The sequence below is a fragment of the Clinocottus analis genome, unplaced genomic scaffold (genome assembly GCF_023055335.1).
Source record: "Clinocottus analis isolate CAN_PGR_092001 unplaced genomic scaffold, fCliAna1.0.p SCAF_4, whole genome shotgun sequence".
Classification (NCBI taxonomy): Eukaryota; Metazoa; Chordata; class Actinopteri; order Perciformes; family Cottidae; genus Clinocottus; species Clinocottus analis.
Window position 1 is genome coordinate 3801301 of NW_027176153.1, and position 70669 is coordinate 3871969.

The following is a 70669-nucleotide window of genomic DNA, read 5'->3' on the forward strand; positions in this document are numbered from 1 at the left end:
TATATATATATATATATATATATATATATATATATATATATATATATATATTAAGTAAGAATCTATGTATGTAAATAAATATATTTATATATATATATATAAATACATATATTTATATATTATATATATTTACATGTTTATGTAAAGAAATACATTTATTTCTATAAAATATGTATTTGTCTATTAACAAACAGACGAGAGGTTTCATTGTTGACGTTAAAACAAACAAAGCAAACTTATGTTTTTTTCCCCACATTTTAGTATTTTTTTGTAATTTTGTGGATGATTGATGAAACAAACTTTATTGATCACGACAAGAAACAAAAGAAATAAAACAACAAAACAGCCCAAGAAGTAACTCTTCATGTTCACGACAGAGATTCCTTGATCAGAGACAGTATTGATCAGGGACATTATTGATTGGAATGACTATTGATTAGAGAAAGTATTGATTCAAGTTAGGATTGATTAGACAGTATTGATCATAGATTGTATTGATTAGAGACAGTATTGATTAGAGTTATAATTGATTAGAGTTATAATTGATTAGAGTTAGTATTAATCAGAGTTATTATTGATCAGAGACAGTATTGATCAGAGTTAGTATTGATTAGAGACAGTAATCATTAGAGTTAGTATTGATTAGAGTTAATATTGATCAGAGTTAGTATTGATCAGAGTTAGTCTTGATCAGAGATAGTATTGATCAGAGGCTGATGGGATCTTGACTCCCTGCAACCTCACGACATCTGGACGAAGCAGAAGTCTGGAATCATTGGGAAGGTCGGCGTAAACAACCTAAAAGGACAAACTGATATTACCCATGAGGGCTTGCTGCAAAATGCAGATGTTGCAGCGCAATCATCTTTAAAAAAGTGACAGTCAATCGGTTCTTTTTTCTGAATTACAGAACCTGCTAAACAAGCTAAACCTGAACCAGTACTGTGAAGAAACGTTTATGACGAGGATGAAGAACCTGCTGACAGAACCCACACTTTCACACCTGCTTGGTATTATGCATGTCATTCATGTCAAAAGGTCAGAGGCTTCGCTTATTATTATTTTTTTTAATAGTTTCATTTATTTTTTAAATTTCTTTTTACAGTTTTAATTCGTATAGTTTTGACAGTTATATATTTATAAATAAATAATATATATGTATATATACATATATATATATGTGTGTATATATATATGTGTGTATATATATATATATATATATATATATATATATATATATATATATATATATATATATATATATATATTCTTGACTGTTTCAAAGTTGAAAGTAGTTTTTACACTTTTACCGCTTTAGATTAATAGATTCTATTGCATTAAACAAATTAAACGTTTGAGCAAACAACTTTTAAAATGTCAGTTTTCTGAATGGAGTCTGGAACAATCTGAGCTAAACTAAGCTAGGCTAAGCTAAATCAGCAGTTTTTCCATCAACAATCAACATAACATCAGCCGTTTAACTTGAGGTTCTATCTCAGTTGCAATATTTATAAGTTTTCTCTGATTAAACAAATTCAGTAACGAAGGGAGGAGAATGTCAGTACTGACAAAATATATCTAGCGTTAGCTTAGGCTTCTTAGCTGGACAGCGTGAAAGGTGTTCACCACAAAAGGACTCTGCTGGAGGAGAAATTCACCTGGTTCTGGTATTCGGTCTAAGCAGTCCAGAGGGTCTCCTCTAGGACCAGGACAGGACCACGACGGCCGGGTTCTGGTCTTCGTATTGAGGACGGACAGATCTCCGTCTACGTCGGTCTTTCGGGCATTTCTGAAACCCAGTTAAAGAAGTTCTATTCAGTCTCACAGAGATCCAGCGATCAGCTGATCTCAGATCAGACAGCCTCAAACTCTACTTCCATGAAACAGCCGCCTGTTTCTTTAAGATGGAGAACATGCGTACCGGCCGACAGCCCGGGTCGCTCTTCAGACACAGCTTCATCTTGCAGCTGAGGAAGACGCCATCGTTGTTGCCTTTGAACTCAAACATCTGGAAGGCTAAGATGGTTCCTCCATTCCCGTCATCCACCACCTTCACCGTGTCGTCGTCTTTCCTCCCACAGCTGCTCGGAGACAAGAACAACAGTAAGGTTGGTCCAGTCCATCTTCAGCTTTTAGGTTCTGGTTCTAAACTGATCCACTGATTGGTTCTGGCTCTAAACAATTCACTTATTGGTTCTGGTTCTAAATAATCCAGCGATTGGTTCTGAATTGAAACAGATCCACTTCCAGGTTCTGGTTCTCACCGATCCACCTATTGGTTCTGGTTTGTAACTCGATAGGTTCTGGTTCTAAATGACCCACTTATAGGTTCTGGTTCCAAAGCAATCCACCTATTGGTTTTGCTTTGTAACCGATCTACCGATTGGTTCTGTTTCTAAACAATCCATCTATTGGTTCTGGTTTGTAACCGATCTACTAATTAGTTCAGGTTCTAAACGATCCACTTATTGGTTCTGGATTTAAACCTATCAACTTTAAAGTTCTGGTTCTAAACCGATTCACTTATAGGTTCTAGTTCTAAACCGATCCATGTCATGGTTCTGGTTTTAAACCGATCCACTTGTACGTTCTTTGTTCTAAACCGATGTGCTTGCTGGTTCTGGTAATTCTGTTCAGAGAGAACAGAAACCTGTAACCCGCTGGCGTCTGGGGCCTTCTGGGAAACAGAGTTTGATTAAAGGCATGGAAAACAAAATGTGAACAATAACTACTTCAATGCAGTAAGGGTACTAATACAGTGTGACAATAATTTGTTGAGGTAAAAGTACTGTTTCACACTAAAAGTATTTAAACAACACGATCAAATACTGTGTTCCAGTGAAGGTATTTATTCCAGACAGTAAAAAATATGTTAAGATGGATTTGATAAACTCTCCCTATGTTTTGTGTGTAAAAATGTACTGCAGTAGAAGCACTCTGACCCGTTCTCGACAAGGTCGTATTTCAGGTCTCCGCCCCCCTCGGAGTTGGTGGCAGAGCACGACTCAATGGCCAAGGTGATGATGTTACCGTCCAGCCCGTCGGTTCCGATCTTTATGTAGATTATCTGATCCGTCCGGATCCCGTCGGAGAAGTCAAAGGGCTTTGTGCAGGCGATGTCAGCACAAATGGCCGTAGACAGCTTGTACTCCCAGGAGCCAGAGGCAATCTGCTGCATCGCTTTGCTGTAAACACACACACACACACACACACACACACACAGACTTTCATTAATTTCCTTGTCAAATGTAATGATTTATATGTATGTTCACTATTGTGCAGAATCAGTGGCGGGCCATGGATTTTCTACCTTCACATTCAGTGCCTGACACTGGTGCACCTTGACCCCCTTGACCCCGTTGACCCCGTTGACCCCCTGGACTCCTCTCACCCCCTTGACCCTGTTGGCCCACAGCCGCCGACTGTACTCAATTACCACAAAGAAGGCCCCCCACTTCCTCTCTGGAACCAAAACCCTTCACCCGGTGGCAGGTTGTGCTCGGTGTTATTGATTTGAACCGCTCACCCTCCTTTGATTTTGAAGGGCATGGCCTTGACTTCCGGCTGCTGGTAGAAGCACGAGAAGTCGACCTTGACTGCGCTTTTGCGCAAGATCGGAGCAGAGGTGATGTCGTTCTTGATGGTGTTCTTGAAGGTCATGGTTTTCTTTGAGGCCTGCAGAGATTGGGAGGGTGTTACTGCAGTATGGAACTGGAACCTCAAGGGCCTCTCAGCCTGCTCTGAACTAAGTGCCCGTCGGACTCTGAAGGACTTATGTTTGTTATCATGAATCAGACAGACGTCCCTGATGATGAACTCTGTAGTTCTCTTGGAAACGGACGTTTAAACTGGTGAAAAAAAAAACATTTCAAAAAGTGGTGGAACTGATGGTCAGGTTGTCTCCTTCAGACTAAAACCCAGAACCCAACGTCAGAACGTCGACCTCAGACTCCGACGAGCACTTAGATGAAAGCTATTGTCGGAGGGAGAATCGCCCACCTGGATCACGGCCCCACAGGATTTGCTGCTTTGGAATCCGAAGGTGACCATGTGGGTCTTTTCATCCATCTGACCTCCACAGGTGCGGTCGTTGAGGTGGAGGGTCGTGTGGTCGATGCCTCGTTCTGTCAGCAGACAAGCAGCCAGGGAGACGGAGGCGGAGTCCTTCTTGCAGACCGTCTGGTTGCCTGAACGCCATCAGACAGAGAAACCAGACACATATTAAGATTGAGGCGTTCCTCAGTAAAGTATTCTGGGCCCAAATATATTGTCTGGGCTCGCTTCTATTTGTAACAGCATGACGTCAAATATCACACGTTACGCAGACGATACACAGCTGGATGTCTCTGGTTATACAGACAACTGTTTCACTGACAACATATCGCACACTTGCACTTGATTTTATGGCTATCAGCTAAATAATAAGATAAAAGTGCATTCGGAACTTTCTCCATCTTTCTTTGAGATGTTTTGAATCTTTCCCAAAATAAATTTGCTTCTCAACAAAATGCAGTTTGTCATCCAACCAAAAATGTAGAGAACCCCGTAATATTAATTTAGTGTGAAATGTGTTTGGATTATAAGCCTGTTTATGGACATCAAACACTTTGCTTCAGTCTTCTGAAATGTAAAAACATAAATCTATGTATATATATGTATTTATATCACTTCTCCTCACCTAAAATACTCAAAAGCATCCGAAAAATGTTCCGTCTCACCGAGAGAATCTTTGGATTTGTATCCGGCAGCAAAGGCAGCTCGGCAGAGGCAGACGGGTCGGCCGTGGATGTCATCACCGCAGAACTCGTGATCGCTGCAGGAGGCTTTCTGGCAGACGTCCTGGGGGGGCGGAGCTACACAAAGGAAGAGCCTATCAGTAACGAGCCCAGGGTTGGCACCGACCCGTTTTAGGTTTTAAATGCAAAAGAGAACCACATAAAATGTGTGTATTGAATCAAGGCTTTTTGACTTCATTTGTGTTTGTCATAAGGTTCTATTGCGGAAAAAAAAACAACTTTTTAGCCTTTTTCTTGAAGTAAATATACAGGGGTTGAAATTGACACCAAAGATGTTACTCATCATATCAAAATTAAAAAATAAACAAAACAAATGTTGTTTAACAGATGTTTTCTAATACCTCTGAGTAGATGTCAGGTAACACCAAACCTTTTATTTATTCATATGATTCTCTTAAGGTTCATTTCACCATTTTCAAAATTAAAATCGAGGGGTATCCTGACAAAGAAAACACCAGAGACATTAAAACATACAACATGGATGGTGTATTTTACAGCTGATTTAAGACATGGGACAAAACCATCTTGTGAACACAAGAGATGGTAACAGAACGCTAACACAAGAGGAAGGATAAACAAACTAAATATATTTTGTATATTTCATATATGCATTGACAAGATTTGACGCGTGATGACGTGTCATAAGGGTCACAGGCGGTTTGGGCTCTTACAGCAGCCGGTCTTTGACCTCCAGTCCTTCGCCCCGACGACACCCATCATGCCGCAGGCCGCGCCGTACGAGTCCAAGAACCGGCAGGAGAGAGCGTCCAGGTCCGGGTATCGGCAGAGTGTGTTGGCGCAGGCGGTGGCGTGGGAATCCGAGTTCACGAGACTGTGACAGGAGGTAAACGGCGCCTTCTTCAGGAGGTTACATCTGTAGAGGGAGATAAACAGTATATATATATATATATATATATATATATATATATATATATATATATATATATGCATGCATGTGTTTTATGGATCAGAGGACAGCTGGTCTTCAGGTGTGTCTCCGCTCACCGTTCAGTCACACTGACGCAATTGATCTGGCTGTCGGCGGGTTCACTGGACACCGTCTTACAGCTGGAAATGAGACACGAACAGGAGAAGACCACAGAGGTCAGTGATGTGGCAGAGGTCAGTGATCAAGGATGGTGATGAAGGTCAATGATGAAGGTCAGTGATCAAGGTCAGGGATCAAGGTCAGTGATGTAGCAGAGGTCAGTGACCAAAGTTAGAGATGAAGCAGAGGTCAGTGATGAAGTAGAGGTCAGTGATGAGGATCAGTGATGAAGGTCAGTGATAAATGTCAATAATGAAGGTCAGTGATGAAGGTCAGTGATGAAGATCAGAAATGAAGGTCAGTGATAAAGCAGAGGTCAGTGATGAAGGTCAGTGATGAAGCAGAGGTCAGTGATGAAGGTCAGTGATGAATCAGAGGTCAGTGATGAAGATCAGTGATGAAGCAGAGGTCGATGATGAAGGTCGTGGGTGTTCAGTTCTCTCACCTGCTGGAGCTGAACTCCGCGAACTTCATTTCTGCCAGAGAGCTGCTTTTACTACAGAGACCCTGCTGGGCTGTTGGTCCTCCTGCAGCCACACGGAGAATGTTTAACTCACAATCAGGATGCGAGACACAACTCACACCTGTGTGTTCATCTATAACACCGTCAACACCAACAACACCACCAACACTCTCTAATCTCTGCACCTGTCACATGGATCTGTGCGCTGGTGCCGTCGAAGAAGATGGAGGTGGTGTAGCCGGAGAACGACGCTTTGGCGGTGACTCCATCCTTGTTCTGAGAGAGTTCCACACCGTGCACCGTCTGAGGAGCGCTGAGGCTCAGCGCTTTGTCTTTCACCTGAAGAGACACACAACAAACACACAACAAACACACAACAAACAAAGCTGAGTTAGGGCGAGCTGAATCTGACTGAGCTGTTGTTTAACACCTCCCAATGTCTCAGTCTCTGTTTGGTCATTTAGAGTATTTTTTGTGCATGACTTTGTGTTTGTTTTGTGTGTCTTTGTGTTTGTTTTGTGTCTTTGTGGTTATTTTGTGTCTCCTTGTGTTTGTGTTGAGTCTTTGTTTTGTCTCTCTTCATGTTTGTTTTGTCTCTTTGTGTTTGTTTTGTATCTGTGGTTATTTTGTCTCTCTTCGTGTTTGTTTTGTCTCTTTGTGTTTGTTTTGTATCTCTTTGTGGTTATTTTCTCTCTCTCTGTTTTTGTTTTGTCTCTTTGTGGTTGTTTTGTGTATCTTTGTGGTTGTTCTGTGTCTCTTTGTGTTTGTTTTGTCTCTCTTTGTGGTTATTTTGTCCCTCACTGCTTTTGTTTTGTTTCTTTGTCGTTGTTTTTGTGTCTTTGTGGAAGAGCGGGCCATCATGCCTGCTGCATTAGTTAAACCTTCACACTGACTGTGGCGTACTTGTACTTTCCCGCCTTCTCCCAGACGAATGTCGACAGTCGGCCCGACCAGACGCAAAATCACATGGTCCAAGAAACTGACGTCCTGGCGACGGCGTTCCTTGAACACAGCCAGCAGCTGGATGTCGGTCGTAGACATCAGCGTGTAGGCACAGCGATCCTGGACGAAGCTAACACGGCCGCTGAAGTCGATGACAGCGGGGCCGGTCACGGTGCAGATAGTGCTGCTCACAGCTGCACCATCAACGGCCGTTCTGCCTGCAGAAGACAGTGAAGGTTCAGAAATAGCAATTGTTATGCAACAAAAAGAAGAGAAAAAAAAATGGAATTTTATGAAAAGAAAGTCTTCATAGTTCAGGAAAAAACTGTTACAATATTTTTTTAATCTAAATGGTAATATTGAGAGAATATTTTCCTGAAAAGTGGTGATTTACTTGAGGATAAGAATCCTAATATTGAGAAGAAAAATAATAGGGAATAATAAAAATAACATTTAACGATGAACAATTTAATGTTTCAAGAGAGAAACATGATATTTGCCCTTCAATTTGTAATATTCTGACATAAAAGATTAGAATCAGGCTAATTAAAGATTACGATTGTCCTATTTAGAGAAAAAAAGTAATATAATGTAATAAGAAATATATATATATTTACTTAAAAACATTTAAATATTATAGTCAGAATATTCTCAGCAAAACATTGCAATATTTAAAGATAAATGTTTAAGTTTCAATGTTACCACTTTATTATCAGCATATTATAACGTTCACAGCTATGCGACTTGTAATAAGTTTAGTTGGATGACTTTTGTTTACCTTTGAGCTGACTGAGTACAGCCACGGAGAGCAGGAGGTGGAGCATGATGCAGGAGGCCTTTCAGCAGAGAAGACCTGGAGGAGACATGTTCGAGTCATGCTAAAGGCACGCTTACATCATACTAAACGCATGCTAACATCATGAGAGGGTCATGTTAACATCATGCTAAAGTCCTGCTAAAGTCCTGCTAACATTATGATAGGGTTATACTAACATCATGCTAAAGTCATGCTAACATTATGATAGGGCCATGCTAACATCATGCTAAAGTCCTGCTAAAGTCCTGCTAACATTATGATAGGGTTATACTAACATCATGCTAAAGTCATGCTAACATTATGGTTAGGCCATGCTAACATCATGCTAAAGTCCTGCTAAAGGCATGCTAACATCATGCTAACAGCATAATAAAATCCTGTTAGTATTATGCTGACATCCTGTTAAGGTCCTGCTAACATCATAATCATGCTAGTATTATGCTAACATCAAGCTAATGTAATCAGGAAACATGGAGGAAAAATCACAACAGACCCAAAAAATCCTGAACACAACTAGTGTTCCAACTCCTCCCCTGTGAGGGGCGCTATAGAGCACCGTACGCAAAACCACCAGAAAGCAGAGCAGCTTCTTCCCACGAGACCGTCACTCAAATGAACCCGGTTCCTGTTGAAGACGAACAGGTCAGACCTGTCTCAAACACGTGAAGCCATTTCTACTGTAAAATCATAAGTCCCTCAAACCAAAGAGCCCAAAAACCAGAACAGGAACGAGTCTGACAAGGATCTCATAGATGTTCAGCCGCCACGCGATGTTTTCCACAGCGGAGAAGAAGGAAACAGCATGTAACGTTCACACGCACTCTCAAAACCCCTAGGCGCCTCTTACGACATGTAAAGACACGCAAAGACCCATTAGGACCTGTAAAGACCTGTAAGGACCTCTTACGACATGTACCGACTTGGAGCCTCCCAGGACCTATATAGACATGTAGGGGCCTCCTGGGACCAGTAAAGACCTGTAGGAACCTCTCAGGACATGTAAAAACCTATAGGGGCCTACAAGGACCAATGTACTGCTTACCGTGAATTCTACAGTTATTTTAACTTTAATTTTATACTTTATATTTCGACTATTGATTTAGTTTTGTAGATTTAATTGTGAATATGATTGCACTCTGTTTACTGTTAAATGTTTATTGTCTAAATGTTGAATGTTTGCACCTCTCGCCAGGATAAATTCCTTGTATGCGAAAGCTTACATGGCAATAAATGGTTCTGATTATGGCCTCCGAGGACCTGTAAAGACCCGTAGTTGTGGTATTAAAACTTTTTCTTGCAACAAAGTATTTTTACTTCATGGTATTAGAACCTTTTCTTGTAGCAGAGTATTTTTCCTTTGAGGTATTGTTGTATTAGTTAATTTTAATTTTGCAGTAAAGGATATGAATACTTACTTCAGCCCGGCTGTCAGCAGAGACAGAGAGAGAGAGAGAGAGAGAGAGAGAGAGAGAGAGAGAGAGAGAGAGAGAGCAAGTGAGAGAGAGAGAGAATCTCACCTTTTATGGGTCTTGTGGATGTTCAGAGACGCTGCTCTGAGGATCTAGACCGGTCCGTGTGAGTCCTCTTTGACTGTAGTCTGACGTCTTCTACGTTCTGGCTTCTGTCCCTCGAACCGGTTCAGACCGAGATTTATTGCCTGCAGCTCAAGAATTCATGTAAATGAGCTCAACATCATCACTAATGCTGCCAGAGGCGTTCACAAAAGGGGGAAGGACCAAACAAGACCAACTAACTGGTTAAAAGTACTACAGTATTATGTAAAGTAATTCAAATAAAATTACGCATAATGGAAACAGAATTAATATAATAATATTGTTATTTTTAACATTATGAGCGATGCATTGGTAGTGATGGAATGCACCTGAATACAAGGAATAAAAAACACATATTTACTTAAATGAGGTCCAGATGTATAAAATCTGGATCAGAAGTAAACTCAACTAACTGGCAGTAAACTGTTTAATAGTTTCTTTCAGAATCACTTTAATGGCCATGTGTGTTTTTCATATACATGGAATTTGACTCTGGTTTTACTTGGCTCTTTGTACTTAAACATAATACACAATAAACAAAATAAATAGAAAAAAGACCAAAAAAACAAACAACAGTTGTCAAGTGCAAATGGAGTGCAGGTGGAGGAGTTTGATTGGAGGGTGATAACATGCAAATACTCAAGTACCTCAAAGCTGTACTTACAGTAAGTAAGGTACACATTCCACGCCAGAACCAGTTCTTTTGTCTGTTTCAGTGTGACTGACAACTCCAGATTACGTCAGAGCTCGCTGTCCAATCAGCTTGTTGGAATCACAGACCAACAGTAATTCTACAATTGGTATAAGAAATGAAGTATTAACACTTTGTTGTTGTTAAATTTACTTTAATAATAAAGAAAGAGAGAGAGAGAGAGAGAGAGAGAGAGAGAGAGAGAGAGAGAGAGAGAGAGAGGGGGGGGGGGGGGGGAGAGGGGGGGACAAAGAGAGACAAAGAGAGAGAGCCGAATCAGAATCAGCTTTATTAGCCATGTGTGTTTACAAATACATGGAACTGGCCTCTGGTTTGACTAAAGGTCCGTCCCCCTGACCTCTGAGGTCCTGAAGTCTTCTAGTCCTGTCCCACCTGAAACCCTTCCTGACCCATCCTCTAGCATTTCGACTCATCTGAAACCTTAGCTCTGCCCTCAACAGCATCATTACTACTCTGCTGCGGGACGAGTTTTCCCGACATGCTCGTGGACCACTGACTTCCTGTCTGACAGGAAGCCGCATGTGAAGCTGATTGGACTATCAGACAAATTTACATTCCAGTGGTTCTCGTCCTACTTTTCTGGCAGAAGTGGATATGTCTTACAGCGAAGATGAAGGTCCAGACTGCTCCCCGTCTTCTGTGATGTTCCGCAAGGGTCGATCCTGGGCCCCCTCCTCTTCATTTTTACATGTTGCCCTCGGTCGCGTCGTCAGCAGACATAGGGTGTCATTACACTGTTATGCTGACGACACAAAGCTCTGAATCAAAATTGCCCCACGCTGCTCTGCAGCCTTGTCATGTCTCATCGCCGGTCTCTGGGAGATAAAGGCTGAACAACAACTTTCTCCAGTTAAACAGTAGAAAGACCCTCACTTGACCTTTAATGACCAAATAAAATACGTGAGCAAAATCTCCTTTCATCATTTCAAGTTCAAGGTTTTTTATTTGCCATTTGTGCATAGACCAAGAGTGCAGACACATTGGAATTCGTGTGCAGGTCTCTCTGAGTCAACACTTTAGGAATTAAAAACATAATATGATAAGAAAGAGAACAAATATACAATATAAAAAACACTATACCTACTATATGTACAGTAATAATAGGTTAGTCCTGAATGCTGTTCCTTTACCAAAACAATAGGAACTCATTACTCTTTTGTTTGTTTTAACTATGTTTTTATTAGTTTTACTTTCTCTCTCTCTCTCTCTCTCTCTCTCTCTCTCTCTCTCTCTCTCTCTCTCTCTCTCTCTCTCTCTCTCTCTCTCTATATATATATATATATACATATACATATACATATATATATACATATATATATACAAATACTGTGTGTGTATATATATATAAATATATATATATATATATATATATATATATATATATATATATATATATATATATATATATATATATATATATATATGATGAAACAAATAAAAACATATTTAAAACCAACCATTTTATTTGTAACGCTAGATTCCAGTATATTCAGGTTACAACGTGTATTTAGAGAAACTGCTCATTGGTAAAACAACAAAAATAAAGATCCGATTAACGGCCTGACGTAAAAAAAAAAAAAAAGAAGAAGAAGGAGAGGAAAAAAAGAAGAATCGCTGTCGTAACCCGGAAGTGACGTCTCGGCTCCGTCAGACGGTGTTGATGTTTTGTGGACTGGTCGGCTGGAGGAAGAAGCCGCGTTTTGTTTTTGTTCAACCGAGTCGTCGAGAAGAAGCCGAGCCGGAGTCCCCGTCGACCGCTCCGGTTCCTTCAGGACATAAAGTCACTGTCTGGAGCCGAGCAGCCGGTCCGGAGAGCGGATACACCGACGCTTTTGATCCAGAAAGGGAGGACTCGTCACCCTCTGACCCCCCCACCTCCTCCCTAACACACACACACACACACACACACACACACACACACACACACACACACACACACACACACACACACACATACATATACACACACACACCATGACGATCCTCCCGAAGAAGAAGCCCAGCTCTGGGGTCGGAGTCTCGGACCACGCCGATGACAGCGACCGTCGGAGCGGCTCCGACCCGCACCAGCACCCGCACGCGGTGCGGACCGGAGCTCGGCCGAGGGCGTCCCCTCCGCCGTGGTCCTACCAGCCTGCTCCGCCCTCCTCCGCTCGGGACGACCGGCGGAGCATTGAGGCGAGCTCCCGGCCGCAGCAGGCCTCCCCGCCACCCGTCGGCTCCGCGTCCCCTGTGGGGGGGCCGCCTGGCGACGGGCGGGACGGCGGTGGCGGCGGGACGGCGGGGTCCGGGGCCCGCGGGGAGCTCGTCGCGTCGGCCGGCGGCGTTGTGATCGGCGGCTGCGGCGGAGGCGGCTGCTGCTCCGGGCCTGGACTAAGCAAGAGGCGGCGGCAGGCGGGCAGCTGCTCCGGAGGTGGTGGGGGGGTGGCGGCGGCTTTGGCCGGGGGAGGCCAGCCCGGGGGGACCGGATCAGGAGGCTCCAGCCAGGACCCGGAGGAAGGTGCCGGGAACAACAGCGAGGACGAGTACGAGAACGCGGCCCGGCTGCAGTCGATGGACCCGGCCACCGTTGAGCAGGTAGGAGCTAACCGTTAGCACCGTGCTAATGCTGCAGGAGGATGCAACATGTTGTGATGTGGTAGCGTTGTTGGCGTTATTGACCTTGTATGCATGTGGTAATAAGGCGTTATGGACATTTTAGCATGTGGTAATATTTGGCATTAGCTTCAGGACGTCATATAGGCGTTATTACCCTTTTTATTAATGTGGTAATAACACGTGTTTAACCTTTTTCATGTAATAATTTTGAGCATTAGCTTCAAGACGTCATAGAGAAGTTAATAATCTTCAGTATGTGGTAATAGTGAACATTAGCTTTAGGATTTCATAGAGGCGCTATTAATTTTTTGTTCATGTGTTAATACATTATTAATGTGTTATAAATGTCATGTTTTTAACCTTTATTCATGCGGCGTTATAAATATTTTTTATTTTTTGTGTTAATTACACATGTTTAACCTTTATTCATGTGGAAGTAGTGAGCATTAGCTTCTGGATGTCATGAGGCGTTATAAACCCTTTTATTCATGTAGTAATACCACGTTATAAAGCTTTATTCAGGTGGTAATACCAGGTTATTTACCTTTATTCATGTGGTAATACCATGGTATTGACCTTTATTTATGTGGTAATAGTGAGCGTTAGCTTCAAGGCGCTATTGAGTAATAATGAGACGTAATAATAGCTAGTAAGTGGTTACAGCCAACAAAAGGTTTTAACTAATATGAGTGAGATAATTATACTTTAATAAATGGGTCAGAATAATACAATATAATTTCTTGTTAGGCTGCTTGGTGTTTCATAAAGATACCTGTGTACAGGTGAGACGGACATAACATTGACTGCAAACACATGCGTGGACATGATAGAGGAGACAATGGATGCTCAGGTGTCCACACAGAGACAATAACCAGGTGTCCACTCTGAGTTCTGCTGGCATTATTTTTAAAATGTTTAAGCTTATATATAACATTATACTAACTCTGTGTGTGTGTGTGTGTGTGTGTGTGTGTATAAATAAATAAATATATATATATATATATATATATATATATATATATATATATATATATATATATATATATATATATATGAATGAATGGTGAGCGTGATACGGCAAAATGAATGAATAATGGATAGAACGTTTACTTTCAAAAAGTTGTCAGAGGGTTCCCTTGACAAGAGCGAAGTGATATGAGCCATTTGTCATTGTGAAATGAGCTATCATCGTAGCTATCCAGTCTGAAATACCACTTGATGGTTAAGCACATAGCTGATGCTAACTCTGCGCCCCCTCGTCACAGCCAGACACAAATGAATGACTTCAGACAGAAACACATGGACACCACAACGAAGAACAAACGTACTGCAGCCACAGCTAAATGGATGCTACTGCGTGTAGCCTGTTAACGTTGTGGAGGACGAGGATCTAGCTGATATAATACACATCACATCCAATGACAGGATCTACAAAGCCTGACTGCTATGTTCACCTCTCTTTCTCTCTCTCTCTCTCTCTCTCTCTCTCTCTCTCTCTCTCTGTCTCTCAGCTTTATTGGCATGAACGTTGCAACAACAATACTGCCAAAGTATCAAAACACATCCGAAAAACAGAAATATACAACTTATACAGATAACAATAATAATAAAACAATAAGTAATTAAAATAATCTCTCTACTTCTCTCTCTCGCCCTTGTTTATGTGAAATGTGCACTTTATAATTTTATTTTGAACCGCCCTGTTTGGCAGTTGTTTTTCAATAAAATAAAACATTTGCATGAAGCAAGCCAATCCGCTTTTTCCTGTTAAGAGTGTTAAAATAAAAAAAAATCTGAATTAGAATGCAATTAATCGCGATTTAACTATAGTAAAAACTAGTGTATTGCACGCTTTAATTTTAAAGTAATCAGAACAATATAACAGCACTCTGGAGCAACAGCAAGTTAACATACATACATAGTTTATACATTTTTTAATTTTTTTCTTCTGAACAGGTACTGTTAGTAAGGGTCCCTGTGAGGGACAAACCCCTCCTTCTTTGGTTCATGTTCAGTCTGTTGCCTACCTTAAAGATGTTAAAGACCAGCAACTGATTCACTTTATACAAAAGCAATAAGTGCTTTTCATGTTTTCCAGTTCAGTTTTTCTTTCTTAGTGAGAAAAGTCTGTGTTGGCTTGAACAAGTGCACTGAACATCTTGTGATGTGAGGAAACTTCTCTTTAAGAGAAGAGTAAAGATCCAGAAGTGATCTTGACTTAAAGTGCTCTGCCATAGTGGATCAAACCGCGGGGTCAGAAGCTTTGCGCATGCGCGATTAATGTTCAATCTGGACGCGGAGCGAGAACAGAAGCTATATAACAATACGTGCGTTCACTCCAGGCTCAATTCGTCAACGCTGCCTGTCGGTGAGGCTACGGAAGCGCGCACACCTGCCTTAAAAGTAAAAGCAGTGTCGCCGGTTCATAGCGTGCATCTTACTTATTTTTCATGTTTCATTGACCTCACACGGGCCGGAATGGGAGAGCCGTAAGATGCCCAGGTCTAAACGACACCGTCTGTGAGAGATTTAAAGCAATAAGCCCCTCCCAATGCAACAAAAGACAACAACATGAAGTTCACGCATGATCAAATAGTTAACGCCGTTAAAGGATTGCCAGGTTAATATATATATATATATATATATATATATATATACATATATATATATATATATATATATATATACATATATATATATATATGCTGTCAAAACTAAATAACTAGTTTTTAAATGTTTTTCCTCATGTGATATTGGTTAAGATTCTTCCTCTCTCTCCTCCTCATCCTCCAATTAATGTGAATGTATTTGTGAAAAATAATTTTGTTTATGTTTGTAGGTCTTTTTTCTTTAATCATCATGTGTGTGAATCGATTGCGTCATCATTATCTGAGTTTTTCCAACTTTGGCAAATCTGACCCTGTGTGTGTGTGTGTGTGTGTGTGTGTGTGTGTGTGTGTGTGTGTGTGTGTGTGTGTGTGTGTGTGTGTGCATGTGTGCGTGTGCGTTCAGCAGGAGCACTGGTTTGAAAAAGCTCTGGGCGAAAAGAAAGGTTTCGTCATCAAGAAGATGAAGGAGGACGGGGCGTGTCTGTTCAGAGCCGTGGGTGAGTGACACACACACACACACACACACACACACACACCCACCTACCTGGTTATCCCATTAAGTGTGTGTGCAGTTCTTCTTGTCACCAGCAGGTGTCAGGCGTGGCTAGTTTTATGAAACAGTTTTTCTTCTGGACAGAATAAAAGATATTATGAATTATTTGTAATATTTTTAAAAGCCTGTAGAGCAATATCAATAATTTATTATTATTGATAATAATAATAGTAATAGTAATAACAGGAGAGAACACAGAGGTGATATTGGAAATGAAACGTGCTGCAGAGGTGATGTCATCGCATAAAACACAAACTCTACAGGTGATACATTTCAAACATTATAAAAGAGACTTTTCACACAAACATAAGAACGCCATTTATTTTATACCTGTCACAATTTAACTTTATCTCAGATCTACTTCATCATTCACACCAGCAGATTTTACACACATACATATGAGATAAGTTCAGTTAGAGTTTAGTTTAAGTTTGTGTTTTGTTTGTTTTAAGTTTAGAGTTCAGTTTGAGTAAGAGTTTAGTTAGAATTTACTTTGATTTTGAGTTTAGTTTGAGTTCAGTTTAGATTAAGTTTGTTGAGTTTCTGTTTAGTTTAGACTTTAGTTGTGTTTAGTTTGATTGTTTTTGTTGATTTAAGGGTACAAAATGCATGTTGGGATGCAGATGTATCAGAGGTGAGACTGTGCTGGCACCAGGGGGCACTATGTTACTGTGTGTGTGCGTGTCTGTGCAGGCGCGTGCATGTATGTGTGTGCGTGCGTGCGTTAACATGACGTTAACACATGATGTCTCCTCACAGTGAGGCGTTATAAATTAATATCTAATCGGGTATCAATATCAGGACTCGGTCTCCTTCTGATTCTACCCACTTCTGTTTTTAGAAACGTGTTTCTCTGCTTCGTCTTCCATTTCACAGAAGACACACACACACACACACACACACACACACACACACACACACATATAGATTTAAAGAGACAAAGCTGCCCACCTGAAACAGAAAGTAGACCACTTGGTGTGAAAACAGGTGTGTGTGTGTGTGTGTGTGTGTGTGTGTGTGTGTGTGTGTGTGTGTGTGTGTGTGTGTGTGTGTGTGTGTGTCATATTAATTCTCAAGAAGTCTGTCGGTGTTTCTTTGCAGCCACTGCATGTTTTCTGCTTTATTCCTCTCCTTGTTTCCTCTCTTAGTCTCTCCTTGTTTCCTCTCTTGGTCTCTCTGTGTTTCCTCTGATGGTTTACTCTCCTGGTTTCCTCTCATGGTTTTCTCTCCTGGTCTCTCATTGTTTCTTTTCCTTGTTTCCTCTCTTGGTTTCTCCTTGTTTCCTCTCTTGGTCTCTCCCTGTTTCCTCTCCTTGTTTCCTCTCTTGGTCTCTCCTTGTTTCCTCTCTTGGTCCCTCTATGTTTTCTCTGATGGTTTACTCTCCTGGTTTCCTCTCATGGTTTTCTCTCATGGTTTCCTCTTCTGGTCTCTTATTGTTTCTTTTCCTTGTTTCCTCTCTTGGTCTCTCCCTGTTTCCTCCCCTTGTTTCCTCTCCTGGTCTCTCCTTGTTTCCTCTCTTGGTCTCTCCCTGTTTCCTCTCCTTGTTTCCTCTCTTGGTCTCTCCTTGTTTCCTCTCTTGGTCCCTTTATGTTTCCTCTGATGGTTTACTCTCCTGGTTTCCTCTCATGGTTTTTTCTCCTGGTCTCTCATTGTTTCTTTTCCTTGTTTCCTCTCTTGGTCTCTCCTTGTTTCCTCTCTTGGTCTCTCCTTGTTTCCTCTCCTGGTTTCCTCTCCTTGTTTCCTCTCTTGGTCTCTCCTTGTTTCCTCTCCTGGTTTCCTCTCATGGTTTCCCACTTTTCCAGAAGGCAGCAGGTCATTTATTTTGTGTAGCCCAAAATCACTCATGACTAATTTTCCCCGGAAGGCTTTGCAGTCTGTGCACGCATGACACCCTGTGACCTTTGACCCTCACATCAGTTCAGGAAAATTAAAATTACTGTGATGGTCTTGTTCCAGACATCATAAGAAATGTTTATATTATTTGAGGTGGAGGAAAACAACAACAACAATAATAACAACAGACTGTAAATATTGGTCTTTCTCTAAAAAAATTGGATTAGAAGCGGACCTGTAACATGAACTGGGCCTGAACACAACACTCATACACACACACAGTCACACACACTCTGGGTGATGTGTTGGGAGAATCTCTTTGTGTGTTTCTGACACCTGCTGCTGTTCAGTTGTGTGTGCGTGCGCGTAAGCGCGGGTGTGTGTGGGTTTGTGTGTGCCTAACTGACTTTTCACACAAACACTCTGATGAGAAAAAGGAAGTTGTCGGGGAGGTTCTGAGAATTGCCGTGGTGACGGACCATGTGACTTGCTGGAAATCAAACCAAAGTGATGCTCATTTGCATATGTGCGCACACACACACACACACACACACACACACACACACACACACACACACACACACACACACATTAGAGGTTTATTTGAGTCAATAAAAACAGAAGTTCTGTTTTCAGAGTTTGAGTCAAACAGTCTTGTCTTCAAAGGCCCCGTTAGCTTGAATAACAGCACGTTTTCATCATTATTATTGTTAATAATGTTGTTAATGTTATTATCAATGTTAAAACAACTTGCACAAAGAAAGACATGTAGAAGTGATTGACAACAGAACAAAGCTTGGTGTGTTTACACATCCGTGAGCTCATCGTCGTCTTTTCAGAGCTTTTACAGAACAATGCTTTTTAGTTTGAGTAAAACATCGGGGAGAGATATACCACTTCTACTTTCCACAATTCTTCACACTTAACCGTTTATTTTTGGTCGCTCTGATGCCAGTTTCTCTTTTCATGAATGCGTAGTTTGACCTCTGACCTGCGTGTGTCTCTGTGTGTCAGCTGACCAGGTGTACGGGGATCAGGACATGCATGAAGTGGTCAGGAAACACTGTATGGACTACCTGGTGAGTCTCTGCTGCTCCTGTCTGTCTTCATGACGCTCCTCTTCCTCCAGCGTCTCCTCCTGTCTGTGTCCATAACCGTCCTCTTCCTCACAGATGAAGAACGCAGACTATTTCTCCAACTACGTGACAGAGGACTTCACCACATACATCAACAGGAAGAGGAAAAACAATTGCCACGGAAACCACATCGAGATGCAGGCGATGGCCGAGATGTACAACCGACCGGTGGAGGTGTATCAGTACGGCACAGGTGAGTCCGATAGGAACCGGCTGCAGAACCGGCTGCAGATCTGTCAGCCAATCACGTCCCACCAGCCTCACCCGCCACCCCCACTCCTCCTCCTACAGAGCCAATCAACACGTTCCACGGCATCCACCAGAACAACGACGAGCCAATCAGAGTGAGCTACCACCGCAACATCCACTACAACTCGGTAGTGAACCCCAACAAGGCCACGATTGGGGTCGGACTGGGACTGCCCGCCTTCAAACCCGGGGTACTAGAACCAGAACTTTTAGGACCAGAGACCTCTTTGTCAAGTATTAAATGTGTTAGGAAGGAAATCTTGGTAACTATTTGGTTTGGCTGCCAAATATTTCCGACTATTACGAACAATGTTTAAGTTCTTTTTCTAACTTCGTTTGGTGTTTCACTATGGGAATCGCCTCGGCGTGACCATCGAAGGAAGCTCCAATGACACCACGTCTGTCCGCGACAGACAGTGAACCCTCTGAGAAGTTTCTTTCTCCCACGGTTCTCTCATGTGACAGCAGCTGATCACAGATCAGTCACACGTTGACCTGGTGTTAACCAACACAGGCCAAAGAAAAATGAAAAATATAGAAAAAGAAAAATATCTGTGATTCAGATCTGCTCAATCCGGCTGCATTCTCTCTCCTGACCACCAGGGGGCGACTCCTCTGGTTGTATAAAAGTCTATGTTTCAAGTGTTGAAGATGCATTCTCTCTACTGACCACCAGGGGGTGACCTCTCTAGTTGTATAGAAGTCTATGCTTCACGTGTTAAAGCTACATTCTTTCTACTGACCACCAGGGGATGACTCCTCTGGTTGTATAGAAGTCTACGCTTCATGTGTTATAACTGCATTCTATCTACTGACCACCAGGGGGCAACGCCTCTGGTTGTATAGAAGTCTATGCTTCATGTGTTAAAGCTGCATTCTCTCTACTGACCACCAGGGGGCGACTCCTAGAAGTCTGAGCTGTGTTACTAACCCCACTCCCTATCTCAGTACGCAGAGCAGACGCTGATGAAGTCGGCCATCAAGACGTCAGAGGAGTCGTGGATTGAGCAGCAAATGCTGGAGGACAAGAAGAGAGCGACAGACTGGGAGGCCACCAACGAGGCCATCGAGGAGCAGGTGGCCCGGGAGTCCTACCTGCAGTGGCTCCAGGACCAGGAGAAGCAGGCCCGCCAGGTACGCAAACAGACCCAGTGTTTCCCCATAGTTTGCAGCTTTAGTGGGAAGGTTGCAGGCCACTCGCAATTCATGCTGAATGTTGAGCTGAGATCTGTATTTTGTGCGCGACACTGAGAGCAGAAAAGAGTTGTAAACGTGCTCTATGAATAACATTCCATCGTGTAGATGCGATCAATAAAAGAATAAGGTTCTTGAGGAAAGGAAACCTTAAATTACTTTTGTTGTGATCTGGCGCTACAGAGAAAATTACAAGGGAGCAGAGGGGGCGGGGCCTGATATAATGGTAGGGGAAACACTGCAGACCCACAGACAGACAGACCCACAAAGACACACACACAGACCCTCCCCCATATACACACACACACACACACACACACACACACACACACACACACACAGACAGACCCACTCACACACACACACAGACAGACCCACTCACACACACAGACAGACCCACTCACACACACACACAGACAGACCCACTTACACACACAGACAGACCCACTCTCACACACACACTCACACACACAGACAGACCCACGCTCACACATACAAACAGACCCACACACAGACAGACAGACCCACACACAGTTAACAGGTCTGGGTGTGTTCCCCGCTCAGCCCCGTAAGGCGACCGCCACCTGCAGCTCGGCGACGGCGGCGGCCTCCAGCGGCCCGGAAGACTGGAGCGCCCGGTCGCCGCGGCAACGCGACTGCGACCCCTCCCACTCCCACTCCGACCTTCCGACGGGGTCAACCCACAAGCCCCCCTCCCCCGCCGGGGCCGCGCTCATCCTGAGCAAACCCCCCTCCCCCTGCGCGCCAGGTAACACACACACACACACATACACACACACACACACACACATACACACACACACTGTAGTCACTGTCAATCAGAGAGCAGCATGAGCTGTGATGGATGGAACTAATGACAGTGTGTGCGTGTGTGTGCGCGTAGGTCCCAGTAATCAGAGTCGTCATCATTTGGAGTACAGAGCCATCATGCAGGAGATGTCACCTACAGCGTTTGGTAAGAAGTACTACTACTAATATATATATATATATATATATATATATATATATATATATATATATATATATATATATATATATATATATAATATAATAATAATATATAATTAGTGCTGGGCAAGTTAACGCCTTAATATCGCGTTAACTTTTTAATCGATTAACGACGTTAATTTTTTAAACATGCGTTAACTGCATTTTTTATTTTTTGGGTGGGGGGGGGCTTTTACTATGAAGGCGATTTAATATTGGTGCGCACGCTTCCGTAGCCTCATCAGGCGATTTGCCGACTTGAGCCTGACGTGAAAGCACGTATTGTTATGTAGTTTCTGTTCTCAGCTGCCGCGAGAGGCTGAGTCGCATCACAAAGCTTCACAGGCGCTCAGTCTACTGGCAACCTCGCGCTGCAGGCTCAGCGTCCAGATTGGACATTAATCGCGCATGCGCAAAGCCGCCGCTGATACCTGTCAGCTGTCCATCACATCTCCACCTCATTCAACAACCAGACGTCAGTGCACTTGTTCAAGACAACACACACTGGACTTTTCTCACTAAGGAAGAAAAACTGAACTGAAAAACATGAAAAGCACTTATTGCTTTTGTATTAAAAAAAAAAAAAAAATATATATATATATATATATATATATATATATATATATATATATATATATATATTTTTTTTTTTAATTAACAAAATTAGCAGAGCTGATATTCAAACTTCTGATCCTCTGCTTATAAGATGGACATGCAAACTATTGATCCACAGTCGCAATTGATGTGAGCACTTATATTATAGTGTTGGAAATCGTTAAACATGGATCACGTCACGAAAGTGGCGCCACAAACGTGTCACAAAGCGAGGGAATCTGCAGAAGAGAGCGCAGGCAGATAAACAGAAGGCTGATGTCTGAATTTTTGGTCTTAATTCTTCTAGGTCATTGTTTAAAGACCTTAAAATAGAGTTTATCATCTAAAAACCTTCACCAATGATTTAAACATAGAGAAACATTGTTTTTAATTATGCGTTATTATGCTGTGATTTTACTGGTCTGGCCCACTTGAGCTCTAAATGGGCATGATGTGGCCCCTTCACTAAAATGAGTTTGACACCCCTGGTATAAAGTGAATCAATTGCTGTTCTTTAACATACATCTTTAAGGTAAGCATCAGACTTTTTTCTGAACAGTACCTGTTCAGAAAAAAAAGAAAACAGATTTAGAAACTATATATTTATGTATGTTAACTTGCTGTTGCTCCAGAGTGCTGTTATATTGTTCTGATAACATTACTTTAAAATAAAAGCGTGCAATACACTAGTTTTTACTTCATTATTAAATTTGTCGCATAATGCAATTAATCGTAGAAAAATCATGCGATTAATCAGTTAATGTTTTTCAACTTTTTCCAGCCCTATTATATATATAGTTTTACTTAGAGGAATAGTGATGCGTTTAATACTTATTTTACTTGCTCTAGATATATTTATATATCCTTTATTCATCCCGTGTGTGTGTGCGTGTTTGTGTGTTTTTGTTATCAGTGTTTATCTTGAGCACAGACAGTATTAACTGTCTCCAGGTTGTTCTGAACTCTGACGATCTGATGAGGCTCAGATCTTCATCCTGTCAGCTGCTTTACACTGAGTCAGGGGGCAGGAAAGACCTGGTCTATAAACTGGTCTGTGAACTAATATTTAAACTGGTCTGTAAACTGGTCTGGGACCTGGTCTCGATGTGTTTCTGTGGTGTGTGACCTGGTCTGTAAACTGGTCCGGGACCTGGTCTGTGTTTCAGGTCTGACGGACTGGGAGGACGATGAGATCCTGGCGTCGGTGCTGGCCGTGTCCCAGCAGGAGTACCTGGACAGCATGAAACACCAGACCTCCGCCTCCATGCATCGAGAGAGAGAGCCGTCACCCGACAGCAGCTGATAGCCAGCCGACGCACACACCACTCACAGCCACACAAAAACACACACAGACACACCGACAACAATGACCTTTGAACCCCCCCTCCCCTCCACACCTTTGACCCTCAAAAGGAGATTGACCAGGGAAAAAAATAAAACATCAAACAAAGAAATGCACACTTGTTTTTTTCTGCAGACATTTCAACTCATTAGATCATCACTCGTCTCCTTTCCTTTCCTCCTTTCCTCTCTTTTTTCATCGCTCCCATAACCCTCTCCTTCCAGCCAATAGTGATCCAGCATTACCCCCCTTTCTTTTCTTGGTTACAACCCACATGGGGCTCCGTCTTATTGCTGATTTGGGATCAGTTGTGATTGGAGGATTTTATTTTGAAATTCACAAACATCAGTTTTAAATTTTAATATCTTTGCTTTGGTGTCAACAGTTTGGGCTGTTAGCTCTGAGGCTATCAGGACCATTGGTTTCAAGAAGGATTGCTAGCTGTCACCTCAAGTCTTACCGTTTTAAAGCTACTTTCCTTAGCTTAGCTAACCTCGTAGCTCCCGCTGGTGGCCATTTTGTGTCAAGCAGTTCAGTTTCCGTCATCTGGGGAACAAAGATGGTCATGGTCTGTAACACCTCTCTCCTGTCTTCATCCTCCTCTTCCTTCTCCTCCAAACCACCACCATCATCATTATCATCATCGGACTTATTTAGCTGCATGTTTAATCGACCACGACCAATATCATCATAGAGAAAAAGCGACAAAAAAATTTAAAAAAGGAGATAAAAAATGTGAGAATTGTCATACTTATCCTCTTAATGATTGATTATTATTATTATTATTATTGTTGTTATTATTAATAATATAAGTTTGTTTTATTTTATTTTATCGTTTGGGATGAAAAGACCTTTTTTTCTTTTTTCTTGGAATAAAAAGAGGAAAATTGTTTCTGAAGAAAAATGTTTGGGAGATTTTTTTTCTTTTCTACACAAACACACTGAGCTGATCTGTTAACCATATATTATACATAAATATTATTCATGAATATTGTTCGTTTTACTAAGAACTTCAGTCCTGATAATGAGAAAATATTAATTTGTTTGTATGATAATGCTGTTTGATGTTTTTATGATGAAAAAAATAGCACAAACTGAATTGTTTATTGTTTACTAAATAAATAAAGAACAGTTGGATATATGTCAATAATCATCGACAAAATTGAATTGGATGAATTGCATCGAACACTGCAATACTTGTATTACTTTTACTTCTAATTCTAGTATTTTAACAGTGTGATTTAAGTACTGTGCCGTTGAGGGTCAGAGTACTTCATATACTTCTTGTCGGACCGCCGGCTTTTTTTGACTTTCTTGTCAATTCTTGAGTCGAAACTTTTAATGTGACAGGAACCAGAAACCGATCTGACCCGAATGTGTGCGCGAGCGATTAAAAACGAGAAAGCGCGCGGAGCAACCGTTGGTTAATTTCGATACATCAAAAACTGTGTGTGTGTGTGTGTGCGTGTGTGTGTGTGTGTGTGTGTGTGTGTGTGTGTGTGTGTGTGTGTGTGTGTGTGTGTGTGTGTGTGTGTGTGTGTGTGTGCGCGCGTGTGTGTTTGTGTGTGTGTGCGTGCGTGCGCGTGTATGTGTGTGTATATATTTTGGGGAAACCGTCCTCCTCTTTCCTGTCATCTTCATCTTCCACCTTGAATTCTACGAATTTCTCTCGCCTCATTTGAATATTCATGAGATACACCCGCAGCTTGAATCTGATTGGAGAGACGTTTGAAAACGTTTGGGCCCTGGTCTCAGTGCTGATTTGACAGCGAAGGCGTGGTGGGCGTGGTTTCACGATGAGTATAAATAATAAACGAAAACAGTAACGTGCGGCCCGGTACGGGTGAGAGTTCTGTAACTCTCGTTACGGGATTATTTCACCATAGTTTGAACTCTGATTATGGTAGAACAACATAACTTTCACGGTCAGTTTCTTTTGCTGAAATTAGGTTTCAACATTTTGAACTGATGGATTCTATCTGAACATGTTGGAGAAATGGCTCCGTCCGGAGGAGGTCGTGCGCGGGAAACACGGTAATGTAACTCGACACACGGCAGGTTAGAAGTATGTGACGTCACTTAAACGTGACGTCAGACTACCGTTAACCCCCCCATTAAAAATGACCAATTAAGATGTTTAAATACTTACTGGTTTAGTAGTCAAGTCACTCCTGCGGAAACAGGAATGATATAGTTATTATAACTATAATAACATTTATTTTATGTGTTTTATAAAAGCATGATTTGGTTTCTGAAGGAACCCGTCTGACTGAAGTTCTGTAGTGAAGGAACCCTTCTGACTGAAGTTCTCCAGTGATGGGACCCTTCTGACTAAGGTTCTCCAGTGAAGGAACCCTTCTGACTGATGTTCTTAAATGAAGGAACCCGTCTGACTGAAGTTCTATAGTGAAGGAACCCTTCTGACTGAAGTTCTCCAGTGAAGGAACCCTTCTGACTGAGGTTCTCTCGTGAAGGAACCCTTCTGACTGAGGTTCTCTTGTGAAGCAACCCTTCTGACTGAGGTTCTCTAGTGAAAGAACTTTTCTGACTGATGTTCTTAAATGAAGGAACCCTTCTGACTGAGGTTCTCTAGTGAAGGAACCCTTCTGACTGATGTTCTCTCTAGTGAACGAACCCTTCTGACTAATGTTCTCTCTCGTGAAGGAACCGTTCTCACTGATGTTCTCTCTCTCTTTAGGGAAGGAACTGTTGTGCAATCAGTACCGGTGTGGTTCTCTGCTCGGCAGCGGTGGTTTCGGTTCTGTGTTCTCCGGTCAGCGGCTCTCTGACGGACTGCAGGTCAGACAACATGTTCAATATTTACCTTTATTGATCGAATGGACATATTTTTTTTAGATAATTTTAATATTGTTCTCTAACTACTTTGGTTCTTTCGGTTCCTCCAGGTCGCCATTAAGCAGATTCCCACAGACCGAGTTCAGCAGTGGACCAAACTGGTGAGTGACGGTTGTTCATTGTTCTTCAGATTTAAAATGTTCCCAAAGAGCACCGACCAGGTAGAACAGAACTCCGGTCAGCTGTGCCCTCTGCTGGACTGACAGGCGAGCTGCAGCCGTGGGTGGGGCCGCCCCCCAGTGTGATGTCACATCCTGTGTGACGTCACAGGGTTAGTAAAGGAAGCTGCAGGATTTCCCCCTCAGTGACAAACTCATTTCTTATTCACCACGACTGGGAACACACACACACACACACACACACACACACACACACACACACACACACACACACACACACACACAACATAAAAACACCTGAAACACACCTGCAGGCGGTGGAGCGGGTCATAAAAACCCACAGAAACCCAACTGGAGTTTCTTGTGAAGTAAAACCACCTCCATGACATTTACTAAATCATTTATCGATCAGCAAAAGATATTTATGTACATTAAAAAATAGTTTTTCAAGGAAATATGCATACAAATAAAGATACTATACAAGCATGGCATAATGAATAGTTTATTCAATAATGAAAATAATGGTTGGTTTTAATAGAATATAAAAGGTTTCAATTTTATGGATATTTAACTATTTATTTTGTGTGTATAAAAACTATGTGTTTTTATACACAGAGTTTATATACACAGCATGTGTATAAAAGATGTATTTACACAGATTATATAGACAACATATGTATAAAGGGTGTATTTACACCGATTATATCCACCACATGTGTATAAAGGATGTATTTATACACAGTATTGCAGTACAGAGGACTCATGTGTATTTCCTCTCAGCCAGGTGAGGTCAGCCCGGTTCCCATGGAGATCGCTCTGCTGCAGCAGCTGGCAGAGGTCGGAGGTCACGGCGGGGTTGTCCACATGTTGGACTGGTTCCTGCTAGAGGGGCGGGGCTTCCTGCTGGTTCTGGAGCGCCCGCCGCTCTGCCAGGATCTGTTCGACTTCATCACCGAGAGAGGAGCCCTGCCGGAACGCCTCGCACTCAGGTTCTACGACTGTTCTATGAATCTACTGACCACTGTTCTACTCTGTGTGGTTCTACTGACCACTGTTCTACTCTGTGTGGTTCTACTGACTACTGTTCTAGTGACTACTGTGCTCATCTGTGGTTCTACTGACTACTGTTTTACTCTGTGTGGTTCTAGTAACGACTTTTCGCCTCTGTGTGGTTCTGACTACTGTTCTAATCTGTGGTTTTACTGACTACTGTTCTAATCTGTGGTTTTACTGACTACTGTTCTAGTGACTACTGTTCTAATCTGTGGTTTTACTGACTACTGTTCTAGTGACTACTGTTCTAATCTGTGGTTTTACTGACTACTGTTTTAATCTGTGGTTTTACTGACTACTGTTCTAGTGACTACTGTTCTAATCTGTGGTTTTACTGACTACTGTTCTAATCTGTGGTTTTACTGACTACTGTTCTACTCTGTGTGGTTCTACTGACTACTGTTCTTCTTTACTACTACTGTGTGGTCCTGTCTTTGGTTCTATACTCTGTGGTTCTGTTGCTGAAATTCTCTGTTCCTGTCAGGTTCTTCCGTCAGGTGGTGGAGGCTCTGCGGTTCCTTCATGCTCACGGCGTGGTGCACAGAGACATAAAGGACGAGAACATCGTGGTAGACACGAGGACGCTGGAGGTCAAAGTTGTGGACTTTGGATCCGGAGCTCGTCTTAAAGAGACGGCGTACAGCGAGTTTGCAGGTCAGTCAATAACAATAATAACAACAATAATAACTGATAATAACAACAATAATATTATTAATAGCAATACTATTAATAACAATGATAATAATAATTATATTAACAACACCAATAACCATAATGATATTATTAATACTATTAGTTAATAACAAGGTACAAGGCTTCTGTTAGTCCTCAGGCTATTCTGATGGCTCATGTCCTTACTTCCTTGTCTCCTCCCTCCTCAGGGACCCGGGTCTACAGTCCCCCGGAATGGATTGAGTGTCAGTCCTACAAGGCCGTCCCTCTCAGCGTGTGGTCTCTGGGCGTCCTGCTCTTCGACATGGTTTGCGGCGACATCCCGTTTGAGCATGACCAGGAGATCATCAAGGCCACGCCCACTTTTACCAGACGGGTTTCCAAAGGTGAGCAGAGGGTCCGCCCACTTGCAATCTGATTGGCTCAGATGTCAAGAGGTTTTAAACCCACAACCCCTGGTCAATCTGTCCTCCCAGAATGCCAGTCTCTGATTTGCTGGTGTCTCTCGTACCGCCCTGAGGAGCGACCAACTCTGGAGGAGATCCTGTCTCACCCCTGGATGGAGGGAGGAAAGGAGGAGGAAGAGGAAGGAAGCCTGCTGGAGGACCACAGCTCTCTGCCTAACCAGTCCCTGTAACGGCTGGCTCTGAACGTACATTAAACGTAACCCTGACCATCCAAGGCTCTGGACAGATGATTACAGTACACGTGACCCTGAACATAAAATGCTCTGGACAGGTGACCGCAGTACCACCCTGAACATAAATGGCTCTAGATAGATGACCACAGTACACGTAACCCTGAATATAAAAGGCTCTGAACATATGACCGCAGTACACGTAACCCTGAATATAAAAGGCTCTGGACAGGTGACCACAGTACACGTAACTCTGAATATAAAGCGCTCTGGCTAGATGATAACAGTACACGTAACCCTGAATATAAAAGGCTCTGGAAAGTCTCTTAAAGAGATAAGTATTTATTTCCATGTTTTATTTTGTATTCATTTGAGCAGAACAATTTCCTGTTGTTTTTTATTTATTTGTTATAGAGCGCTTTATTTTACAAACGTTCCAGTCGTTCAGTAGAAGTGTGTTTTCCAGCTTCTCGTGTGAAGAACAAACAGTTAAAATATTTATTGTGCAGTCAAAGTTGATTTGAAGACTTTTAGTCACACTTTAGGAAACAGGGAGTCCTGATTGAGGGCTTCCTGTTTGCCTGTGGGCGTTGATCTTCGTGTGTGATGTCACTAGTAATACTTGTGTCCTATTGGCTGGTTTCACGGTCAAAGTGGCCTATTTGTCACTTGTTTTTGTTTATTTACATTAAATAAGAATTTATGGATCGAAATAAAAGCAAAAAAAGATCCGATGTTTGAATTAAACAGTTTTGTCATTTCATCACGTGGTGTCCTGGCTTCTCATTACCCACAATGCATAGTGTTCATAACCAGTTACAGATTTAATGAGCAAATAACATTATTATAATTTAATACAACAATATGTTACGATACGTCATCTAATATTATAATACATTACATTATGCGACATGATTTTACTACATGACATTTTTTTACATAATGTTACACATTATAACATTTTGGTAAACTGAATTTCACTCTATGACTTTACACTATATGTTATATTATGTTACTTTATGTAGCAATCATTAGTAATATCCATAAATAAGCACTATCTATCAATAAGTACTATCTATCATTAAGTACTATCTATCAATAAGTACTAACATTCAGTAATGTTTATCAATAAGTACTATATATCAATAATTATGAACTATTATTAAGTAGTATTTATCAATAAGTACTATCCATCTATAAGTACTCATTATATGTATTTTCTATCTATAATTACTATCTATCAATAGGTACTTTATATCTATAAGTACTAGCAATAAGTTCTATCTATCAATAAGTACTATCCATCTATAAGTAATATCTATCCTTTAGTACAATCTATAAGCACTATATATCAATAAGTACTAACTCCTTATAAGTACTCGTTATAAGTACTATCTATCAATAAGTACTGTATATTTATAAGTACTAGCAATAAGTACTATCTTTTAATAAGTACTATTGATCTATAAGTAATATCTATTCATAAGTACTATCTATAAGTACTATCTATCAATAAGTACAATATGTCAATAAGTACAATATATCAATAAGTACTATCTATTTATAAGTATTGGCTGCGTTTCCCAGATTCGATCGTTCTTAAGGACTTAAGAAGGCTCGAAAGAAGGGTTGGCTAAGAAGGAGCTAAGATACGAGTGTTTCCCAGACGCGTTCTTAACTTCCTTCTTAAGATCTCGCCAAAGAAGCTTCTTCGACGCTTCTTCGATGCCAGGTTAATCGATCACCCACCACTTTATCAGCGCATAAATCACACACAACACGCTGTAGTTCCCACACACAAGTACAATTGCGCTAGGGGCGCACGCGTGTGTGTGTGTGTGTGTGTGTGTGTGTGTGTGCCATCCACGACACCAATCACCCGGGGGATCTCAGCCATGGCATGAAATCCACGGTGGATCTGGCGGACCTCGTCCCGTGTGGTGGGCATTCTGATGTGTGTGCGGGCATGGCGCAGGAGGATCGGTGTCACGGCTGCCACACTTCGTGAAACCGATGTCTTGTTGGTGTAGGTGCCGTCCCCCACCACCTCCAGGAAGCTCCCCACTGCGTAAAAACGCGGGCTGGGGGCAACATTGGACAGCCCGGTCCGACAGCACGTTAAGTGGGGAGAAGTGCTGACGCTCACATGCATTTATGTAAACTATCTGGCTTCACGCACGGCGACGCTGTTGGTTAGCAGCGAGAATATGCTGTCTCTCACGCGTGGACTTCAGCAACGCTTTTATACGTGGAGCCTCTCTTGATGAGGTTCAGCAGAGTTCAGTTACACCTGTCAGTTTCCCTGATATCTGTGAAATACCACAGGGTTGTTGATGTTTTTTTTTGTTTGTTTTTTTTAAATTATAACTAACGTAAACTTATATGCAGATGCTGAATGTGTGTGAAAACGCAATGAGTGATAGTAATGCTGATTCATTTTATTTATGTAGCTCCAGGAACACAGGGGAAATTCTTTATTTTTATATCGTTATTTTTTTTATGCTCTTATTTTTCTTGCGTCAGTGTTCTGCAGCTGTGGGCGCACATTCATCATGGTTTTAGCCTTCTCATCATGGTTTTAGTATTCCTTTGAATATCAGATATAACTTTCACTGACGCGGCTGCAGTGAGCGTTTAGTCGCTGAGAAGGCTGTTAAGAGTGGGTCAGACCGATCTTACGTTTGCTTCTTAAGCTTAAGCTAAGAACGACTCTGGGAAGCACGTCGTTCTTTCACAGCGCTCTTAGCGCTTAAGAGCGTCTTAACGAATCTGGGAAACGCGGCCATTCATAAAGTACTATCTATCTATTAAAGCATTGAAACAGCATGTAGTTCCTCAGTGAACCAGCAGGTGTCGCTGAACACCAACGTCTGAGGTGAGGTGTTCCCCAGCAGCCAATAGGATTCCCTTGTCCAACCTGCAGGAGAACAAAGAAGCGATTGTTGTCAGCAGGACTACAGAGGTCTCACTCTTGTTGATTATTTGGAGCTCCTCGTCACAGAGTGTTGCAATAGATACGTTATACTTTATTTCACAGTCACAGAAATAAAGTCACAAATATTTTGTGCAGAAAATATATCTACAAAATTAAATAAACATTTACAGTTTTTACCTTAGGGTCACATCAATCTCTGAAGGCTTATTCACTTCTTTTACATTTGTTTTGTTTCTCTAAACTACCTAAAAAACATAAATAATGTTAATATATTCCTGAAAAAGAATTGTTTATCTTGATCATCTTATCAATTATGAATGTTTTTTGAATAAAAAATGAAAATGTAACTTAACAAATCACGATTAACGATAAGAAATAAATAATACAAATCATCAAACCAGAATGGTAAGTATATCAATTGAAATATTTGTAGGCCAGGGAAAACACTTTTCTACTTAATTTTGGAAATACATGTACAAAAGAATCACTGCAGGGTTTTATGAATGAATTAGTGCAGATACGCGTTTTTAATATATATATATAAGGATAGGTATTTCATTACAATGAAGTTTTGGTTTAGGGTTTTATAATAAAACTATTTTCTCAATTAATGAATAATATCTTTCTGAAAATAGTGAGATTTAAGATATATTTAGATGATGCAACTGTTATATAATGCTAAATAGCGTTAATATAATATAATATACGAAAATAAATGATAATATAACATAATATAATCGTTACAAAATTAAAATATAATATAGTATAATACAACGTAACATCTTATATTAAAATACAATATAGTATAATTGAATAAAACGTAATATAATATAATACTAAATTAAATTAAAATCATTTTGTTTGGAGACAAGGAATCGACGCGGTTCTTTCCCTCAGAGTGATGCCTCTTATTGACGCTTCTCGTCTGTGCAACTGTAGTCCTGTACTTCCGGGACACATCGGCTCCTCCGCCGTGTTTTCATCCGCTGCTTCTCTCCTAAGCAACGGCTTCATCACAGGCTGCCTGTCGCTCTTTGACCCGAACAACAGATCCGGAGCTCGGTGCTCCGGTCCGGTTCCGAGGCTCGTGGAGCGAGTCAGCAGGTCAGCGGGGAGAAGGCTCGGTCCGGACGGCGGGGAACCACATGATGGCGGCGGAGAACCGGAGCCCGGTGGCGGAGGAGAAGACGAGCCGGAGTCAGAGTGAAGGTGAGTGTTTCCCGGGACGGAGAACTGGCCCGCACGGCTCTGACTGGGGGGTAACTGTAGGATAACTGGTACCGACTGAAGGACTAGTGTGAGACAAAAATAAAATAAAAAATCATATTTTATACATTAGAAGTAATAAAAACAAAGTTTCTTCGTCGTTTCTGACATCGTCGTTTAGCTACATAGCAGCTAACTAGCAGCTAACCCAAACTAACCTCTCATGCTAGCTGAGCTAAAGCCAAGTCTAACTCACTGGTTACAAGCGAGCTAACGAGCAAGCTAGCCCGTCTGTGCTAATGCTGCTGTACTCTGGAGGCTGGAGCTCGGTGGCTAATGCTCACAGCCTAAAGGTGAATGACCACCAGGTGTGATGATGATGAAGAACTAGTGACGTGGAGGTATTTACTATTATATCTGATGGACCTGGATTATTTATATATAGATATATTATTTTATTTATATATATTTATATGCTTGCATTCATGTGAAATGTCTCCTTTATATCCGGTTTAGTTGAATCTAAATCAATAAATAACCCAATATACGATCATCAGATGTTTGCAGTGTCGCCCTGTGAGTAAACAGTACAAAGTACAATATGTACCTCTGGGATGTAGGCAGGTGGGACCAGTGTTCTCAGGTACAGGTGTGGCTGGTGTCATCAGGTACAGGTAGACAGGTTTCCTCAAATACAGGTGGAAAGGTGTCCTTGTGTGCACAGGTGTCTTCAGGTACAGGTTTCGTCAGGTAAAGATGGACAGGTGTCCTCAGGTACAGGTGTACAGGTTTCCTCAGATACAGGTGGAAAGGTGTCCTTGTGTGCACAGGTGTCTTCAGGTACAGGTTTCCTCAGGTACCGGTGTGACAGGTGTCCTCAGGTAGAGGTGTGACGGGTGTTCTTAGGTACAGGTGTCCTCAGGTACAAGTGTGACAAATGTCCCAAGGTGCAAGTGTGACAGGTGTCCCCGGGTACAGGTGTGTCAAGTGTCCTCAGGTGCAGGTTTTTAATTTTTTTTATTTGACCTTTATTTAACCAGATAAAATCAGTTGAGAACCAATTCTCATTTACAATGATGACCTGGAGGCAGCAGCACAGGTTTCCTCAGGTACAGGTGTGACGGGTGTCCTCAGGTACAGATGTGACGGGCAGGTACAGATGTGACGAGTGTCCTCAGGTACAGGTGTGAAGAGTGTCCTCAGGTACAGGTGTGACGGGTGTCCTCAGGTACAGGTGTGACGGGTGTCCTCAGGTACAGGTGTGACGGGCAGGTACAGGTGTGACGAGTGTCCTCAGGTACAGGTGTGACGAGTGTCCTCAGGTACAGGTGTGACGGGTGTCCTCAGGTACAGGTGTGACGGGTGTCCTCAGGTACAGGTGTGACGGGTGTCCTCAGGTACAGGTGTGACGGGCAGGTACAGGTGTGACGAGTGTCCTCAGGTACAGGTGTGACGAGTGTCCTCAGGTACAGGTGTGACGGGTGTCCTCAGGTACAGGTGTGACGGGTGTCCTCAGGTACAGATGTGATGGATGTCCTCAGTTACAGGTGTGACAGGTGTCCTCTCTGTCCCCAGTTGCCCACAGGAGGCTGAAGTACGCCAGTCTGGCGGTCCTCGTGGTTCAGAATGCATCGCTCATCCTCAGCATCCGGTATGTCCGCACATTGCCCGGCGACCGCTTCTTCACAACGTCGGCTGTCGTCATGGCGGAGATCCTGAAGGTGCTGACGTGTGTCGTCATCATCCTGCTGCAGAAGAGACGTGAGCATCAATACACCTGATCACTGTCTTTATCAATAATCATGTTTACTATTTAATATCCATAGTTTACTGTTGTTTTACTGCGATCATGGAAATACAAACTTTATTCATCCAACCAGAGACAGTAACTCTCTCTCTCTCTTTCTCTCTCCTTCCCTCTCCCCTTTGTCTGTTTGTCTCTCTCTTTCTCTCTCTCCTTTCCCTCACTCCCCCTCTCTGTCTCACCCCCTCCTCCCACCTGCCCAGTCAATGTAAAGGACACACTCTACTTCCTGGTTGACTCCATTGTGTTTCAGTACAAAGACACTCTGAAACTGGCCGTTCCTTCTCTCATCTACACGCTGCAGAACAACCTGCAGTACATCGCCATCTCCAACCTACCGGCTGCCACCTTCCAGGTAAATCATCGTCATCATGTTGGTCTGTCTCTTCATGCCACCTCACTTCCTGTCTGCGTCTCATTGGTTCTCAATGGAGACGTCCATCTTTCTTCAGAAGCTGTCAATTAGTCAGTGTTTACTGACTTCACAGTACTAGTCAGTGTTTACCAGTGGCGGGCTGTGGATTTTCTACCTGTGCCTTCAGTCTGAGTCAATCAGCTGTTCAAGCACTGCACCCCTGGGAGCAGCCTGGAGGCCGGAAGCAGCAGGCTGAAGGCAGAGCAACAGAGGAAGCGGTGCAATGAGCAAATAAGCTAATATGAAAAACATATTATAATACATGTAGTGTATTGTGAAAAACAATTACATTATAAAATAGCTATAATTTTGTGATTATGTTTAGGCCAGCACAGAAGACTTAGTAGGCCCGCCACTGGTGTTTACTGACTTTACAGTACAAGATGGTGTCTAGTCAGTAGAAACGTGTCTTTGTGTAACAGGTGACCTACCAGCTTAAGATCCTTACCACGGCTCTGTTCAGCGTGACGATGCTGAGGAAGACTTTGTCCAGAGTCCAGTGGATTTCTCTGCTGCTGCTCTTCGCAGGAGTTGCCGTTGTTCAGGTACGTTTGGTCCTTCGAGTACGTCTAGTCCTTCGGGTAAGTCTAGTCCTTCTGGTACGTTTAGTCCTTCTGGTACGTTTAGTCCGTCTGGTACGTCTAGTCCTTCTGGTACGTCTAGTCCTTCTGGTACGTCTAGTCCTTCTGGTACGTCTAGTCCTTCTGGTACATTTAGTCCTTCTGGTAAGTTTAGTCCTTCTGGTATGTCTAGTCCTTCTGGTACGTCCAGTCAAGTTGTCACCAACCTTTTTGAAACCGAGAGCTACTTTAAGGTACAAAAGGCTACTTGTTTGATACAAACTTCCTGAACAACAAAGTTGCACACATCCCCTTTTAGTTATAATATATGTGAAGTGACTGTATGGTCACATATCAATGTTAATTATTCCGCACAATAATTATTAACAATTTCCTCAACAATGATGGTAAGAAAAAAATATTTTCATCACTTTGTTAGAAAAATAAAAATAAAGTTGTATCCGTGCAAAAAATAACTAACTAAATAATTTAGTTACCACTAAATAGCTTATTGTGGAAAACAATAAGCTATTTTTTTGCAAAACAGAATAAGTGCAGATGTGTGAGCATCAGGTTGCATCAGTGGCTCAGTGAGCTGCTTTCCTCTACACATCTTTTTAAAACGGGGTTGTAGATTTGATACGTACTCTCAATTCATGCTTAATGAGCTGAGCTCTGTTTTCTGATGAAAGACACAACAGCAAAAAAAACCTCATGGAGATCTCATGAAGATTGGCTTTTGGCAAAATGCCAAGAATCGCCGAGTCGCGCATGCGCAGCAGCCTGTTAACGACGTACGGTGAACATTTTAAAATCAGCATTTCCTCTTGCGCCCAGAGACTCTCAATATGCAAAGTCAGAAACGTCCGTTCATGGAGCTCCAGGGTGCAGCCTGTTGTTTGTCTTGACCCGCATGTAAATGAACTCTTAGGCTTTAAAACTGATCGCTGATAGCTTGAAATAGTGTTAGCACGCAACATATTTTTGGCCGCTCTGTCTCTCTCTCTGTCCACTGTGTGCGCGTGCCTGTGTGTGTGTGAGTGTGCGCTCACCTGTGTGTGCGCCCGTGTTAGGGGCAGAACTCCGTGCTTGCCATACAGACAAGAGTTTTAACAAGACCATCGGTACGTCTAGTCCTTTGGCTAAGTCTAGTCCTTTGGCTAAGTCTAGTCCTTTGGCTAAGTCTAGTCCTTTGGCTAAGTCTAGTCCTTTGGCTAAGTCTAGTCCTTTGGGTACGTCTAGTTCAGGGGTGTCAAACTCATTTTAGTGAAGGGGCCACATGCTGCCCATTTGTGGGCAGGACCAGTAAAATCACAACATAATGGCGCATAAGTAACGACAATATTTCTCAATGTTTAAATCATTGATGAAGGTTTTTGGATGATAAACCCTATTTTAAGGTCTTTCAAGACTTACCGAGAAGCATTAAGACTTCACTTTCATGACGTGATCCATTTTGTACGACTTCCAACACAATAATGTCAGTATTAACATCAATTGTGATTGTGAATCAGTGGTTTGCATGTCCATCTTACAAGCAGTGGATTGGAGGTTCGAATCCCAGTTCTACTTATTTTTATCTAAAAATTCTACTAATTTTTATCTAAAAAAAACAAAAAAAAACCTAGTTGTACGTTTAGTCCTTCAGGTACGTTTAGTACTGTCTGGTACGTTTGGTCCTTTGGGTACAGAAATAAGGAATCAGGCCTGTGTATTCGGCCCGAATCTGGGGCCTCATTCACCCGAGTCTCACCCAAGTCGGCAATCTAACTCGGTCCGTCTCGGCCCAACGTGCTGTCGGCGTGCCGAGCTTAAGCCGGATCTGGGTCAGGTCGTTTTGGCTACCTGGGCTGTCACAAATCCAAATCCCTTAAAAAAATCATCCCTTAACAAATTCAAATCCCTTAAACTGGATGAGTTTAATGCTTCACTAAACATCAGGAGGATGCACAGAAGATGTCGTTGTTGTTTGGCTCTCCCTGTGAGCAGACGTTCAGCGTGATGAACACCAACACATCAGACGACACAGGTTCCCTGATGAACACCTTAGATCTGTCCTGAGAATTGTCCAAGACCAACAACACTGTTCCCACTAATATTAAATGTAAGTGTTCTTTACTTTTTCGTTCATAGCTTTTTCTTTTAGTTCACACAAATACTCTCCATCCATCTGATACTGGCCCGTCCCGTCTGTCAAATATTAAAGCTCATTGTGGCCCCTGAGCCAAAAAGTTTGCCTAGCCCTGGTCTAGTCCTGCCGGGTACGTCTAATCCTGTCGGGTATGTTCATTCCTTTAGGTGTGTTCATTCCTTTAGGTATGTTCAGTCCTTCGGGTACGTCTAGTCCTTGGTGTACGAATCAATTGATCTTTTAAATGTCCAGATAGATTCCAGAGCTTCGTCCGAATCAGTGAGAAAGAATTTGTGCTTTAGGTGTTGAAACCGATCTTCTATTCGACCGATCGGCGACCTGATGGCTTGATTGATGATGTCATTGATCTCCTCCTCCGCAGGTGGAGCAGGAGGGGAAGAAGAAGGAAGAGGCGTCGTCATCGGTGGAGGGCTCCAGTCAGAACTACACGGTGGGCCTGCTCGCCGTGGTGGTCAGCTGCCTGTCGTCGGGCTTCGCCGGCGTTTACTTTGAGAAGATCCTTAAGGGCAGCTCGGCGTCTGTGTGGATGAGGAACGTACAACTTGGCGTCTTCGGCACGGCGCTCGGCATGCTGGGACTCTGGTGGAACGACGGCTCCGCCGTGGCCGAGCACGGCTTCCTGTTCGGCTACACCGGCGCGGTGTGGTGCGTCATCTTCAACCAGGCATTCGGCGGGCTGCTGGTGGCAGTGGTGGTGAAGTATGCAGACAACATCCTGAAGGGCTTCGCCACCTCCTTCTCCATCGTGGTGTCCACCGTGGTGTCCGTGTACCTGTTTGGCTTCCACGTGGACCTGCTCTTCACCGCGGGGGCGGGGCTCGTCATCGGCGCAGTCTACATGTACAGCCTGCCCAAAGCCGCCGCCGCCTCCTCGTCCCCGAGCGCCGCCTCCTTGTCTTCCTCTGCGTCTTTGGCGTCGCCGAGGACGAACGAAGGCGTCGAGATGGAGGCGTTTCTGCCAAAGTCAGTTCTGGTGAAGTGACTCCTCTCTCTGGAGGTCTCCACCTCCTCCTCTTTTCTCCTCTCTATCTCCCGCTATCTCTCTTGAGGTCTCTCGCTCCTCCTCCCTTCAACCTCCTCTTCCTTCTCTCTCTCTCTCTCTCTCTCTCTCTCTGTCTCTGTCTCTCCCTCCCCCTCCTTCTCCTTCTCCTTCCCCTTCCCTCCCTCCCTCGCTGGAGGTCTCCAGCTCTCTCTGTCTGTCTTTCTCTCTCTCTGTCTGTCTGTCTGTCTGTCTGTCTCTTTCTTTCTGTCTCTCGCTCTAACGCTCTCTCTCACCTCTCCCCCTGTCCCTGGCCTCCTGCTTACCGTGTCCTAACCTTGCATTGACCTCCTAACCCCTCACCCCCTTCTGATCTCAGCTGAAGATTGGTGACGACAGAGGAGGAGGAGAAAAAAGAGGAGGAGACTCTTTTATTTTCCTTCCTGGTCTTTTTCAAACTTCTCTCCTCCTTGCTGCTCCTGAACTGGAAGCAAAGACCTCCTCGCTGCCTCTTTGCTCCTCCTGTGGACAAAGGAGAATAGAGGAGTTGATGAACTCCTGAGAACGGAACATTTTGCTTTGATGCTCCTGTAACTCTGAACTCCTTCTGACTCAAGGAGTTCTAGTTTAAACTCTGCGCCTCCTCCTCGCCTCCTGCTTTCCTCCCTAACCCCTAACCTCTCCTTTCTCCTCCACCTCAGAGCTCAGGGAGGCGCGGCGTCTCCTCCCCCCGCCGTCCTCATCACAGACTAACTGCTCAAAGCACAAGAGGAGGAGGAGGAGGAGGAGGAGGAGGAGCAGGAGCTGCTGTCGCTGCAGAGTGTCTCTGCCTTAAAACTCTCTACGTGAATGAGGAGAAGCCTTATGCTGATTATTGATTATCTTCATTAGATCGGCTTTACTTTCTTTTCTTTTGTTTAATTTTCAACAAACTTTAAATTACAAAAGATCTGAGAATCTGTAGTGACTTCTTCAAGTGTTTTTGTCCAAATGTCAAACATTCAAACTCCTTCATCAAGAACACATTTATATCAAACGTCTGTCTCCTCAAGAGAACAGCTGTCCTCAGACGTTCTCTTGAGGAAGACCATTTAAAGAGAACCGGAGCTCCTAGTGTCCACAAAGAGATCAAATCTGGGATTTTAATCTGCTCAAAAAATAAACTGGAACAGATGAAGACGTTCATGAAGAGATTCATAAACCACTTTAACAGATCCAGCTCTCTGGTTCTTCTTCTTCTAGTTCTTCTGGTTCTTCTTCTCCTGGTTCTTTTTCTGTGTTTTTGTGTTTTCCAACTCTGGTTTGAAACTAATTTCATTGAATTGATTAAACGGTTCACTTGGAGGAAACCAGGTGAGTCACCTGCCCTCCCATGTGACCTCCATCCTTAAGATAAAGACTCACTCTCATCATCATATTGATCAATGATGGAATGTGAGTTCAGTTTGAATGGTTATTGATCGGGTGCCTTTTGCTTCTCGTGTGACGTCGGCAGGAAGTCTGACCTGAGGTCAGTTTGAGTCTTGAGATCTGAATGTCAGTCGGTCCGTCCTGCTGTTTACGTTGAGAGAAAGCTTTCTGTTAAGTCATATTTTATTATAATTATTGATCTCAAGACAAATATAAATTATGAATTCTATTTTGGATTCTGTTTGTCCGTTTTCAACATAATACAAATTTTATAATGAAATATTTCAATATTGAATTACTTCATGAAAATTATGATTTATTAAAGAATGTTAAACACAAATGTGTTTATTTCCTCCCAAACTACAAAATATTCTGTTTTTATTTTCAAAATCAATAAGAAAACAGAAAACATTATTTAGTATTTTGTTAATTTCAGTTTTTGCAAAAGAAAAAAAGCTAATTACTTCTGTCTTTTGGGAACAAATAAATATCAATATTAATATATATGTCTGTTTAAGAGGGAATGGAGGTTTGAGCTGTGGCTCCGTCAGGTCTTGTGGTGGAGGAAGAGGAGGTGCTCCAGATTGCTCTGTTGATCGATTGATTGATTGCGATATATTCAGGATGATACTATGTGAATTTGGTTTTAAGTTTATCAGAGATGTTTAATACGGAAATTGAGCAACGTTAAAACTTTAAAAATCTTTTTTTTTATTCATAAGTGAATTATCTGGTTTTATTAAAAACCAAATCAATCTATTTCTGTTTTGATTTCTCAAGATGGGATGAATATCTCTGGATTATATCCAAATCATTTTGCCAGGAAATATTATTTTTTAAATTAATTTCCCATAAAATAACCATATTTAATAATGATTATATTGTATGAATATTCAATAATAAAGAGTATTGATTTCTGCTGATTTCATAATATGTCATTATATTAAGCTAATATGAAAAATGGATAAAAGTGAAAATAGTTTTTTCTTCCAACGACTTCTTTACCACAAAAAACAAGATCTTAAAATATTGAGCTTATTAATCATAAACTATACTTAGTATTTATTTGAGTAATTTAATATTCTCAGTTATTATTGCTGTATGCAAATAGATCAATAAATAAAACCGAAGTTTGTTTTCTGGAAATCATTTTCTTATTTATCTTTATTGATTTTTTTTTTTTTTTTGATTTGGTTTATAATTAAATAATTATTTCTGATTTAAATAATTTTATTGTGAGAGAACTCTTCTCTTGTCTCCTGGTGAAATAGTTTCACGTTTGCTCTCCGTATTAAATGTTTAGTCTGAAGATGTGACTTTTTGTTTCAAACTGAATATGAATATTGAAGCTAAAAGAAGCAGCAGTTTAATTTATTTCATTTCTCATAAGTTGCTGAGAGATTTTGGTTTTGTTTTTCCCAAAAGAAAAAGAAGACCACTTTAAAGCCGTGCCAAATCTTTGTTTCTCTGTCTCTGAAGATTCTTTAAATCTGTTATTTTCTCTCGACTCGTTCTGTAAATACTTCTTTTGCTAAAGTTTTATATAAACAAGGAAATGGTTCAAAGAATCTGGAGTTTGTCTTAATTCGGAGGAAAAGTAATTTCAGTAAAATGTTTCCGGATGTTTGGGGTTATTTTCTGCAGCGTTTGGTAAATAAATCTGGAAACAAAAAAGATGTCGTTTCAAGAGGAAGTCATAAAATCATAAAGTTATAAAACTTAAATCATGTTAAAGAAAGAAGTCACATGATGAATATGGATAATTTAATCTACCCAGATGACGTAATCATTCTCAACTTTATTCTTTACATCTCTCAAACTGTCAAATATAGTTATTACAATGTTTAGTAGATTCTTTTTCAAATCAGAGAGAGAGAGAGAGATTCATATATAAATAAATATATATATATATACATACATAAATTCATGTATGATATATCTAGATTTAATAGATTTTACAAACAGATATTTATAAAGATTATTGTGACTGTTATAAATTCGTGAGATTTTGTGATTTTATAATTTGTGTTTTCTAACTGTCTTATTTTGGAAGCATGTTTGTTTGGTGTCTTAGACAATAGAACACAGTTAACTGCAATTTTTATTTTATTGGCTAAATTAAATTTTTCATAAATGGATAAAAAGCTAAACATTCATTGTTAACTATAATCTGGGTAACTATAATCTGTTTGTTCATGTTTTCAGATTGATGTGTGTGAAGCAGGAAACTATACAACTGTACTACTTGGATATTATACTACTATATAATGTTGATACAGTACACAACACAAGAGGAAGTCTAATGTCTTCTTAACCTTCTTCTCCTACTTTTTCTTCTTTTCCTCTCAGGTGCTCAGCTAAACAGAAAGGATCCTGAGTGACAGACGCCGGCCTTCTCCTCCCCCCTGCTGGTAGTACTGCAGTATTATTACTGTACTAATGCAGTATTACTACGGAACTGCTGCAGTATTATTACGGTACTACTGCAGTATTATTACTGTACTAATGCAGTATTATTACGGTACTGCTGCAGTATTATTATGGTACTAATGCAGTATTATTACGGTACTGCTGCAGAGTTATTACGGTACTGCTGCAGTACTATTACGGTACTAATGCAGTATTATTACTGTACTAATGCAGTGTTATTACAGTACTGCTGCAGTATTATTACTGTACTAATGCAGTATTATTCTGGTACCGCTGCAGTATTACGGTACTGCTGCAGTATTATTACGGTACTACTGCAGTATTATTACCGTACTAATGCAGTATTATTCCGGTACTACTGCAGTATTATTACCGTACTGCTGCAGTATTATTACGGTACTACTGCAGTATTATTACCGTACTGCTGCAGAATTATTACGGTACTACTGCAGTATTATTACTGTACTGCTGCAGTATTATTACGGTACTGCTGCAGTATTATAACGGTACTGCTGCAGTAATAACATCATGTTACGTTTTTTTCCCAAGAAAGTCTGAACTGTTACAAAACATAGCGGAACCTTAACACCAACACACAACCCACAAACGTTAGCTAACGTGATATCAAGCTGACTAGCTTTCCATAATTAAAAAAAGACTACTGCACTATTATTAAGTTGCTGATGCAGTACTATTACAGTACTGCTGCAGTATTATTACGGTACTGCTGCAGTATTATTACGGTACTGCTGCAGTATTATGGTACTACTGCAGTATTACGGTACTACTGCAGTACTATTATGGTACTACTCCAGTATAAGCATCACGTTACTTTTTTCCCAAGCAAGTCTGAACTCTTACAGAACATAACGAAACTTTAACTCTAATAAAACCCACCAACAAACTACTGCTGTAATATTACGGTACTACTGCAGTATTATTACGTTGCTACTGCAGTCTTATTACGGTTCTACTTTAGTATTACGATGCTACTGCAGTATTATGATGAAGCTACTGCAGTATTATTACGTTGCTTCTGCGGTATTATTTTGGTACTACTGCAGGTTTTTTTTTAATATATAATTTATTTATCTGTTGTTTCAAAACATTCAAGAAGGAAATAATCAAATAGTATTTTGGTAAATTAAGATTATGATTTAAACTGAGAATGAGACAATAAAAAAAAGTTAAAATGAGAAGAAATGAAATGTCTTGAATTTAAATTTGACATAAACCAATTGTTTGATTTACTAAACCAAAATAATGAAATTTACTCCTGTGAAAATGAAAAATCTGAAAGTATTTCAGTTATTTTATTTTATTTTTTTTTACACCAAATACATTTCAAAAGGAATTAAGTATTATTATTTTTTTAAAGGAAACTATTTTCTGGATATTTGTTCTCTAAAGTGTCCTCTAGTTTTTATATGAAAATGTATTTTTCTTTTTAAAGACGTATTTTACCTTTAACACTAAAATGTATTTTCTCTCCAACTCAGTGCCTTAAAGTTTCTGTGTTAAAATGTTATTAGTTGGAATTTGTTCTCATAAGATAATGTGACTTTGTATTTTATGTCAAGTTAAAGATTAAAATGTATTTACCTCAAAAATAAGTGCTGTGAAATTATTTCCCTTCGAAAAACTGTGGAAAAGTTTTTATTGTGTAACTTCAATTTTTGACTTTTGTCATTTTTTTGTGATTGAAACTGTTCTGATGTGAGATTCACGCAATTTATGATTTCATTGCTCAAACGTTTCATTTCCCCCCAATTATTAAATTACATGATCTAAGATTAAGTTGTTTTTTTTTCTTCATAAAATCCAATCAGTGTTCTACCTGCTGTTTGCAAAATTGCTGAGAAATGTGTTGCAGAGCAACTTATTAAACACCTCAACATCTCTCCACATCAGCTATATCCTGTGCAGTTTGGTCACAGAGCTAATCTTTAGACTGAAACAGCCAATTGCTTTTTTCCTCAAGAGTTTGATGCTTTAAATGGATGAAGGGGGTGTAGTAGCAGTGTTTTTTTTCTTGACCTCAAGAAGGCGTTTGACACGGTTAATGACAATGTTCTGATTAATAAACTGTCAAATTCTATTTTTTCTCGAGAGTCTCTTGCCTTGCTGAAATCCTGCCTTGAACGAAGAACCTGCGTGACAGAGTGGTAGTGTCTCATCATATACTCTGATATTTATTCTGAGGAGTACCCCAGGGTTCTATTTTAGAACTGTTATTATTTAGTTTATACATTAATTATTTGCCTGGTGTCAGCAACGGGTGTAATATTCAAATGTACGCTGATGACACAGTGATTTATATGCACGCAAAGAACAACGAGCAAGCTATGCTTCAGCTCACGTCAACAATTATACATGTAACTATGGCTTAATTCCTGCCTTCACCTAAATGTTAAAAAGAGTGTTTATGTTCTTCACAAAGAGGGCTTTAAAGTGTCACCACTTACCAGAGTCAGATGTTTATGTTGCTGCCGGTGAGAGGCTACAAGTAGTGTCAGATTTTGAATATTTAGGATTTTTTATTCATTCTAATCTCAATTTTAAAAAACAGGTAAAACGTGATAAAAGTTTCAAAATTTAACCTTACAAATGTTAGATATATAACAAACTGTTTACCCATGCAGGCTCAAAACTGTATTTTAATGCAATAATTTATATTATTCCCCCATCTCACCTACTGCTTCAGCAGCTGGGCACTTGGCAGTAGCACAAGAATAAAACATATCCATACTCTCCTTAAACAAGCTCTAAAAACAATGGATAAAAAAACTAAAGGTTACCATCACTTCAATATTGCCTTCAAAAACCATATATCTTGAGTTGGGAGAATCTCAATAAATCCACTAATGTGTGTCTGTTTTTTTTAATTTAACATAGTATGGCTCTACTACCGCTTACCACTTAGGTGATTAGGTCATCTTCACATCAGGTTTTGTGTAGCAAATCTGCAGCTATCTGTATGTGTATTTGTTTTGTTTAGTGTTGATGGATTTTATAGGCCTCCAGGGTTTTGTACGTGCAGGTACACTTTTATTTTGCGTTGATGTGAATTAGTTTTATCTATACTTTATTGTCCGTCTATTGACAAATCTTAGTTGCATTGTGTTACTGGAAATTTTGTATTTCAGGCTGCCATAAAAAAATCTGACCTTGGACAGCAGATGAAAATTAGCCTCTCTGGCTAACTCTGGCTCACTTACAGTTTTACTGTTGATGAGTGTGCATTGTCCCTGCAAAAATGCACAGATAAATAAAATAAAATAAAAATGAAACATGAATTGAGAGAGGCCGTATCAAACCTGTAACCGCGGTTAAACAATATTTGTAGTGGAAAGCAGCTCATTGCAGCCACAAATACTGATAAAACTTGACGGCTCCCACATATCTGTTGTTATGCAGTCTAAAACGCAGTAAAACTCTTTATTGCTAAATATTTTAAGCGGTTTTCTTTAGTCTTTCACAGGTTGCACTTTATTGTTATCTTGAGAAGAGATATTCAGTGCAAAAAAATAAATAATTGCAGCCACAATAACAATTGTATTTTACCAAATATGTGTTATACTTTATACAGATAGAGCTTTATAAGGGTTGTTTTAACAAAGTGATTGCACATTTCATTTATTTTTGTCTGATCGAGGAATCCTGTTTACTTAAAAGTGATTGCAATTGTCTTCATTCTATTATTTATGAAAGCGTAGATATTCACAAAGTTATGTTATTGCAATGACTATTCAGCATGGACCATTTTGTAACAATTAAGTTTTAGGTTTTAGTGTAAGAAATGTTGTAGTCATTTAGAGGAGGAGCCACCAGGAGGAGACAGAGACTTTCTCTGGGTTCAACCTGAATAGCTCAAACAAGGAAGAACAGTAGCATGTTGAAACAAACATCCACATAAAAAAACAAACCTCTTCATCAGATATTAACGTAGAAGCTGAGATCAGCCAACTAAAACTACCTGAAAATATCTAGAAGTCTTCAGCCTGCCAGGTATTAGCCAACACCCCCCAATCCAGTTCTGGTCCTGTTCAATCCCAGGTATTAGCCAACACCCTCCAGACAGGTTTAGGGATTTAACAAATTACATACAGTCGCGTTTAATGTCCGACTGAAGCTGAAACCAGTTAGTCAATTTGTGGATTAAACAGTTAGGGATTCATTAATTAGTGGATCAGCAGAAATAAACGTAAATCTATTTTTCATAATAGTTAATATAAATAATGGTTGGTCGGGTTCAGATTCGGATTGGGTTGATGTTTCTTTTCGGATCGTTGGTCCGTTGACCAACAGTCGCGCCAACCGACAGTCGCGCCAACCAACTGACGCGCCAACCGACTGACACGGCAACCAATGGTCGCGCCAACCAATGGTCGCACCAACCAACGGTCGCGCCAACCAACGGTCGCGCCAACCAACGGTCGCGCTAACCGACTGTCGCGCCAACCAACGGTCGCGCCAACCAACGGTCGCGCCAACCAACGGTCGCGCCAAACGATTGTCAGCCAACCAGTGGATCATTCTTTCGGATTTTTTTTCGGATCGTTGGTCCGTTCACCAACAGTAGCGCCAACCGACAGTCGCGCCAACCAACTGACGCGCCAACCGACTGTCACGCCAACCAACGGTCGCGCCAACCAACGGTCGCACCAAACGATTGTCAGCCAACCAGTGGATCGTTCTTTCGGATTTTTTTTCGGATCGTTGGTCCGTTCACCAACAGTAGCGCCAACTGACAGTCGCGCCAACCAACTGACGCGCCAACCGACTGTCACGCCAACCAATGGTCGCACCAACCAACGGTTGCGCCAACCAATGGTCGCGCCAACTAACGGTCGCGCCAAGCGATTGTCAGCCAACCAGCGGTCACGCCAAACGACGGTCGTGCCAAACGACGGTCGTGCCAAACGATTGTCGCGCCAACCAGCGGTCGCGCCAACCAACGGTCGCGCCAACCGACAGTTGCGCCAACAGACTGTCGCGCCAACAAACTGTCGTGCCAACAAACTGTCGCGCCAACAAACTGTCGCGCCAACAAACTGTCGCACCAACAAACTGTTGCGCCAAACGACAGTCGCGCTAATTACAGTCCGACGGTCGCACCAACCTAAGGTTGCGTCAACCAATCGCCATAACCGACTGCCGCGCCAACTGAAGGTCGTGCCAACCAATGGTCCAGCCAACCTACGGTGGTGCCAACCGACCGTCGGTGGTCGGTGGTGCCAACCGACCGCCGGTGGACGGTGGTGCCAACCGACAGTGGTGCCAACCGACAGTGGTGCCAACCGACGGTCGTGCCAATCGACAGTCGCACCAACCAACGGTCGCACCAACCAACGGTCGCACCAACCAACGGTCGTGCCAACCGACAGTCACACCAACAGACTGTCGCGCCAACAGACTGTCACACAAACCGACGGTCATGCCAACCGACGGTCGCGCCAACCAAAGATTTTGGCAACCGATCGCAAAAAACGCCGATCACTATAACCGCCGATCGCCATAACCGCCGATCGCCATAACCGACGATCGCCATAACCGACGACCGTGCCAACCGACTGCTGTGCCAACTGACGGCCACGTCAACCGACGGCCCTGTCAAGCGAAGGTCGTGTCAACTGGCGGTCACCATGACCGACGATCGTGTCGACCGACGGTTGTGTTTATTTCTATTTTGGAAATTAACTATGTATTTATCTATTAATAACTATCATGATGAGTTTTCTTACGATTGGTTAATAAAGCACTTGATAAAACTGTATGAGAATAATAACATAAACATATGTATATTGTTACATTTACACAACAATGACTAGAATATTGAGTATAATACGGTTTAAAATAGTGTGAAATATTGTGTCATATGAAAATGAATAAACTCAAGTTCATGAACGCACCACACAGAACAGAGAACACTGCAGTGTGTGCGCACGCAGAGGCTGGACCCCTGTGACGTCAGAAATATAGATTAAAAATGGAGGGGGGTCTCGTGATCGTGATGGTATAGAGGGAGGAGTTTATCTGATGACGTGAACACACGAGAGAGAGAGAGAGAGAGAGAGAGAGAGAGAGAGAGAGAGAGAGAGAGAGAGAGACGAAGGAGGCGGGGAGTTCTGCGTGACGTCAGGCGGAGCAGCAGCTTCTCCTTTTAAAGCCGCCGGTCGGACTGACGGACAGACAGAAGACCGACCGACAGACAGGCAAGCGGACAGACAGACAGGCAGCACCTTAAATACCTCGCAGCGCCTCTAACGGGACATTTGACAGCTGAGAGCCCTGAGACGCATTCTCGTCCCTCCGGACAACTGCCCTCTCGCTCTCTCTCGCGCCCCCTTGATGGAGCCTGCGCTCCCCCGCAGACTGCAGCTCCTCCGGGACTGAACGCTGCGCGCCGCTCCGTGTCCTCCGGTGTCCTCCGGTGGTTCCGGTGTCCTCCGGTGGTTCCGTCCTCCTTCGTCTGCTCCCGCGGGCCGGCTCTCCTCCGTGACTCTCCGTTCTCATGCGATTCTTCAGACTCACATTCAAGTGTTTCGTGGATTGTTTTTGAAGGTCGCCGCTCGCGCGCTGGTTTTAACTCTCTTTATTTCATTTTTTTTATTTTTTTTATTTTCACCTTTTTTATTTTATTTTATTTTTTTTAACAACGGTGTCTCTTATTTCGGATTAACGGACAGAAATGTCTCCTGATTATTACTAGACATTCTGCGTTTGAACACATTGAACTAAAAGAAAGGAGCGTGAGGATCATAACAATATTAATATATAATAATAATTATATTTATTGCAACTGAAGGAGAAGAGAGGCAGAAGAACAGCGAGGATCCAGATCTGGAACCGGACGGACTCCTTTATTTCTGACCGGGTCTCTGGGAGCCGACCAGTAGGACCAGTGCTGACTGACTGGGTTGGTACTGGATTGGTACAAGGTTGGTACTAGGTTGGTACTAGTGTTTGTGGTGTCTGACTTTGAGGAAGAAACGCTAAGAAGAAGATAGATCACCTTTAAAAAGGTAGAAACAAACCTGCAAAGTTAAAGGGAACTAGTTGTGAACCAGTGCAGACTGGTCCTCTGCTGGTCGGTGAACTGGGGAGAATCCCCCTGCAGGATTTAGAGGGAACCTAAGAGACTAGATTAGAACAGCTGACTGGGAGAGACAGGTGTCCAAGAGGGACCCATCGAGACTTGAAGGGAACCCCTGACTGGTTCTGAACTGGTCTCTGACCGGTGATGGAGAAGCAGGCCCTGCCGGCCTCCTCCTGCTCTCTGGTTCTCCTGGAGGAGACCAAGAAGAACCCCCTCCTCCTTAATGGCGGAGGCGGTTACCCCCCCTCGGCCGCTAACGGCAGCCTCGTCCCGCTGGCCCCGGGCTCCGGCGCTGGGGGGGCGGCCGGTGCGTGTGGCGGACCCGACAGGAAGGCGGTGCCGGTCCCGGGACCCGGGTACCCCGAGCGGGAGACGTGGACGCGGCAGATGGACTTCATGATGTCCTGCGTGGGCTTCGCGGTGGGCCTCGGGAACGTGTGGAGGTTCCCGTATCTGTGCTACAAGAACGGCGGAGGTGAGTCCATGAGATGAGTGACAGGAGCCGGGACGGGGGAAGTGGGCGGGGCTTTGGGTTGAAGCTCGAGCAGCTGGAGATGAAAGTTATTGATCAGAGTGGCAGCAGCAGGTTGGACTGATCAGCTTTCATCACGTGTGTGTGTGTGTGTGTGTGTGTGTGTGTGTGTGTGTGTGTGTGTGTGTGTGTGTGTGTGTGTGTGTGTGTTTGCAGCATGCAGAGAGATAGAGGGGTGCTCAGAGATACTGTTACTCGGTCTGGTGTGTTTTCTATATAAACATCTCAGCATTCACTCTTTATATATTTAAACTTTATCCTAAATCCTTTCACACATGTGAGCTACATTCTTCTTCTTCCCTCACCAGTTATCTCCATCAGCCTTATTTTATATATTTCATACAGAGACGACACATAAGTTTACACAAAGCAGAGGAACATTTCCTCCGATAATGGTTCATATGATATCAAATGAAAAGTGTCTTTTTTCATGTGTTTTCATACAAAAGTCCATCAACACAAGTATTTTCAAAATATAGTTAGGTTGAGACAATTACACTACTTAGTTAGGTCCAGCTAACTAAACTACTCAGTAAGGTTGAGACAACTAAACTACTGAGGTTTAGACAACTAAACTACTCAGTTGGATTATAGAGAATATATTTATATAGAATGTATTTAGCTTTCACATTGTTGATTAACTGTATTAATGAAATGAACTCAAAACAAAGGCAAATCAAAATAAAACCCACAAGAAACAGTCTAAATATTTATAAAAACTTTTGTCAAAGACGATAAACAATCTGCTCAGAATCTGACTTGTGTGTCTTCAGAGGAAAACAATATAAAAAACACACGGACGCTTTTATCATTAAACCGTTAAACTGTCTCAGTGAATCATTGACTCAGTCTCATCTAACCAGAACAAGTATTCATCTGCTTTACTGCAATAAAAGTACCACAATAATAAAATACTCTGTTACGCCTTCATTTCAGTAAAAGTACTCACAGTGATAACATACTCTGTTACAATTTACTTCAGTAAGAGTACCACAGTGATAAAATACTTTAAGATGAAATATCAAACTTTAGTTTGTACTTCTTATTTCCTTAAGGTGGATCTGAGGCGGTCCGACAAAATAAGTTCATGAGGTTCTTGAAGGAGAACCCAGCAGGGTTCCCTTCTCTCTTTCTGTCCAAACCAAACGTCACAGCCAGAGACAAACTGCTGAGATAGTTTTGTTTATTCTCACCTGAAAAGGTCTCTTTCACACAGTTAGCCAGTTTCAGCTGGACAGAGAGGAGAAAGGTCTGCATGTTCACACAGGGAGGAGGAGGAGGAATAAGAAGGTCAGACTGGTGTTCAATCACAGAGAATCAAGAGAACGTTCAGTTCTCACGTTACAGACTCTGATGTCGTAACTCCAGGTTTCCTCCTTCGCTTCACTCTGCTGCTTCACACCTGATTTATTGAACTCCTTCTGGGGTTTAATGAGCTGCTCCCGTCAACGCCCCCTGTCTGTCCCCGTCTGCAGTACACACACTGAAACGTCTCACCAGCCAAGCGATGGACAGAAGACTTTATTTATCTAGAGGGTAGCTGTTGTGCTTAAATACCTCCAGTTCAATCAGTCTGAGAGATCAGATCTCAGTGCATCCGTCACAGCCTAACTCCGAGCCGTCCACTCCATCATGGCAACGCAGGTGTAGGCATGCTAATCATGTAGAAGCATGCTAAACATGTGTTAATATGCTAAATAGGTGTGAACATGCTAAATAGGTGAGAACATGCTACACATGCTAAACATTTGAGAACATGCCAAACAGGTGAAAACATGATAAACAGGGGGAGAACATGCTAAACAGGTGAGAACATTTTAAACGGGGAGAACATGCTAATCATGCTAAACAGTTGAGCATATGCTAAACATGTGAGAACATGCTAAACATGGGAGAACATGCTAAACAGGTGACAACATGCTAAAGCGGTGAGAACATGCTAAACAGGGAGAACAGGGTCTTAGTGGGACAGTCAGCCTACAATCCTATAAGTCGACCCTGAGTTCAGTCTCACAGAGCTGATTACATGTGTTTTAGTCCACTTACTAAATATCCTGTCTACTTCCTGTTGCTGCTGATCAATACTCAGACACTGACCACCATGTGAGACACATTTACAGACAAACATTACAGACTTCATAAAAGATATTCACAACAGACACTTTCATTTTTATAACATAACATAATCCGCAAATATTGACATCAGTTTTATTGTGATGCTTTTTTGTAAACATTTAATGTAAAATAATGATGCTCCATTTAAAGTGCAGTTACGCTACCCGTTGTACAGAAACATTTCCTTTAGTGCATGAAAAAATGCTATTAATAGAAAGAAACTCCAGAGATCCCAGAGTGTCCTTGAACACACCAGCAGCTTCCACTCTGTTTCTTTATCAGCTGAGAGAACAGTCTGTCAGAACTCTTGACTTCTGACCTCTAAGTGTCAAGGCTGTGGCCCGAGGCCCAGAGAGGAAGTCATATGTTATGCTGATCTACCTGTACACACACACACACACACACACGCACACACACTCCGGTCCTTTCTGTCTTACTGTTTCTCTCTTCGTCATCTCTTCGTCGTTTCAACCTCCCCGTCCTTCATTCTCGTCCTCTTCCTCCCTCCTCGCCACAGAGTCGCTCAGATTTATTATCCTGCAGTGTGTGTGTGTGTGTGTGTGTCCTTGGTGAGGTGACTGCAGAAGCACACAGACACACACAGACACACACACAGACACACACACATGACACACGCACACACGCACACACAGTGATTCTCTGCTCCAATGATTATAAAATGACCTGCAGCTCAGTGTTCATCTTTCAGAGATCAACGGAGTCCTCAGGCAGCCAGTGTGTCTGTGTGTGTGTGTGTGTGTGTGTGTGTGTGTGTGTGTGTGTGTGTGTGTGTGTGTGTCTGTCTGTCTGTCTGTCTGTCTGTCTGTCTGTCTGTCTTTGTGTGTGTGTGTGTGTGTGTGTGTGTGTGTGTCCTGTCTCTGTAAGGACCAGCTTGGGACATTTTGTCCTTGTCCTCATTAGGCTGTTTGAGGTTCACTTCAATGTCTTCATATAAACTCAGTTTGAGGATCAATCAAAAAGCTTTTTTTTATTTCTTGAATCGTTTTAGAAGAATGAAGACTTGTGATTCATTAAACCGGTCTCGAGGTCCCTGAGGTCCCTGATGTCGCCTCATATTAGCAATGTACAAATGTCTCTTAATGGATGTAATGAGTCCGATGAATTTAGAGCAAGGTTTGCTATCGAGATCCAAATGCTATATCAGTTTATTGGTTTTTAGCCGTTGTCATCTTGTTTTTTAGCCATTGCCAACTTGTTCTTAGCCGTCACCATCTTGGTTTTTAGCAACCAGCAGTGACACAAGAGTGTGGAGCTAAACACTCAATAAGACATTTTCAGTAGCCAAAACGTATAACTTAAACTTTGATAAAGTAAAAGAAGAGTTAAAGTTGTAAGTCTAGGGGTCCTTTACTATAATCAAAGGGTTTCTGTAGGGTTCCAGTGGTCCTTAAGGAGGTTTGTGGGGGGCATTGACTATAATTTAGGGCTCCCTGTGGGGTTCCAGTGCTCCTTCAGGAAGTTGTTGGGGGTCTTGATTGTAATCTCAGGGTTCCTGTAGGGTTCCAGTGCTCTTGGGGGTCTTGACTGTAATCTCAGGGTCCCTGTGGGGTTCCAGTGCTCCTTCAAGAGGTTGTTGGGGGTCTTGACTGTAATCTAGGGGCTCCTGTAGGGCTCCAGTGCTCTTTGGGGTCTTGACTGTAATCTAGGGGTTCCTGTAGGCTTCCATTGGTCTTTTAGGAGGTTCTTGGGGGCTTGGCTGTATTCTAAGGGTCCCTGTGGGGTTCCAGTGGCCCTTGAGGAGGTTTCTGACTCTCTCCTTGGTCCTGCTGGTGAACTTTGTTCGGGGTCGGCGGTCAGGAGACGGTTTCATGACGGCTGTGTGTGAACGATGAAGGCTGCCAAGTGCGACATCATCATCCTTCTCGCCACGTGGATGACAGATTAACTGGAGTGACCTGTAATCTCTTAATCCTGTTGGCAGCCCTCACTGCTCCTCCTCTCCTTCTCTCCTCCTCTCCTTCTCTTCTCTCCTTACCTCCTCCTCTCCAAGACTCCAGGGGTTCTTGTTGAGTTATTTTCTTGTTGATGTTCCTGAGGTTGCTGACAAATTTAAAGAGGTTCTATTATTCTTTGAAGAAGTTCCAGAGATTCCATGAGGAGATTCAAAGGGTCCTTGAGGAGTTTTGAAGGGTCCTGTAGATTTCTAAAAGGTCCCAGTAATCTTTGTGGAACTTCCAGTAGACCTGGACTGCTTTGGGGAATTCCAGAAGCTCCTGATGTTACACAAGTCCTGGAAAAGGTTTCCAGACTCCTTAATGGGGTCATTAAACAGAGTTTCCAGAGTCCTGTGTGTCCTGTGTGTGCGTCATTAAAAAGAGTTTCCAGAGTCCTTGATGAGGTTCTTGAAGAGGGTTTCCAGAGTCCTTGATAAGGTCTTTGAAGAGGTTTCCAGATTCCTTGATGAGGTTCTTAAAGAGGGTTTCCAGAGTCCTTGATGTGGTCTTTGAAGAGGTTTGCAGAGTCCTAATGAGGTTCTTGAATAGGTTTACAGAGTCCCTGATGAGGGGCCTGAAGAGGTTTTCAGAGTTCTCTTTGAGGTCCTTGAAGAGGTTTCAAGAGTCCTTGATAAATTCCTTGAAGAGGTTTCCAGAGTCCTCGATGAGGTCATCAAAGAGGTTTTTATATTCCTTGATGAGGCCCTCGAAGAGGTTTTCAGAGTCCTTGATAAGGTCTTTAAAGAGGGTTTTAGGAGTCCTTGATGAGGTTGTTGAAGAGGTTTCCAGACCCCTCAGGTTTGAGGGAAGTGCTTCATGGTTCTGCTTGACAATCCGTCTGACTGTTAACTGAACTGATCAGTGATCAATAATGTTTCAGTCGGGTCGTCCCGTCCTTTGTCAACGGTCAAAGTTACGTAACCACTGCTCTTTTATTTGAACAACCGGCGGCACATTTAAAAAAAGAAAGCAACAACTTTATTTACTCTGTCAAACATTAAATAACTTTCTAATGTATTTATTACATAATTACAATAATAAAGAAAATGAGAAAAACAATAATGAGAAAAACAAAAATAATAATATTAACAGTAACACATGCATATAAATAATATGAATACTTCTAATTTTAACCATATTGATTACAATAATAATGGTAATAATATGAATAACAACAGTAATAATTATATTATAATCCAATAATAATAAGCCGCTGGAGCAGCATTCAGCAGAGCTGTTTATCTTTTCTGGCCCAGTCAATCTGCAAGTTGATGCTAAGCTAAGTTTGCATTTGGCAGAAAGTGTGTGTGTAATTTCTTGCATCATTTTGTGGAGTGATTGTTAGAAGTTTGTTCAGTGATGAAGTTCACTGAACTGGGCATCATTTTAAAATACATATATTTGTATACTTATGCATGTTACACACGTTACTATATGTTAATGTAATATGTTACTATATGTTAATATATATAATATGTTAATATAAATTATTATATGTTACTAGATGAGGATGAAGATTGTGATGATAATGGTGATGATGAAGATAGTGATGATGACGGGGATGATGAAGATGTCGGAGCTCGTGCTCTGTCATCAGCCCGTCAGTACTTAGCTCAGTGATTTACCGCGGATTAGCAGGCTTAGCTAGCTAACTGTAGCGTTGCAGCTTAGCTAGCTAACTGCAGCATTGCAGCTTAGCTAGCTAACTGCAACGTTGCAGCTTAGCTAGCTAACTGCAACCTCAGTTTCCGTTCTATTTTGTGTAATACCTGTTCATCATCACCTGTTCTTCATCATCTGTTCTTCATCACCTGTTCTTCATCACCTTTTCTTCTTCCTTAAGTTTTTCATGACTTTTCTGTAGCACATTGAATAAAGTTGTAGGTTTTGAATGAAAATGTGTGTGTGTGTGTGTGTGTGTGTGTGTGTGTGTGTGTGTGTGTGTGTGTGTGTGTGTGTGTGTGTGTATGTGTGTCTGTGTGTGATGAGGCCGTAGTGCTCTGTAATCCCATCAACACTGAGTTACTTACAGCATTACATCACTTAGCACTGTGTGTGTGTGTGTGTGTGTGTGTGTGTGTGTGTGTGTGTGTGTGTGTGTGTCTGGTAAGTTTCCAGCAACACACCAGCAGCTTTTGCGTTTTTATGCTAAGCTAGGAAGGAGTTTCCCACAAATTAACTCAAATTTAAAAAAAAATGTTTTTCTAGTCCACACACACATTGATGTCAGACAATCTATCATGACACGATGATGTCACAGCCTTTACGATCATGTGACCTTTGAGAGTCTCTTGTATAATAGCTCAGTGTGTGGCAGCAGCTGTTACGTAACTCCTGCTCACATCCCTTCTCCTTCCCCCTCTTCCTCCTTACCCCCTGCTGTGTGTGTGTGTGTGTGTGTGTGTGTGTGTGTGTGTGTGTGTGTGTGTGTGTGTGTGTGTGGCGGGGTATCCGTCACACCAATTAAAATACCAACAGGAAGACAGCGTTCATAGTTGTTCATTCTTGAGTTCAGAGGGAAGGAGAGGAAGAGCATTTATTCATTCATAATTTAGATTTATTTATTCATCCATTCATCATTGCACTTGCTGTCCAACTCCATGAATATGATAAGATAAGATAAGATAAGATAAAATAAGATAAGATCTTATAAAATAAAATAATGCTTTATTGGATTACAGAATCACAGCAGCAAGATACACATAGTAAAATTAAATGAACAGTAATAAAACAGTGATGAATCTACAATAGCAGTATTATATATACAGAGAGAGTAAAACGAATTTAAAATGTATTTATATTGCACCAGTTGAAGTGATTAACTGACCAAAGTGATTAAAGAGGTTGAAATGTTTCTAAGTGTTTTTGTGGTCTAGTGGGAGCTCAGGTGGTTGTGCAGCCTGAAAGCAGCTATAAGAAAGGACTTGTGGTTCCTCTCCTTTACAGGAAGAGTCCTTATGTCTTTATGTCCTCATGTCCTCATATCCTCATGGCCTCATGTCTTCAAGTCCTCTGACCCATGTCCCTGTATCCTCTGTCCTCATGTCCTTGTGCCCTCGTGTCCTCATGTCCTCTGACTCGTTTCCTTGTGTCTTCATGTCTTCATTTCCTCTGTCCTCTTGTCCTCATGTCCTCATGTCCTCTGACCCGTGTCCCTGTGTCCTCTGCAGGCGTCTTCCTGATCCCGTACCTGCTGATCGTGTTCGTGGGTGGGATCCCGATCTTCTTCTTGGAGATCGCTCTGGGTCAGTTCATGAAGGCCGGCAGCATCAACGTGTGGAACATCGCCCCGTTATTTAAAGGTACAGTACGCCACATTGCCCCGTTATTTAAAGGTACAGTACACAACATGTCCCTGTTAATTAAAGGTACTATACACCACATTGCTCGGTTATTTAAAGGTACAGTGCGTTTTCCTCCTGCCTCCCGTTATTTAAAGAAACTTCTTTCTTGCCTCCACTGTGAGGCCTTCACTTTCATTGCCCCGTTATTTAAAGATACAGTACGTCACATCACCCCATCATTTAATGGTATCTCTTAGCTGCCCCAACTGTGAGGCGTTAACTTCCATCTCAGTGATTTTTTATTTCATGGTCGTCTGCTTAATGCGTTTTTAGGATATTAAAAACAAGAATAGAACAGTTTCAATCACACGACCTAAAAAGACTAGTTGATAAAAACTTGTTGGATGTGTGAAGTCTAAAACATTTAAAAGGCAATTAATTTGCTTTTTGTTCACTTTGCAGAAATAAAAAAAACTCTTTTACTTTAAAAACATCCGCTTTGGGTAAGTAATTTTTAAAAAAAAAGGACATTTGCGTCTTCATCTGAGAAAGACTTTGGTACTTAATCTGAAATATTTGGTATTTATTACTTTAACGGGTTCAGGTTAGTTCTGGGTCGGTCACATGCTCATGTGGAAGGTTATCTGCAGGCGACAATCTGTGATTCTGCTGCTGTATGTGCCGTCAGACACGTACACACACACACACACACACACACGTACACCCTCACACACTCTTTCACGAATCCTTTATAGCTCTGTTAGCTCTACACACAAAAGTTATCAGCTGATCTTTACCACATGATTCGTGACTCATGAGCTTTACTACACCGACCTTCTTACGACCTTTAAACTTGGGTGTTGACGGAGCTCCTTCATCCCCCGCCACGGTTCACACCAACAGTCAACAGCAGGATGAATGGAGCTAAAAGTGTGAAGCAAAAGATAAAGTCATAGATGTTATTTATGAAAGAAATACATCATTTCACTCCTGAAGCTCTGAAACAAAGTTTGTTTTGATTCTAAATAAAATATTTTATCTGTTCAGTTTGCATGAAACTTAAAACCCACAACAATCGCAAAATTATAATTTTCCTTTTTTCAGGCAGTCCCTGAACGCATTGTGTGAGATAAAAGCTTCCTTCGTCATCAACATTTTAATCTACGTGTCTCATTTAAAATGTCTCTTCAAATAAATCGTTTACTTTAATCAGATTGTGTTTAAAACATTTAACTTTGAGCTCCTCAGTGAAACTTTGAGGTCATGATTAATTCACCTGAGACCAACAGTCATGTGACCACGAATCAGAGAAACCTTAACTGATGAACAGGAAGTCAACACAGAGCAGAGCCTAGAAACACGTTGATAGTTTAACACTTTACTATATATAACACTTGAAACATGTTGGATATTTAGAATATATTGCTTTCAAATTCTATTACTGAAATGATCAAATATGTTGTTCTTGTTATTGATTAATGTTATAATAACTTTGTTATTCCGCCCTCCAAATTTACATCCGTTTGCGACTACAGCACTACAGACAGCGACGTGGACTCATCAAAATGTTCACTGCCGAGATATTAATGTATAAACTACAGTTGTGAATTATGTATCAGATTAAAGAGATTAGAAAAGGCATCTGTCGGGCAGCAGATTGAGGTTTTATATAGTTGAGGCAACTACGTGTTCTTGTTTATCTGTAAAAGTGTGTTATGGACAAACTTTATGGTCATTCTGCAGAAACAAAGATTAGATGTTTTTACTGCTCTTAAAATAATAAACGCACATTTACAGTTTTGACCCCGTTCACTTATTGTGGCACAGCTCCCGGTTTCTTGGTTACTGTCTCCGATGTAAAAATTAATCATAGTCAACAATTACATCCAAATGTACTTTGCACAAAACAACAGGATCAGAAATTAAAATTTCCGTAACTTCAGAAAAAAATAACAATAAAACATGAAGTCCACGGGTCACATGACACATTGAATGTAGAAGAATAAACCAAGACGATGGAATCGTATCTGTCGAAACCTCTTCTGGTGTTCCACAGGGATCAGTTCTTGGCCCCTTTGTTCCCCTCAGACACATGATACCATATCCATGCAAAACTCTGAGTCAGCATATGAGTTTACATTGGTATGTTTATGTTTTACTTAGGACAGACATGTTAAACATAATCTGTGTGTCAAACAGCAATTTGCGATTCTAAGATGTTTGAAGTGTAAGTAAGTAGCTGAGGTTCTATATATCAGAGAACTAGACGCTGCGGTGAAACACATCACATTGACTCTTCAAGGATGGAACAGAAAGTTGAAAAAAGCTGAACCACTTGGTTTTGAGACTCATTCCTGCCGCTCTTTATTTAATTGTCTCAGTGTAAATCTTCTGCTTTCCATAAATAAAACCCGTCGTCATGTTGCATCCTTCCTCTTCCTTAGGTCTGGGCTATTCTTCCATGGTGATTGTGTTTTTCTGCAACACTTACTACATCATGGTGTTGGCCTGGGGCTTCTACTACCTGATCAAGTCCTTTAGCTCCACCCTCCCGTGGTCAACCTGCAACAACGAATGGAACACGCCCAACTGCATCGAGATCTTCCGTCGCCAGGACTGCAAAAACGTCAGCTTCGCCAACGTGACCATCAGCGGCAACTTGACCTGCGCCGAGCTGGGCGACGCCCAATCGCCCATCGTTGAGTTCTGGGAGTGAGTTCTGCTCGGGTCGGGTTCTGCTTAGTAGGTTGGGTCGGTTAGCTCAGGTCTGGTCGGTTAGCTCAGTGTTTGTGTTTTCAGTGGTAATATTCCCGATAAAGACGTCATCGTTCTCTCTCTCTGTGTGCAGGAGAAAGGTGCTGAACATTTCCTCCGGTTTGGACGATATTGGGGAGTTTAACTGGGAAATGGCCTTGTGTCTGGTAGCCGTCTGGGTGATGGTTTACTTCTGCGTCTGGAAGGGAGTCAAATCCACCGGAAAGGTAACGGACAAACACTTTGGAAAGCAGTATTTTCTTCTATTCAAGCTGTTTTAATACATAAAAAAGAAATATCAAACACCTCAAGTTGCTAACATTTTACATATTTGTATTATTTATTTTGATTTTGATATTATTATAATAATAATTATTATTAACTATTGTCTGCATCGTTTCAAGTGTTGATTGTAAAAAATAAAAATGTCATAGACACTCTACATTGTAATAATACGTATTATTATAATTATTACTATTACTATCATTATTAATACATGCATGGATCCACGTCCCCAACGTGACAGTGTAGTACTGGGTCCCCGCGACGTCACGTATACCAGAATACACACACCGGCTGCCAGTGCATAAAGCGCGCTAACAGCTGCAGTCGATTACGCAACAGCGCTGAAGGTCGGAGGTCACCTGACAGCTGATTGATCAGCTTCCAGGCAGCCGTGTTACAGTATTAAGAGGGGAGAACCGTCCGCGTCCCATTTTATTCATACCAGTTGCTCCACATTAATAGAAGAGGAGGAGGAGGAAGTAGAGGAGGAGGCCGCCATTACTTGGTGTTATTTAGGGGGCAGCGGATATGAATGTGTTTCTGTTCCTTTAAAAGTTCAACCTTCAAACGTAAAGAGAAGACGCTGTGATTCACTGAGTGTGTGTGTGTGACTCGTATACACTTGCTGTCACATGGCCGGCCTAAGTGTTGCCGTGACTACGACAGGGAAAGGGAGGGGCTGTGAGGTGGCAGGCTGTGATTGGTCGTTCCGTGGGAGGACAGTTTGACTGCAGTGGGACGTGACTGAGAGAGAAGTACTATTGTGTGACTGTATGGACAGACGCGCACACACACACACACACACACACACACACACACTAAGGCCTTGTCTCACTTTTATACCACAATGTATGAGTACCTTTGAATACTTATCTTTTATGAAGTAATATTCATTATGCATAGGAATCAGATTTACATGACCGTGCATGTGTGCGTGCGTGCGTGTGTGTGTGTGTGTGTGTGTGTGTGTGTGTGTGTGTGTGTGTGTGTGTGTGTGTGTGTTTAAGCAGCGTTCACAGAGGTCTCAGTAGCAAAGGAAACAGTTTTTGTTGTTGATTGTCAGCAGGAGACTGAAAGAGAGCGAGGGAGAGACTACACGCGGTCACATTAATGATTTCATTCAGACATTTTATTATTTTATTATTTGATGAAAATCCATTGATTCAGTTTCATTTATAGCTTTTTATGTCTGAATGAACTCAAAGACCTGAGAGAGAGAGAGAAAGAGAGAGAGAGAGAGAGAGAGAGAGAGAGAGAGAGAGAGAGAGAGAGAGAGAGAGAGAGAGAGAGAGCTCTGCGCTGTGATTTGACTGAAACTCGACTCCACCTGAGACCAAACGCTCTCCATGGTGCTGAACCTCCACATTCCTGGGCGTGTGTGTGTGTGTGTGTGTGTGTGTGTGTGTGTGTGTGTGTGTGTGTGTCTCAGCAGGTCGGATCACTTTCCTCTTTGTGTTCTTTGATTCTGTTTTCTTTCATTGAAACATAGCAAAAGAAAAACATGAGCATAGACTTTCCGATCCAACTAAATTTTTTGAAAAGGACACTTTATGTGTGTGTGTGTGTGTGTGTGTGTGTGTGTGTGTGTGTGTGTCTGTGTTATGTTAATGTGTGTGTTTGTGTGTGTGTGATTGTGTTTTATGTTAACATGTGTGGCTATGTATGTGTGTGTGGGTTTTAGGGTAACCTGTGTAGGTGTCTATGTATGTGTGTTTTGTGTTAACGTGTGTGTCTATATGTGTGTGTGTGTGTTTTATGGTAACCTGTGTGTGTGTGCGTGTGTTTCAGATTGTGTACTTCACAGCCACCTTCCCCTATGTGGTCCTCATCATCCTGCTCGTACGCGGCGTCACGCTTCCCGGCGCCTACGAAGGCATCATGTACTACATCAAGCCTGACTGGTCCAAACTGGGAGAGGCTCAGGTGGGTTCCCATTAGAACCAGTAGAACCAGTTTCTCCCCAGCAGAACCAGAACTTCATGGAGCTCGTTAGCAGCTTTGAACTTAATGAGAACATAAATATATGAAACACTTAAACACTTAAAGTTATAAATAAACCTCAATTCTGATGTTCTTATGTAATATTTTATAACTATTATAGTGATGAAGTGTTATTATAACGATAATAGTTAGAATAAGTGTTATTATAACGATTATATATATATATATATATATATATATATATATATATATATATATATATATATATATATATATATATATAATCGTTATATATATTTTATTTATTTATTTTTTATTTTAAAGTAATGTTATCAAAACGATATAACAGCACTCTGGAGCAACAGCAAGTTAACATACATACATATATAGTTTATAAATCTATATAAATCTATATTTTTGAACAGGTACTGACAAACCACTGATTCTTTGGTTCATGTTCAGTCTGTTGCTCCCCTTAAGATGTATGTTAAAGACCAGCAACTGATTAACTTTATACAAAAGCAATAAGTGCTTTTCATATTTTTCAGTTCAGTTTTTCTTCCTTAGTGAGGAAAGTCCAGTCTGTGTTGGCTTGAACAAGAGCACTGAACAACTTGTGATGTGAGGAAATTTCTCCTCCTTGAGAGAAATGTAAAGATCCATAAGTGATGCTGTTTTAAAGTGCTCTGCATGGATCAGACCGCGGGGTCAGGAGTTTTGCGCATGCGCGATTAACTTTCAATCTGGACGCGGAACCTGTCGGTACATCTACTTGTAGTGTATTTGCCCGCCTGTGAGCGTGTGTGAAGCGGCTCTTTGCGGCACCGCTGCTTTTTGAGAACAGAAGCTACATAACAACACGTGCTTTACGTCAGACTCACTTCGTCACGCTTCCTGTCGGTGAGGCTACGGAAGCGCGCACGCATCAACATGAATCGGGTTGAAAGCAGTGCCGCCGTAATGCGTTCATGGCGTTAATCTTATTTATTTATTTTTCATGTTTGATTGACCTCACGCGGGCCGTACTGGGAGAGCCGAGAGACGCGAGGTCTGAACTACGCCGTCTGGGAGAGATTTAAAGCGATAGGCTCCTCCCAATGCAAAAAAAACAAAAAACATGCAGTTAACGCATGATCAAATAGTTAACGCCGTTAAAGGATTGCCAGATTAATGTCACGTTAACGCGTTATCGTGCCCAGCCCTAATACTCAGTATACTCTGTGTTCTCCTGATTGTGTGGCTTCCATGTTACGTCACTTTGTGTTCTGCAATGTATAACTTCACAGGGCATACTACATAGTGGTACATCACAGTAGTAGTAGTGACTCAAACAAGTTAATATCGCGTTAACTTTTCCATCAATTAACGCGGTTAATCATTTGATCATGCGTTAACTGCATTTTTTTATTTTTTAAAAAATAAAAAATTGGGGGCTTTTACTTTGAAGGTGATTCCTTTTGGTGCGCCCTTGCTCTTCCGTAGGATCTCCGGACTGTTTGCCAACTTATCCTGACCTGAAAAGCATGTATTGTTTTGTAGTTTCTGTCCTCAGTCTACCTGCAGCCTCGCGCTGCAGGCTCAGCGTCCAGATTGAACATTAATCGCGCATGCGCAAAGCCGCCGCTGATAGCTAGCCGTCAGCTAGCTGTCCTTCACATCTCCACCTCATTCAACCAGACGTCAGTGCACTTGTTCAAGACAACACACACTGGACTTTTCTCACTGAGTAAGAAAAACTGAACTGAAAACATGAAAAGCACTTATTGCTTTTGTATAAAGTTATTTAATTGCTGACCTTCAACATACATCATTAAGGTAAGCAACAGACTGAACAAAAGAAGGAGTGGTTTGTCCCTCACAGGGACCCTTACTACTGAACAGTCAATAAAACAGATTTATAAACTATATATGTATGTATGGTAACTTGTTGTTGCTCCAGGGTGCTGTTATATTGTTCTGATAACATTACTTTAAAATAAAAGCTGCAATACACTAGTTTTTACTTCATTATTGAATTTGGCGCATAATGCGACTAATCGCAGAAAAATCATGCGATTAATCAATGAATTTTTTGCAACTTTGCCCAGAGCTAATATGTATATATATATATATATATATATATATATATATATATATATATATATATATATATATATATATATATATATATATATATATATATATACAATTAAATAAAACTGGAAAATACACAGATTCTGAGCTGAGCAGAACACCCGCTCTTCTGACCTTTACATCTGACCTGCAGGTGTGGATCGACGCCGGCACTCAGATCTTCTTCTCGTACGCCATCGGGCTCGGAGCGCTGACGGCTCTAGGAAGCTACAACCGCTTTAACAACGACTGCTACAAGTACAAATACTTCGATACTTCACTCTGCAACAATATAGTACAGAGTACAACATGTTCTTCTGAGATGTAGTAGTACAGTACAATATGTACCCGTGAGATGTAGCAAAGGAGAAATAGAAAGAACCTTGATCTGATTGATCTGCTCTCGGTTCCTCAGAGACGCCTTCGTCTTGGCTATGATCAACAGTGGGACCAGTTTCTTTGCTGGTTTCGTGGTGTTTTCCATACTGGGCTTCATGGCGGCTGAACAGGGAGTTGAGATCTCCCAGGTCGCAGAGTCAGGTAACAAATATGACCTTTATGAATAAAATTATAACGATATTACAGAGATTAATATATATATATATAAATATATATATATAATGTATATTATTTAATATATATGTAATATTAATAACAATGTTATATATATATACATACAGTAAATTACATATGTATAAATATAATACATATATATTATATATGGACCTGTACTTGTATAGCGCTTTTCTAGTCTTCCGACCACTTAAAGCGCTTTAACACAACATGAAATCATTCACACAATGATGGGAGGAGCCACCATGCAAGGTGCCACATCAGTATTGTCAACCATTCATACACCGTGGGCGCAGCTACGGGAGTAATTTTTAGGGTTAAGTGTCTTTCTCAAGGACACAGCGACATGGGCTTGCGGCGCCGGGGATCGAACCACCGATGCTCTGATTGAAAGACGACACACACACCCACTCAAGTAGACTTTCACTTGGAACAAAGTATTTTTACTTCAGGCTGTGTGTGTGTGTGTGTGTGTGTGTGTGTGTGTGTCTCAGCAGTTCCTTGAGGACATGAATCTTTTTATTTTAAACTCTCTGTAAACGGAACAAAAGCAGATCCAATTTAGTCTGACACGTTTACAATGGTTTAAAGTATTAGTGTGTGTGTGTGTGTGTGTGTGTGTGTGTGTGTGTGTGTGTGTGTGTGTGTGTGTATGTGTGTGTGTGTGTGTGTGTGTGTGTGTGCAGTATTAGCAGAAGGGTTATTTAACTTCATGACATGTGACCCATCTTTCTTGTGAATGTTGTTCTGCACCTTTAATCGCTTGGCTCGTTCGTTAGAGCCTCGCCTGAAATGCCGACACGAGCTGCGGGAGGCGATCATTAAAAACTGCCATCAAGTCGGACAGTTTTCAGCTGTCTTCAAACTCAAAGTATGGAAGTCACAGAAAAAAATACTTTCTGTTAGTTCCAATCTTCAGGCTACTTGTAGTTTGCAGATCACGTTTGGATTTATTCATATGTGATTTATAAATATAAAAGTATTGATATATGTGTGTGTAGCTACATCTTTGTTCTTTTTATGTCTGCATGTGAAATACATTACTACTGGTTTTGAAATGTGTTGTATAAATAAGATTTTGAATTATCAACCACACAAGTTATTTTTTTAGACTAAACCTAAGACTAATAGTCAACAATCCAGCGTTAAGTATTACTACTACACATAAAAAAGAATGTTCTAAGGTGTTTGCTGTCAGATCTAAGAGCCAATCAGCTCTCTGATGTGGAGATCAAGGCGTTTCCCATCATGCACTGGGCCTGGCAGTCGGTGGAGAGCTGCTACGGCGCCTGGATCTGAAATCAAAGGCTGCCTCGCTCTCGTGAGATTATCGTTGACCACGTGTGCATGACGTCAGAGCAAGCCGGAAGCAAGTTGAACACATTTGATCAGCAAAAGGCGGAGCAAGCTGCTTTTAGCTGATTAGCTGGTCCACCTGCCAATCAAGACAGTAAACAAACTCCTCTTAAAGGGTCGTTTTGTGAGGTCACTCACATGTATTTAACAGAAGAGTTTGATAATGGATTAAAAAATTATATTACATATTGTGGATTTAATGCAGCCTTTAAATGTCTTGAGAGATTTCTTGGTGAGAACTTGAAATACTGAAAACTAATTTTAGAAAAACTATATTGTGTGAAGGTGAGTGACTCGGATCGTAGTTTATTGTAATGTAAACCCTTCCAGGTCCTGGTCTGGCCTTCATCGCGTACCCGAAGGCCGTGAGCCTGATGCCAGTGGCTCCTCTCTGGGCAGCACTCTTCTTCTTCATGCTGCTGCTGCTAGGCCTCGACAGTCAGGTGATCAAACCCACACCGTGTGTACATATATATATACAAAAAATATTTAAAAAAATGGAAAATATACAAAAATCTCTCTCTCTCAATATATAGTGTATATATATATATATAAATCTTAATAATTTGTTTGTGCATTAAACTTCATGTTGCTTCACTGGACTCAGTATTTAATTATTGAATGTGGACTATTCATTTATACAATCTATTTCAATGAATATAGCTTTTTAAAGTATTTATTTTTTTCATTATTATAAATATATATATATATATGTATGTATATATGAATATATATGCATGTGCAGTTTGTGGGCGTAGAGGGCTTTGTCACCGGGATCTTGGACCTGTTCCCTGGAAAGCAGCATTGGCGCTACAAGAGGGAGCTCTCCGTGGCCGTCTGCTGCCTGCTGTGCTGTATCATCGACCTGTCCATGGTCACGCAGGTAAATGCTGCCTCCTCACCGTCATCATCATCATCATCATCATGTTAGAGAGAATCAGAAACCCTCCACACCACCATGGGTTTGACTTCCAGCTGTTTGTGTTCAGGGCGGGATGTACGTGTTCCAGCTATTTGACTACTACTCAGCCAGCGGGATGACGCTGCTGTGGCAAGCTTTCTGGGAGTGTATTGTGGTGGCCTGGGTCTACGGTACGTACACACACACACACACATATATTTTTGATATATATTAAAATTTATATATATATATATATACACACATATACATATATATATATATATATACACACATATACATATATATATATATATATATATATATACACACATATGTATATATATATATTTATATATATACACACCCACACACACACACATATATATATATATATATATATATATATATATATATATATATATATATATATATATATATATATATATATAACATTACTTTTATTTTAAAGTAATGTTATCATAACAATATAACATTACTCTGGAGCAAGAACAAGTTAACATACATACATATATGGTTTATAAATCTGTTTTCTTTTTTTTTTGAATGGTAAGATACTGTTCAGTAGTAAGGGTCCCTGTGAGGGACAAACCACTCCTTTTGTCCATGTTCAGTCTGTTGCTTACGTTAATGATGTATGTTGAAGGCCAGTAATTAATTAACTTTATACAAAAGCAATAAGTGCTTTTAATTTTTTTTTAGTTCAGTTCAGTTTTTCTTACTCAGTGAGAAAAGTCCAGTGTGTGTTGTCTTGAACAAGTGCACTGACGTCTGGTTGAATGAGGTGGAGATGTGAAGGACAGCTGACAGGTATCAGCGGCGGCTTTGCGCATGCGCGATAATTTTCAATTTGGACGCTGAGCCTGCAGCGTGAGGCTGCAGGTAGACTGAGCGCCTTGTGAGGCGAGCGACTGGCTCGCGTGGTGCTCCTTGAGGACAGAAACTACAAAACAATACATGCTTTTCAGGTCAGGCTAAGTTGGCAAATAGTCCGGAGATTCTACGGAAGAGCAAGGGCGCACCAAAATGAATCACCTTCAAAGTAAAAGCCCCCAATTTTTTTTTTTTTTAAATAAAAAAGTGCAGTTAACGCATGATCAAATGATTAACGCCGTTAATTGATGGAAAAGTTAACGCGATATTAACTTGCCCAGCCCTTATATATATATATATATATATATATATATATATATATATATATATATATATATATATATATATATATATATATACATACACATATATATATATGTATATATATACATATATATGTATTTATTTAATATTTTCTCTCTCTCTCTCTCTCTCTCTCTCTCTCTATATATATATATATATAGATATATATATATATAGATATATATATATATATATATATATATATATATATATATATATATATACATACATACATAGTAAAGCAGGGGTGTCAAAAAGACAGGTGTTACTCTATCACTATTTTAAGCTATCAGCTGTCACTTTTAAAGCCTAACAGGTAATGTATTTGCTGCAGGCTGCAGAGCTCGATAAATGAACGTTTCTGACTTTGCATATAGAGAGAAATATTCTTACTTTTATACTGCGTGACGTGATGTATGACATATACTGCAGTACTTTTACATTTTTAGATGTGTCTGCGCTGCAGGTGCTGATCGCTTCATGGATGACGTGGCTCGTATGATCGGCTACCGACCGCTTCCCTACATGAAGTGGTGCTGGTCCTTCATTACCCCGTGTGTGTGCATGGTGAGACACAGAGACACACACAGACACACACAGACACACACACTCAGACAAACAGACATAGACACACTCATGTTGTCCCTCACCATTGTGCCCCTCCTCTCTTAGGGCATCTTCCTGTTCCACCTGGTGAACTACAAGCCACTGACCTACAACAACGTGTATGTTTACCCGTGGTGGGGCGAGGCCGTGGGCTGGGTCATGGCGCTATCCTCCATGCTTTGCATACCACTTAGCCTGCTCTACAAGCTCTGCAGGGCCAAGGGCTCCTTCAAGGAGGTGCGACTGGGAACACTTGGGACTCTGGGAGGGACACAAATACTGGAAGGGACACTAGGAGGGACATTCACATTGCGATGGACACTGGGAGGGACATAAACACTGAGACAAACAGTAAAAGTACTGATACTACACTGTACGTATACTTGACTTTTGTAGACGCTGCACCGATTGGTGGGTCACTGTCTCTTTAACATTCCGGCTCACCTGTCTGTCCTCCTGTCTGTCCTCCTGCAGCGCTGGGCCTACCTGACCACCCCGGTGTGGGGGGCCCACCACCTGGAGTACATGGCCCCCGACATCAAGTCATTGAGCTCGCTGTCCGCCGCCAACGACGATAACAAGGTCATTATCTTCGAGAGCGTCATGTAGGCAGGGCCTCCGTCGTGTGGGCGGGGCCTTTACCCGGCACCGCCCTCAGAGGGAGCGCTGTGATTGGCTGCTTCCAGTCCTCACCAGGAGCAGGAGGAAGAGAACGCTGTAGCTCCTCCAGGAGGGTTTATGCGCACACTCTGGGTTCTCCGCCTGTGAAGGTTCAACTCCTCCAGACAAAATGTAAATATAATTCTCTTTGAAGATTTTAAGGATCAAATGCTTCATTTTTTTTCACAAAATGTTGAACGCTGGAGGAGCTGAAGAAGGCAGAGCTTAAAATGGAGAAAAAACACTCCTTAACGTCGGGCTTCCTCCATGTTGGATGAAGAGAATCAATGCAATCTAGTTTTTGTGTCACACACACACACACACACACACACACACACACACACACACACACACACACACACACACACACATACATACACACATACACATATACACGATTAAACATCAAACTACAATGAATCGGTGCTCCAGTCAAAACATTTATGTGTGTGTGTGTGTATGTGTGTGTGTGTGTGTGTGTATGTGTGTGTGTGTGTGTGTGTGTGATGGCTCTATTCAGACACAGTTGTAGACAGACTTCAGTCTCTGCTCTTCAGTTCTGCCGTCAAACATCATTTTAGTTTCAATTTATTTTGTGAATGCTGCCATGGTGGTTTTTATACACGT

The 70669-nt window shown here is 41.6% G+C and overlaps 5 protein-coding genes across 8 annotated transcripts in view; 4 read left to right on the forward strand and 1 right to left on the reverse strand.

Annotated features, from left to right (window-relative positions):
- Nucleotides 1–3271: 3271 nt before the first annotated feature.
- On the reverse strand, nucleotides 3272–8073 carry LOC137800620 (uncharacterized). The gene is made up of 10 exons (XM_068597887.1): nucleotides 8028–8073; nucleotides 7211–7467; nucleotides 6493–6646; nucleotides 6290–6368; nucleotides 5802–5864; nucleotides 5468–5670; nucleotides 4719–4853; nucleotides 4000–4187; nucleotides 3527–3675; nucleotides 3272–3401 (listed from the first exon to the last, which is right to left on the reverse strand). The coding sequence occupies exons 1-10, from the start codon at nucleotides 8071–8073 to the stop codon at nucleotides 3272–3274; spliced, it is 1404 nt and encodes a 467-aa protein (XP_068453988.1).
- Nucleotides 8074–11974: 3901 nt separating this feature from the next.
- Nucleotides 11975–24321, forward strand: otud5a (OTU deubiquitinase 5a). Of its 3 annotated transcripts, none has more exons than XM_068597848.1 (9): nucleotides 11976–12908; nucleotides 15942–16035; nucleotides 18939–19003; nucleotides 19097–19253; nucleotides 19352–19500; nucleotides 20258–20443; nucleotides 21068–21272; nucleotides 21408–21479; nucleotides 23272–24320. In XM_068597848.1, the coding sequence occupies exons 1-9, from the start codon at nucleotides 12306–12308 to the stop codon at nucleotides 23406–23408; spliced, it is 1668 nt and encodes a 555-aa protein (XP_068453949.1). In that variant the 5' UTR covers nucleotides 11976–12305; the 3' UTR covers nucleotides 23409–24320. The 3 variants fall into 3 exon arrangements, with proteins under 3 accessions (XP_068453951.1, XP_068453949.1, XP_068453950.1); XM_068597849.1 differs by having other exon boundaries at nucleotides 15945–16035; nucleotides 23272–24319; XM_068597850.1 differs by lacking the exon at nucleotides 21408–21479 and having other exon boundaries at nucleotides 11975–12908; nucleotides 23272–24321.
- Nucleotides 24322–25267: 946 nt separating this feature from the next.
- pim2 (Pim-2 proto-oncogene, serine/threonine kinase) lies at nucleotides 25268–29547 on the forward strand. Its single transcript, XM_068597519.1, has 7 exons — nucleotides 25268–25481; nucleotides 26146–26246; nucleotides 26354–26404; nucleotides 27203–27411; nucleotides 27960–28129; nucleotides 28357–28533; nucleotides 28624–29547. Exons 1-7 carry the CDS (start codon nucleotides 25433–25435, stop codon nucleotides 28782–28784), a joined length of 918 nt encoding a protein of 305 aa, XP_068453620.1. The 5' UTR covers nucleotides 25268–25432; the 3' UTR covers nucleotides 28785–29547.
- A 3127-nt stretch (nucleotides 29548–32674) lies between these two features.
- On the forward strand, nucleotides 32675–42815 carry slc35a2 (solute carrier family 35 member 2). 2 transcript variants are annotated; one of them, XM_068597455.1, is made up of 6 exons: nucleotides 32675–32928; nucleotides 34501–34686; nucleotides 34933–35084; nucleotides 35567–35689; nucleotides 38218–38819; nucleotides 42595–42815. In XM_068597455.1, the coding sequence occupies exons 1-6, from the start codon at nucleotides 32865–32867 to the stop codon at nucleotides 42620–42622; spliced, it is 1155 nt and encodes a 384-aa protein (XP_068453556.1). In that variant the 5' UTR covers nucleotides 32675–32864; the 3' UTR covers nucleotides 42623–42815. The 2 variants fall into 2 exon arrangements, with proteins under 2 accessions (XP_068453556.1, XP_068453555.1); XM_068597454.1 differs by lacking the exon at nucleotides 42595–42815 and adding an exon at nucleotides 39537–41240.
- Nucleotides 42816–48886: 6071 nt separating this feature from the next.
- The window catches only part of slc6a8 (solute carrier family 6 member 8), a 26116-nt gene continuing 4333 nt past the window's right edge, over nucleotides 48887–70669 (forward strand). Inside the window, exons 1-13 of the mRNA XM_068597453.1 lie at nucleotides 48887–50249; nucleotides 57547–57678; nucleotides 60105–60372; nucleotides 60509–60641; nucleotides 62488–62622; nucleotides 64907–65010; nucleotides 65168–65292; nucleotides 67012–67124; nucleotides 67427–67564; nucleotides 67671–67773; nucleotides 69243–69343; nucleotides 69449–69619; nucleotides 69857–70669. The exon at nucleotides 69857–70669 is cut by the window's right edge and continues 4333 nt beyond it. Coding sequence (XP_068453554.1) covers nucleotides 49919–50249; nucleotides 57547–57678; nucleotides 60105–60372; nucleotides 60509–60641; nucleotides 62488–62622; nucleotides 64907–65010; nucleotides 65168–65292; nucleotides 67012–67124; nucleotides 67427–67564; nucleotides 67671–67773; nucleotides 69243–69343; nucleotides 69449–69619; nucleotides 69857–69991 — 1989 coding nt within the window. The 5' untranslated portion in view covers nucleotides 48887–49918 and the 3' untranslated portion in view covers nucleotides 69992–70669. The remainder of the gene's footprint in view (nucleotides 50250–57546; nucleotides 57679–60104; nucleotides 60373–60508; nucleotides 60642–62487; nucleotides 62623–64906; nucleotides 65011–65167; nucleotides 65293–67011; nucleotides 67125–67426; nucleotides 67565–67670; nucleotides 67774–69242; nucleotides 69344–69448; nucleotides 69620–69856) is intronic.

Excerpts from the sequence above, each read along its gene's own strand:
- LOC137800620 (XM_068597887.1), bottom strand. The coding sequence starts at position 8,073 with ATGCTCCACCTCCTGCTCTCCGTGGCTGTACTCAGTCAGCTCAAAG. Across the intron at positions 5,671-5,801 it reads TGCGTCAGTGTGACTGAACG|ATGTAACCTCCTGAAGAAGG; the intron begins GTGAGCGGAGAC and ends CTCCCTCTACAG. Across the intron at positions 3,402-3,526 it reads CCCTTCAAAATCAAAGGAGG|GGTCAAGGGGGTGAGAGGAG; the intron begins GTGAGCGGTTCA and ends GTGGGCCAACAG.
- otud5a (XM_068597848.1), top strand. The coding sequence starts at position 12,306 with ATGACGATCCTCCCGAAGAAGAAGCCCAGCTCTGGGGTCGGAGTCTCG. Across the intron at positions 19,254-19,351 it reads GGTGTATCAGTACGGCACAG|AGCCAATCAACACGTTCCAC; the intron begins GTGAGTCCGATA and ends CTCCTCCTACAG. Across the intron at positions 21,273-21,407 it reads CCCCTCCCCCTGCGCGCCAG|GTCCCAGTAATCAGAGTCGT; the intron begins GTAACACACACA and ends GTGTGCGCGTAG.
- pim2 (XM_068597519.1), top strand. The coding sequence starts at position 25,433 with ATGTTGGAGAAATGGCTCCGTCCGGAGGAGGTCGTGCGCGGGAAACAC. Across the intron at positions 26,405-27,202 it reads TTCAGCAGTGGACCAAACTG|CCAGGTGAGGTCAGCCCGGT; the intron begins GTGAGTGACGGT and ends ATTTCCTCTCAG. Across the intron at positions 27,412-27,959 it reads CCGGAACGCCTCGCACTCAG|GTTCTTCCGTCAGGTGGTGG; the intron begins GTTCTACGACTG and ends TGTTCCTGTCAG.
- slc35a2 (XM_068597454.1), top strand. The coding sequence starts at position 32,865 with ATGATGGCGGCGGAGAACCGGAGCCCGGTGGCGGAGGAGAAGACGAGC. Across the intron at positions 32,929-34,500 it reads GAGCCGGAGTCAGAGTGAAG|TTGCCCACAGGAGGCTGAAG; the intron begins GTGAGTGTTTCC and ends CTCTGTCCCCAG. Across the intron at positions 38,820-39,536 it reads ATGGAGGCGTTTCTGCCAAA|AGCTCAGGGAGGCGCGGCGT; the intron begins GTCAGTTCTGGT and ends CCTCCACCTCAG.